Raw genomic sequence first — 72,089 nt, forward strand, 5'->3', positions numbered from 1 at the left:
GTTTGACCGGGAGAAACAGGCGGCGGACCTGGAGCGCCAGCTTTTAGCTCCCCGTAACGAGTTGTCCCAGGCTCCCCTTGCTCGGGACGCTATTAAAAGTTTGAAAAATCAGCTAAGGGCTGCCAAGGAGGAGCTCGGCCAAAGAGAGAGGGAGGTTGTTGCTACCTGGGAGGAGTGTAGACGTTTGCGGGGCAATCTTCCCTCTATTTTGAAGAAAGCTATCAATTCCCCCACCGTGAATTTGCCCTTTCAGGACTACTTGGATAGTGTTGGGTCGGCCAATTTCACCCGTGCCATTAGGTTGATGCAGAAGCATCATGTTGGTGGGGTTATCTCCTTACATCCCAAAATTGCTGGGATGGTGAATCCAGCTACTCTGAAGTCGGTTCAGGCTGCTGAAAAGGCTCTAAAGGAGATTTGTTTTGGTAGCTTTAAGGATCTTTGCACCAATGATGATACAACCGTTCAGCAGCTTCTAGATTTTAACTTCTGAAAATTTGTATTGCACAGTTGTGCATTTTTTGGGGTAAACTTGTAATGAATTACGTACAGTTAATGAAATTGTAATTTCAAGTACATTGTGTCAATTTTTCTTGAGTTGAACTAGTTCATATCTTCGTATGTATGCCTAGAATACATTTGTGTTAGTTTTGGCGTGTACACCGTGCAGTCACACGTGTTTATCCCATCTACTCATTGGCCGTTTATCAGTATAAACTTGTACCGACCAGGGCTAGGCAATCACCTCTTAAAGGGGTACAAAAAAACGTGCATGGGGCTTATGTGGATGCCGGAATCCGTTTTGCCGCTAGCCATTTATAATTGTTTGAACATTGTTGTGAATAACATAATGACAAAGTTATTGCAAACGGTAAAAAGCTTTTTATTAATTCCTTGAAAAGGAAAAACATACATCAGTTCTTTTATTACAAGAAAAAGACAAAAATCAAGATGACCGTGAGTTAAGGTGATCAATTTCAATCACGGTATCTATCGAAACCTCAGTTACTTCAGTCAGCCACTTTCGTTTTCCTCAACCGCTATCTTGTCTCGGTTAGAACTCTCACGACTTTTGGTCTTTGAACATTTGAGTGTCGGATTAAAGGTTATAGCCTTTTCACGCACACCATTAAATGATTTCTCCCACTCTGACCGGTGACGTCGATCGGCAATTGCCTTTTCTACGTTATGTGGTATGTCTGAGCTTCTGCTACCGGGGTATGCTGTCGGGGAGATAAAGGTTAGCCTTTTGAGGACAGAAACACGCTCTTCCTCCATGACATGTGGTGTCCTTCATGATTTGACGTTTTACCTGTCTTAAATGACTTTATTACCGGGAAAAGGGTGCCGAGTGGATTTAACCGTTACCACGCCTTGCCGGGTTGGGAGCTTGAGTATGCCATGAGCGGTAGATGATATGGCGCCAAACTTCTTGATGAATTGTCTTCCTAATATCACATTTATGGCAGTCACGGATTTAACGACGTAAAAGTCGATGACTTCACTACAGAGGTAAGGTCTAGTGCCCACCGTGACCGTTGCCTTGAGCCTACCAATCATTTCTTCAGTGCGACCAAGAGAATCCAGAGATGATGGCATCAGACTATCTCATCTTCCTCCCGATACACTTTGGGAGCCGGGAAAGGCAATAAACATACAACACTTCGAATTCGCTTCCTGTGTCGGTGTACATTTCGGTCATCGGGAATCCATCTATCAGTCCGGTAATGACTACCAGTTCATCCCAAGAGTATCGTGGCGGCATTCCCGGAAAGGTGATGGTAGCGTCTTTCCAGGATTTCTGTGGGGCAAACTCGTCCTTCTAAACATTGATCATGTTAATAACAACTTTATCCTTTGCTTTCTCTCATTTCTTACCGTCCTCCTTCTGCCAGCTGAATGTTTTGTTGGGATTGGCCTTTTTGAAATTTCGTCCTGATAGCAAATGATTGAGTTCACCTGCTTTGATTTTGGCAAAGATTTTGCGTATCAGCGCCTTGCATTCATCGGTGTCATGGCCATTGTCCTCATGGAATGCACAATACTTGTCTGACTTTTGGCCGTCATGCTTTTCCAGTGGTGCCGGAGGAGTAAACTTTGCCTTTACGGGTTCCGTTAACAGTATCTCCCTTGAAGTTTTGGAGAGGCTGTCGATTAGAGACCCTTTATCATACGGCTTGTGGCTGCTCTTGTCATGCCTATGGCTATCATGACTCTTGCCATGACTGTTGTGATTTTTACTGTGGCTTTCACTGCACCTGCTACTGTCATGGCGGTGCCTGCTGTCGCTTCTCCTCTCTTCTTCTCTTTTCCTCTCTTCTCGATGATACCCAGCCTGTCTCTCCCTCTCCGAGTGTTGGTATTGCCTGGCTACCGTTATGGCATCTGTAAATGTTCCTGGGATGTTCCAACGGAGTTCTGAGACAAGTGACGGGTGTGCGTCTTTATCTAGGCACGTGATAAATTCGGAAATCTGCTGCGTTTCCGGGAGTCCTGGGATTTTCTGACATTGCAGCATATACCTTGTGATGAAGCTTTCGATCTTTTCTCGCCTGTACATTGGGATTTCGTGAGTATACAGGTGCGCATACATGTGTCGGTGGAGGTTCTGATATTGCATGAGGAACTTTTCTCGTAAGTTCGCGAAGCAAGTGATTCCATTAGGTGGTAATTTGGCAAACCACTCCATGGCAGCCGACTGTAGTACCGTCGAAAAGAGATGACATGCCACCTCGTCACTCCAGTGCTGGGTTTTCATAGCACCCTCAAAGATTTGCAAGAAATCTTCCGGGTCCGTGGTGCCATTATACACCCCCAAAGTGACCGGTATGACGATGTTAGCAGGGAGTGTACAGCCAGCGATCCGTTTGCAGAGCTTTTGGCTAGTTTCCGACATCTTAACCGGTCGCTTTGCTTTGTTACCGGTGATCAGGGCGAACAGATTCTCAAGTGCGGTTCCCTGGACGACAGGTTGCGACAGGGAGTGTTTGTATGCCAGCGGCGCAGCCTACACAAGGAGCTCGGTCAATCATGAGTTTGCGGCAGCCTTGGTGACACCCTCGCTTGCCGCACCGATGTTTAACATTGGGCTAGTTTTCAGAATGTCTAGAGTTTGCGATTGTTGCTTCTCTGCTAGACTGTTATCGTTCAGCATGGACTTTAGCTTTTCGATTACTTGTTTATCGACGTCGGCTGAGATCATTTTGGTGATCATGTCGGTGTCGTTGTAAGAGGATCCGATGCCGCTTGAACCACCAGTTTTAAGACCAAGAGTTCCGAGCTTCAACCTATCTCCACCGAGCGGTGATCCCTCGTATGTATCCTCATCCTCATCGGAGATATTCATATCGTCTTCCGACGCATCACCGGAGTGAATGTGAGCGATTGATTGCTTTTAAGGTTGAGGTGGTTCCATCGGTGGTGAGTTTCCTTTGTTTAGAGGTGGTTGAGCGTCATCATTTGTTCCTTTCTTGCTTGCCGTTTCGTTTCCTGGTTTCACTATGTTGTTCGTACCTTTAGGTGGCGCCATTTGATCAAACCAAAATCGTTAAGTGTGATTAGATTTTGGGTTTGAATGCTTAATTTGGGAAAATGAGTAAGTCGAATGTTTTAACTCCAATAATTGTGCAAACCCCGATTTGAAATCTAGATTCTAAGGGCGTAAAACAATCAATTGAATTAGCCTTATTTGATCGGAATTGAATAAGCTAATATCTAAGGGTGAGGATTAATTCCGACGATGATCGGAGCACCGGCTGGAATTGGTTTAACGACTGGAGTGATGTTACCTCGATTGATTTGGGCAGAGTAACGTTAATGCATCCAGTGTTGTATGAATGAAAGATCTTGTTTACGTATTTATAGATTTTTAGGAGGGAATGGTGACGTGGCACATGTCCCTTTCATGGTTGTAACAAACTTTATCAATCCCGAGGGGTGACATGGCACCTGTTTTTTTCGTGGGGAATAACAGATCCTAACGAACTTCCCTAGATTTGTGGGCTGACGTGGCATGCAACTTGCTTGCATGCTCGTTCCGTAATCAGGTGATCATTCTGGGACAGAGCGTCTTTTCTGAGATAGTGCACTTTCTTCGGGACAACGTGCCTGTCCCGGGAGAATATCTTCATGCCGTGATGGTACTGACAGCAGGTTGATTCCGGCTGAGGCATCACGGTGCTCTCTGTAGTGACCCGAAAAATTTTGACTAATTTTAAACCAAACTCTTGATACGATATTAGAATTTTGACACGATAAGAAAAGTCTGTTAGGTTGAGTCTAAAAAATTTTAAATTGTTTCATATTCAATTGACCTTCGACTGTTCTCAATGATTCAAGAACCACTATTTGTAAATAGATACATATATAATAATAAATTAAAGTATAATTTAAAATATTATATGCTTTAATAAAAATATAATATAATGTTGTTATTAAAATAAATACATATATATATATATATATATATATATATATATATATATATATATATATATATATATATATATTTATATATATATATATATATATATATATATATATATATATATAATGTATATTAAAAACAGATATTATATGATTGTAATACTAGTTGATGTTCAGATTGATTTTAATCAAGTTAAATTCAAACTTAATACTTTCTCTGGGATAGTGCACTTTCTCCGGGACAACGTGCCTGTCCCGGGAGAATATCTTCATGCCGGGTTGGAATGCAGTGATGGTACTGACGGCAGGTTGATTCCGGCTGAGGCATCATGGTGCTCTCTGTAGTGACCCGGAAAATTTCGACTAATTTTAAATCAAACTCTTGATACGATATTAGAATTTTGACACGATATGAAAAGTCTGTTAGGCTGAGTCTAAAAATTTTTGAATTGTTTCATATATTCAATTGACATTCGACTGTTCTCGATGATTCTAGAACCACAATTTGTAAATAGATACATATATAATAATAAATTAAAGTATAATTTAAAATATTAAATGCTTTAATAAAAATATAATATAATGTTGTTATTAAAATAAATACATACATAATATATATATATATATATATATATATATATATATATATATATATATATATATATATATATATATATATATGTATATATATATATATATATGTATATATATATATATATATATATATATATATATATATATATATATATATATATATATATGTATATATATATATATATATATATATATAATGTATATTAAAAACAGATATTATATGATTGTAATACTCGTTGATGTTCAGATTAATATTAATCAAGTTAAATTCAAACTTAATGAATTTTAAATTAAACGGTGATCTAAAAATGAGTTTTATAAATTATAGGCTCATTAATAATATATTTAAAAGTTAATGATAAATTTTAACACTAACTATATTTTAATTGGGGTTGGGAGTAAACAATAATTTTAATTTTTTATTTAGTAATTAATGTCCAAATTTTATACCATAATGACCAAAATAAATAAATATAGTTAATTTAAAAATATGAGATTTTTCTGAACACTTTTAATCCGCCACTAATTATCAACGGAACCCGAAATAATACCCGAGTAAGAATGTCGGTAGATTAAATTAGTAAAGGCTGCTTGACTTACTTGCCTCTTCACACATTTTTTTTTCTTTTTTATTTTATTTATAATTATTATTAATATATTTATTATGTTATTAATATTTATTAAATATAAAAATATAAAAACAAATATGACAAGTTTGTTAGACATCACGATCTTGATAATTGCTTTATATAATTTTTCTTCATTCCGTGATTTTATGTGAGCTGTAAAGAGAAATGTCGTGATCGTGTAGGCACCCGCAGTATTGTAATCAACTGCTTCTAATTCTTTCTCTAATTAATATATATACATATACATAGAATTATAGATCACAAATTTACAACTTCAGTATTCTGTTTCAATATCCATCGAACCACCCCCACTGGTTTCTATTTTCGATCACCATTAAGGACCACCAAAAACCCATCATCATCTTTCCTTTCTTCTCCATTAAACCACCTCTCAACCACCATCTATTTTTCTCCTTCTCTTGTGATACCGTAACCACCATTTTCAACAAACCGCACCACTACAAAATATTTCTGTTTCTATGATAAATTCGAAAACCATCACAACAAAAACCCTACAACCCTCTTGTTGCTGCTGCGGTTTACACCATTAAACCAAACCCACCTCAAATCATAATCACAATCAAAGATCCTTATTGTTATGAATTGTTTCTGGACTAAGAACCACACCAATTGTGGTGAATAAGTCATTGCTACTATTTTAATTTCCCAGTTTTAGTCAAGTAAAAACAACAACCCAAAAACCGCCACTCCCACCATCGAAACCCAGTTTCTTTATTGTTGTTTCCTCCTGCAAAATCAACCAAGAACCAACCATTATTGAACCCATTAAAGGTACTGTTACTGCTACGGTTTATATATCTTCCTTTGTTCGTTTATAAATCGAAAACCACCACAAAATACCTATGATTGTAGGCTGCTGTAACTTCATGCTACCACTACTGTAAGCACGCTTTTGCTTCTTTATTTGATGAGTTGTAAACACGATGAAAAAGCTGGAAACATTCACGGTTTAATGTTTTATCAAAATGATATATGGAATATTATTATGCAATACATTATTAATGTTCACAGACAAAGACTAGTGGGACAATTTATAACTTCGATGACCGACACCTTTAGAATAAGATAATCCCATTTTTTTAAATAAACGATGGTTACAGCGAGTTCTGTTGGGCCACTATTTTCTGTTTTTTAATCTTGGGCTGAAATCTTTAGAGTGATCTAACAAGCCACTTAAACTAGAACTTGGAGTGCAAGATGGGCTGCTACCTTCTGTTGGGCCGAAATATTACATGAGCCACAATTGCAAAGCCATCATTATATATTTATGGTACTTACTCGACAAACATCGGATGCACACATCATTCCATTGTTAATAATGAAGAATATGATGTTAACTGTTATGATGTAGGATCATGATTATGATTAGGATGATGCGTGATGATAGGATAATAGATGATCCGTAGTGAACGGGTATGATGACATGGTTACAAGATGATGATATTGATGATTAATGGTGATTATATGAAGTTACATATGATGTTAGATACTAAGATGATGATGAGGAAAATAGGATGATGATATTGGATCATGATAATGATAATGGAGACGATATAATATAGATGATGATTATGTCGTGAAACAATAACGAATTAAGGGTGATACGATAATGTATGGGGTGATGATGATGTCGTGTATGTGTGATGATGATGGAGGATACATGATATGGTTATGATGAAAATGGGATGAAGATGATGATGTTAGTGATGTTAAATTAATAACGAATGATAAATAATAAAGATAATAATATAGATGATGATGAGGTTATGATAAATAATAATGTTGTATGATCATTAAAATGATGATAACTATGATAACGAAATGGTGACGATGTCGTGGTGTTCGATGCTGATAACGATGACATTATACGATGACGATTAGGAGGGTATAACTCTTATTATCATTAATATAATTACTATTATTTTGATTAATATTATTATTATCATTATGATTATTAATGTAAATAGGATTATTATTATTATTATTATTACTAGAAAATAATATTATGACTATGTTATAAAAGAAGTAATTAATGTTATAATAAGATGAATAAGATTATGGTTATGGTCATGAATGTAGTTAAGATATTTATAACCGAAAAGTATAATTATAAGTACGGGTATGATTAAGATAATTATATATATATATATATATATATATATATATATATATATATATATATATATATATATATATATATATATATATATATATATATATATATATATATATATATATATATATAGGAAAAGGATTATAATTAAGACATAATTGATTAAAATTATCATTTTTATTAATTATTGTTATTATTTATTATTAAAATTAGTATTACTATTAAAATTATCATTTTACTATCATTAAAATTATTATTAATTATCATTTTTATTAAACTATCATTATTATTAAAAATATCATTATTAGTAAATTATCATTTGTTTTAAATTTATCATTTTTATTAAAATTATCACTAATATTATTATTATATTTATGATTATTATTATTATTATTATTATTATTATTAACATTAACATAATTTTTATCATTATTAACATTATTATTATAATGATTATTATTATCGTGATTATTATTATTTTTACAAAATAATGCAACTTTTTATTCATTATTATTATTAACAATATTTTATCAAATAAATATTATATATATAAAATTATATTTATACAACATAACTATACTAATATTTTTATAATAATTAATATTTATTTATATAAATTATATAAAATAAAAGTTTTAATGACCTTATTAAAGTTATAAGCATAAAAATAAAGATTTTATATATATAAATATATATTTAATACACATAACTTAACTATATTAATATAGCTATATATAAAATGAAAATGTATATAATGAAACTTATTAAATTACATCACTAATAATAACATATTTGTTTGATTACAATTATATATTTTAATAAATATACAATTGATATAGGTTCGTGAATCCGAGGACAACCCTGCATTGTTCATTATCGTCGAATGAATATTTTTACTACAAAATATTGTATTGTGAGTTTCATTACTCCCTTTTTAAATGCATTTGCAATATATATTTTTGGGACTGAGAATACATGCGCTTTTATAAATATTTGACGAAATAGGCACAAGTAATTAAAACTACATTATATGGTTGAATGATCGAAGCCGAATATGCCCCTTTTTGCTTGGTAGCCTAACAATTAGTAAACCGATCTACTAATTGACGCGAATCCTAAAGATAGATCTATTGGGCCTAACAAACCCCATCCATGGTTGCGGATGCTTTAGTACTTCGATGTTGTTTTATCATGTCCGATGGATGTCCCGGAATGATAGGGGATATTCTTATATGCATCTTGTTAATGTCGGTTACCAGGTGTTCAATCCATATGAATGATTTTTGTCTCTATGCATGTGACGTATACTTATGAAAAATGGAAATAAAAATCTTGTGGTCTATTAAAATAATGGAAATGATTATTTATGATAAACTAATGAACTCACCAACCTTTTGGTTGACACTTGAAAGCATGTTTATTCTCAGGTATGAAAGAAATCTTTCGCTGTGCATTTGCTCATTTTAAAGATAGTACATGGAGTCGTTCATGGCATATAGATGTGAATACCTCGCAATGGGACCATCTATTGAAGACTTCGTCCAGATAGATTAGGACGGGTCGTTATAGGTGGTATCAGAGCTGGTTTAAGCTGTCTCGTCGGCTTAATCGTATAGGGTTTCCTACAGTTTTACCTGTGACGAAGGATTGGCTCTTACTCCTCGCGGTCCAAATATGGTTGGCTTTGCCGAGAGGCAGGGCCGTAAAATTAGTGTCTGAGGTACGCTCAGTGGTCACCAGGTGGTTAGCTGGGAAGGCACTTAGTGGGATGAGTCCCCACTATTTATAGGTGGTATCAGAGCGGTGGTCTTAGCGAACCAGGTCTTACATTAGTGTGTCTAACTGATAGTTATTAGGATGCATTAGTGAGCCTGGACTTCGACCTAGTAATTGTTAGGATACATTAATAAGTCTAGACTTGGACTTTGTCTGCATGTCAAAAGTTTTGCATATCATTCTTTGTCGAAAAATATCTACCTATCATTTTTAGTCTCGACATGTCTTATTTAAATTATTGCATAGATGGTGTACAGACGAATTCATATTCCATCACATTAGACCATGTCTGACACGTTTCCTTAAATTCCTCTGTAATCTACGGAATCTTTTGCACTATATTTAAGTATTCTATGTAATTAGAATATCATTCGATATCCGAAAACCCTTTCATATTGAAAACCCTTTATCTAACCGTACAAGATTAAACTCGCAACTAGTTCAAATTCTTTAGATTACGACAACTATTCCGACATGGATTTCGACTCGAGCTCCGAAGACAGTGTAACCGGAATGAATTAACCAATTAGCCATCATCAGTTCTGGATGAATTGGGGATGAGTTCGTAGTATACTAAATCATTGGAGACAAGAAGAAGGTGATCCCTTCCATCCACCACATTCCCCTCATGGCGAAGAACCTGAAGCACTTACCGGAGAACCTATTCGTAATACCATTTTCTCTCTCATTTCCAGGGTATCTCGTCATGACTATATACTATCTCAAAGTTTAGATCTTATTCATTCGCTCGTCCGAACCGAAAATCACCCCGGTGTAATAGAAGAAGTCAACGAGCTTCACGCTCGGATAGTGGCTTTGGAAAATATGGTGCAAAATGTACCAGCTTCAGCAACAACACCGACATCAACAGTACCACCATCATCAACATCAACAACACTAATACCATCAACAATCCAAGCCTCAATTTCACAATCTGTCCCATGAACATCAACATCATACGCACCATAGATACCAAGGAGTACCAACAATAATGAACGATGAAGTATTGATCCATAACTTCATTGAAGAAATATTCTGCGAAGAATATGTGATTTCTAATAGTTAACGATGTTGTATTGATCCATAACTTCATTGAAGAAATATTCTGCGAAGAATATGTGGTTTCTAAAAGTTTTAGAGATTACTTATTCTAGCTCAAATCGAAAATCAAATGAGTTTAATATTATATTAACTCATTAAATCCATGATTACATCTGAAGAAAATATATATGTATATATATATATATATATATATATATATATATATATATATATATATATATATATATATATATATTTTCATAAAGATTGTAATTAAAAATTCTTTTGTACAAACTGTTAATGGTGAAAATATTTTAACGGGTAGGTAATACCCGAGGAATATTTAGTTGCACATTAAAAAGTTACACTGTACATTCTTTCAATCTGATTCAACAGTCATTTACTATCCTACTTACAACCACCGATATACGTATCCATTCACCAAAGAACAACTTTCTTCTTTCAAACTCAATTTCATATTCGGATTTTGACCGATCAGAATCCAAGTCAAGATTCGACAAGTGGCATAATGAACAAAATAAAATTGATTAGTAACTAATTAATTAACTACGTAAAACTTTAGACCAATACTAACCAAATCCTAGCTAACTGTTCCTATATCCGTTATGACTATTTCCTTATAATATACTAGTCTTGGTTGAACTATTGGACTATTGGACTACTATCATTGGACAATTAAAAAGTATTAAAAGAGTAGGAAATATTTATTACAACGCATTTTGACTTAAAATATCGTTAATAAGTTACACCTACTACAATTAAATAATTCTTCAAGTTGCCACTTGATTTAATCTTAAACATCATTTGTAACTTGATTTCATCTTAAATATCCTTCGTATCTTGACGATTACAATCAGCGTTTAATAATCTAAAAACACAATTCTCCTGAAACCACCTCAGATTGATAACCGACGATTCAGATATGGCTGCATTAAATGCAGAGGAAACAGTAAAATTGTAAATGGCCTAAATGACCAAGAGTTGATTATAAAGAATGGAGTGTTGGGAACGCTCGATAGAAAATTTGGTACTGAAAAACGGATTGAGCTAACCATGAAGGAGACCAAGGACAAATACAAGGACCAAACCCTATATTCAAAGAATCCAGGTAATTCTGGATCCGATGAAATCTTTAGAGAACATCCTGCTCCGAAGTCATGTTAAAATCTTGCAGAAAAATTTTTCTTGATCAACCTTCGAACTTAGAAATTTCAAAATATCATCATAAATATCTTCGATATTTCTGAGGATATTTTCATAAATATTCTTGTTCGAAATTATCTACCTCTTCGTGTTTTCTGTATTCCATTATATTGGAAAGTTCTGTAAAATCTAAGTATAAATTATGAATGAATTATGCAGAAGTGTTGGGAATTGAAGCATGGGTTAGTATAATATAATGATGCCCGGCTAACGTGATTATATTATAGTAAGTCATGCCGAGTTTCTAATGGAACGTGATAAAGGATCACAGATCATACCTTTATCATGAACCATGTTACATAACTCTTTCATTCTACTTAAAACATATCAAGAAAATATATTCTTGATAGTTCCATCTTCAGGGATTCTGGTAATTTGACAAATCAAATCGTGCTAATACATTCCTTTCTGCTTAGAATACTATAATCATTCAAAACTCCATACTTACGAATTCTGAACCATTACTCGCTTTACTAGAGGTCCAGAAGAGAATAAAAAGGCAAAGAGCTCTGAAACATAAGGGAAGATATAAAAGTCGACAACAACACTGAAATCACAAACCATGTACATTAATACGAATAGCAATACAAAGACACAGGAGTATGATAAACAAAATTACCCCAAGAGCGAAGTAGAAGTAAACACATTCCTCTTGTGGGATTTGGAATAGAAGAATGATTGTTGTGATAGTCAGAATGAGGTTAAGAACCAGAGTTGGATTAAGCATATTCACAATCATTGAAAATATGGATCGAGAAAGAAAGTATTGGAGTGGTGAAAATAATGGAACAGAAGAAGTTCATTTATAGTGAAAATACCAGATAAAGCAATCGAGACAGATAATCGCATTTAATTATAGAGATCTTAATTTCCACAAATCCCGAAGAATTAGATCTTATAGATTTCCAAGATTTTCTTTTAAATCCCATGAATTTCGGAATTCAAACGTGACTACGTCAAAAGCTAAGGCGAATCTTTATTTTCTCATTTCACTCTTTTGTGACAGCTTTACTCGTACGCTTCACATAAACGAATCGTTTTACCTGTATTACTCAATAATGATGAAACTTTATTTATCAACTAATATTCATCATGAAAATATTTTTATTGTTAGCCATGACGACCTCGATTAAATTTTGGGACGAAATTTCTTTAACGGGTAGGTACTGTAGTGACCCGGAAAATTTTGACTAATTTTAAACCAAACTTTTGATACGATATTAGAATTTTGACACGATAAGAAAAGTCTGTTAGGTTGAGTCTCAAAAATTTTAAATTGTTTCATATATTCAATTGACCTTCGACTGTTCTCGATGATTCACGAACCACTATTTGTAAATAGATACATATATAATAATAATTTAAAGTATAATTTAAAATATTATATGATTTAATAAAAATATAATATAATGTTGTTATTAAAATAAATACATTCATAATATATATATATATATATATATATATATATATATATATATATATATATATATATATATATATATATATATATATATATATATATATATATATATATATATATAATGTATATTAAAAATAGATATTATATGATTGTAATACTCGTTGATGTTCAGATTGATATTAATCAAGTTAAATTCAAACTTAATGAATTTTAAAATAAACGGTGATCCAAAAATTGAGTTTTATAATTTATAGGCTCATTAATAATGAGACGACCCGTCCTAATACATTTGGACGAATACATTACATTTGGTTACATTGCGAGGTACTTGACCTCTATATGATACATTTTACAAACATTGCATTCGTTTTTAAAAAGACAAACTTTCATTACATCGAAAGTTGACAACATGCATACCATTTCATAATATATCCAAACTATACATGACTTGATAATAATCTTGATGAAATTAACGACTCGAATACAACGTCTTTTGAAATATGTCATGAATGACTCCAAGTAATATCCTTAAAATGAGCAAATGCACAGCGGAAGATTTCTTTCATACCTGAGAATAAACATGCTTTAAAGTGTTAAACAAAAGGTTGGTGAGTTCATTAGTTTATCATAAACGATCATTTTCATTATTTTAATAGACCACAAGATTTTCATTTCCATTTCTCATAAATATACGTCCCATGCATAGAGACAACAATCATTCATATGGATTGAACACCTGGTAACCGACATTAACAAGATGCATATAAGAATATCCCCTATCATTCCGGGACATCCATCGGACATGATAAAAACGAATTCGAAGTACTAAAGCATCCGGTACTTTAGATGGGGTTTGTTAGGCCCAATAGATCTATCTTTAGGATTCGCGTCAATTAGTAGATCGGTTTACTAATTCTTAGCCTACCAAGCAAAAAGGGGCATATTCGGCTTCGATCATTCAACCACAGAATGTAGTTTCAGTTACTTGTGTCTATTTCGTCAAACATTTATAAAAGCGCATGTATTCTCAGTCCAAAAAATATATATTGCAAAAGCATTTAAAAAGGGAGTAATGAAACTCACAATACTGTATTTTGTAGTAAAAATACATATGACGACATTGAACAACTGAACAACGCAGGGTTGGCCTCGAATTCACGAACCTATATCATTTATATATATATATTAACACATATATTAGTAATTGGACAAATTTATATATTATTAGTGATATAAATGTTATCTTAGTAAATTATAAGTTTTGTTAATAGCTTAATTAATTTATTTATTTTATATGGTTTTAACTAAATAATTAATATTTATGATAAGAATATTAATATAGTTTTTGTTAAATATATATTTTTTATATAACTAATTCTTATTGTAACAATAGTAATAATATTAATAGTAGTATTGATAATAATAATATAGTTAATAATAATAACAATAATGATACTAGTAGTAAAAATGATAATAATAATAATAATAATAATAATAATAATAATAATAATAATAATAATAATAATAATAATAATAATAATAATAATAATAATAATAATAATAATAATAATAATAAAAATAATATTAATAATGATATTAATAAAAGTAATAATAATAATAATAACTATCAAAATATTAATAAGGATAGTAATAATAATAATATTCGTATTTATAATTTTATCTTTTATCAATGCCTATGTTTATATCCATATTCCTACCATATTTAAACTTAATCATATTTTTATTATATTTAATTCTTAATTATTTTTATCCTTCTCATATATGTGTGTTTATATCTATCTTAATATCTTATACTCACAATTAACTTCATACTTAATATTTTTAATGATGATGATCATAATTATATTCATCTTAATACTTATTATTATATCAATACTTTTTAATTCATATTATTATCGTTTAGGGTATAAGAAATTTATCAATATTATATTATACATCTCTCATAAATGTATTAGTAACCATATTAACATCTTTTTCATAGTTAATGCCATATATGTACTTAACATATTTTAAATTATTAAATTAGTCTTATCTTCATATGTTAATCATAAACTTAACATTCTCATAACATTTAATCATAATAAAGATAAGAATAATAATAATATTAATATTTATACCTTAATACTGTGTGTATGTGTTTGTGTTGTCAGTGAGCAGGAACCAGAAACAGAACGATGGGCTTGCAGCCGTAGCCCAAATTGCTTCATAAGCCCAAATAGCAATTAATGGTAAGCCCATTTATTGGTTCGTGAGAAATTGTAATTAAACAGAATCCAGTAGCAACCCATGTCACTAATTAAATTATTATTATAGACAGGCCAATGGTTTTCATTTTATTCTGCAAACAGGATCTTTGATTGATAAAATTTAGACGGTAAAAAAAATTGAGGAATTGAAACCATGGCTTAAACGTACATCAACATCATCCTATATTCACTTCATCGTCTAACATCATGTATCATCAAAATCTTTTGAACTTGTTCATCATCATCTTTTAACTGGCATCAATCGTAACCTCCATCATCTCATAACATTATTGAAATGTCCCGTTCTTATTGATTAAAAACGTTCCATATTAATTAATTTCGTTGCGAGGTTTTGACCTCTATATGAGACGTTTTTCAAATACTGCATTCATTTTTAAAATAAACCATAACCTTTATTTCATAAATAAAGGTTTAAAAAGTTTTACGTAGATTATCAAATAATGATAATCTAAAATATCCTGTTTACACACGACCATTACATAATGGTTTACAATACAAATATGTTACATCGAAATCAGTTTCTTGAATGCAGTTTCTACACAATATCGTATAAACATGGACTCCAAATCTTGTCCTTATTTTAGTATGCAACAGCGGAAGCTCTTAATATTCACCTGAGAATAAACATGCTTTAAACGTCAACAAAAATGTTGGTGAGTTATAGGTTTAACCTATATATATCAAATCGTAACAATAGACCACAAGATTTCATATTTCGATACACATCCCATACATAGAGATAAAAATCATTCATATGGTGAACACCTGGTAACCAACGTTAACAAGATGCATATATAAGAATATCCCCATCATTCCGGGACACCCTTCGGATATGATATAAATTTCGAAGTACTAAAGCATCCGGTACTTTGGATGGGGTTTGTTAGGCCCAATAGATCTATCTTTAGGATTCGCGTCAATTAGGGTGTCTCTTCCCTAATTCTTAGATTACCAGACTTAATAAAAAGGGGCATATTCGATTTCGATAATTCAACCATAGAATGTAGTTTCACGTACTTGTGTCTATTTTGTAAATCATTTATAAAACCTGCATGTATTCTCATCCCAAAAATATTAGATTTTAAAAGTGGGACTATAACTCACTTTCACAGATTTTTACTTCGTCGGGAAGTAAGACTTGGCCACTGGTTGATTCACGAACCTATAACAATATATACATATATATCAAAGTATGTTCAAAATATATTTACAACACTTTTAATATATTTTGATGTTTTAAGTTTATTAAGTCAGCTGTCCTCGTTAGTAACCTACAACTAGTTGTCCACAGTTAGATATACAGAAATAAATCGATAAATATTATCTTGAATCAATCCACGACCCAGTGTATACGTATCTCAGTATTGATCACAACTCAAACTATACATATTTTGGAATCAACCTCAACCCTGTATAGCTAACTCCAACATTCACATATAGAGTGTCTATGGTTGTTCCGAAATATATATAGATGTGTCGACATGATAGGTCGAAACATTGTATACATGTCTATGGTATCTCAAGATTACATAATATATAATACAAGTTGATTAAGTTATGGTTGGAATATATTTGTTACCAATTTTCACGTAGCTAAAATGAGAAAAATTATCCAATCTTGTTTTACCCATAACTTCTTCATTTTAAATCCGTTTTGAGTGAATCAAATTGCTATGGTTTCATATTGAACTCTATTTTATGAATCTAAACAGAAAAAGTATAGGTTTATAGTCGGAAAAATAAGTTACAAGTCGTTTTTGTAAAGGTAGTCATTTCAGTCGAAAGAACGACGTCTAGATGACCATTTTAGAAAACATACTTCCACTTTGAGTTTAACTATAATTTTTGGATATAGTTTCATGTTCATAATAAAAATCATTTTCTCAGAATAATAACTTTTAAATCAAAGTTTATCATAGTTTTTAATTAACTAACCCAAAACAGCCCGCGGTGTTACTACGACGGCGTAAATCCGGTTTTACGGTGTTTTTCGTGTTTCCAGGTTTTAAATCATTAAGTTAGCATATCATATAGATATAGAACATGTGTTTAGTTAATTTTAAAAGTCAAGTTAGAAGGATTAACTTTTGTTTGAGAACAAGTTTAGAATTAACTAAACTATGTTCTAGTGATTACGAGTTTAAAACTTCGAATAAGATAGTTTTATATATATGAATCGAATGATGTTATGAACATCATTACTACCTAAAGTTTAGTAGGTAAACCTACTAGAAGTGACAAGAAATGATCTAGCTTCAAAGGATCTTGGATGGCTTGAAAGTTCTTGAAGTAGGATCATGACACAAAAACAAGTTCAAGTAAGATTTTTACTCGAATTAAGATAGTTTATAGTTATAGAAATTGAATCAAAGTTTGAATATGAATATTACGTTGAATAAGAAAGATAACCTACTGTATATAACAAAGGTTTCTTGATCTTAGATGATTACTTGGAATGGATTAGAAAGCTTGGAAGTAAATTAGTAAACTTGAAGGGATTTTTGAAGTGTTCTTGAAGTGTTCTTCCTATGATGATTATAGCTTGATTCTTGAAGTGATTTTTGATGAAGATGATGATTAATTACTGGAAAAATACGTTCATAATAGTGTGGGTGTGTTGAGAGAGAATTAGAAAGAGAATTGGAAGTGAAATGGAGTGAATGATGAGTGTTAATTGGTGAGTGGTGAGTGGGGTTAAAAGGAGTTCTAGTTAGTTGACTAGCTCATGGTAGAAGTTAAAATTGATTAGTCATACATGACATAATCAAGAGTGGAATCCCATGCTAGTTCCTATTGGTATATACCCATAGTAAGTACGTTTTGAAGCTGTGTATAATACGGGTAAGAATACGACTAGAATTCTTGATGAAAGAAAAGAATGGGAAAGTAACTGTAACCATTTTCGTTAAGTATGAGTGTTTTGATATATGTCTTGAAGTCTTCCAAAAGTATTTTAATACATCTAAATACACTACATGTATATACATTTTAACGGAGTCGTTAAGTCATCGTTAGTCGTTACATGTAAGTGTTGTTTTGAAACCTTTAAGTTAACGATCTCAATTAATATTGTTAACCCATTGTTTATTATATCTAATGAGATGTTAAATTATTATATTATCATGATATTATGATATATTAATATATCTTAATATGATATATATACATTTAAATGTCGTTACAACGATAATCGTTACATATATGTCTCATTTCGAAATCCTTAAGTTAGTAGTCTTGTTTATATGTATATAACTCATTGTTAATATACTTATGGAGATACTTACTTATCATAATCTCATGTTAACCATATGTATATCCATATATATATCATCATGTCGTTTTTACAAGTTTTAACGTTCGTGAATCGCCGGTCAACTTGGGTGGTCAATTGTCTATATGAAACATATTTCAATTAATCAAGTCTTAACAAGTTTGATTGCTTAACATATTGGAAACATTTAATCATGTAAATATCAATCTCAATTAATATATATAAACATGGAAAAGTTCGGGTCACTACAGTACCTACCCGTTAAATAAATTTCGTCCTGAAATTTTAAGCTGTTGAAGGTGTTGACGAATCTTCTGGAAATAGATGCGGGTATTTCTTCTTCATCTGATCTTCACGCTCCCAGGTGAACTCGGGTCCTCTACGAGCATTCCATCGTACCTTAACAATTGGTATCTTGTTTTGCTTAAGTCTTTTAACCTCACGATCCATTATTTCAACGGGTTCTTCGATGAATTGAAGTTTTTCGTTGATTTGGATTTCATCTAACGGAATAGTGAGATCTTCTTTAGCAAAACATTTCTTCAAATTCGAGACGTGGAAAGTGTTATGTACAGCCGCGAGTTGTTGAGGTAACTCAAGTCGGTAAGCTACTGGTCCGACACGATCAATAATCTTGAATGGTCCAATATACCTTGGATTTAATTTCCCTCGTTTACCAAATCGAACAACGCCTTTCCAAGGTGCAACTTTAAGCATGACCATCTCTCCAATTTCAAATTCTATATCTTTTCTTTTAATGTCAGCGTAGCTCTTTTGTCGACTTTGGGCGGTTTTCAACCGTTGTTGAATTTGGATGATCTTCTCGGTAGTTTCTTGTATAATCTCCGGACCCGTAATCTGTCTATCCCCCACTTCACTCCAACAAATCGGAGACCTGCACTTTCTACCATAAAGTGCTTCAAACGGCGCCATCTCAATGCTTGAATGGTAGCTGTTGTTGTAGGAAAATTCTGCTAACGGTAGATGTCGATCCCAACTGTTTCCGAAATAAATAACACATGCTCGTAGCATGTCTTCAAGCGTTTGTATCGTCCTTTCGCTCTGCCCATCAGTTTGTGGATGATAGGCAGTACTCATATCTAGACGAGTTCCTAATGCTTGCTGTAATGTCTGCCAGAATCTTGAAATAAATCTGCCATCCCTATCAGAGATAATGGAGATTGGTATTCCATGTCTGGAGACGACTTCCTTCAAATATAGTCGTGCTAACTTCTCCATCTTGTCATCTTCTCTTATTGGCAGGAAGTGTGCTGATTTGGTGAGACGATCAACTATTATCCAAATAGTATCAAAACCACTTGCAGTCCTTGGCAATTTAGTGATGAAATCCATGGTAATGTTTTCCCATTTCCATTCTGGGATTTCGGGTTGTTGAAGTAGACCAGATGGTTTCTGATGCTCAGCTTTGACCTTAGAACATGTCAAACATTCTCCTACGTATTTAGCAACATCGGCTTTCATACCCGGCCACCAAAAATGTTTCTTGAGATCCTTGTACATCTTCCCCGTTCCAGGATGTATTGAGTATCTAGTTTTATGAGCTTCTCTAAGTACCATTTCTCTCATATCTCTAAATTTTGGTACCCAAATCCTTTCAGCCCTATACCGAGTTCCGTCTTCCCGAATATTAAGATGCTTCTCCGATCCTTTGGGTATTTCATCCTTTAAATTTCCCTCTTTTAAAACTCCTTGTTGTGCCTCCTTTATTTGAGTAGTAATGTTATTATGAATCATTATATTCATAGATTTTACTCGAATGGGTTCTCTGTCCTTCCTGCTCAAGGCATCGGCTACCACATTTGCCTTCCCCGGGTGGTAACGAATCTCAAAGTCGTAATCATTCAATAATTCAATCCACCTACGCTGCCTCATATTCAGTTGTTTCTGATTAAATATGTGTTGAAGACTTTTGTGTCGGTATATATAATACTTTTGACCCCATATAAGTAGTGCCTCCAAGTCTTTAATGCAAAAACAACCGCGCCTAATTCCAAATCATACGTCGTATAATTTTGTTCGTGAATCTTCAATTGTCTAGACGCATAAGCAATCACCTTCGTTCGTTGCATTAATACACAACCAAGACCTTGCTTTGATGCGTCACAATAAATCACAAAATCATCATTCCCTTCAGGCAATGACAATATAGGTGCCGTAGTTAGCTTTTTCTTCAATAACTGAAACGCTTTCTCTTGTTCATCATTCCATTCAAATTTCTTCCCTTTATGCGTTAATGCAGTCAAGGGTTTTGCTATTCTGGAAAAGTCTTGGATGAAACTTCTGTAGTAACCAGCTAGTCCTAAAAATTGGCGTATGTGTTTCGGAGTTTTCGGGGTTTCCCACTTTTCAACAGTTTCTATCTTTGCCGGATCCACCTTAATACCTTCTTTGTTCACTATGTGACCGAGGAATTGAACTTCTTCCAACCAAAATGCACACTTTGAAAACTTAGCGTACAATTCTTCCTTCCTCAATACTTCTAACACTTTTCTCAAATGTTCACCGTGTTCTTGGTCATTCTTTGAGTAAATAAGTATGTCATCAATGAAAACAATGACAAACTTGTCAAGGTATGGTCCACACACTCGGTTCATAAGGTCCATGAACACAGCTGGTGCATTAGTTAAACCAAACGGCATGACCATAAACTCGTAATGACCGTAACGTGTTCTGAAAGCAGTCTTTGGAATATCATCTTCTTTCACCCGCATTTGATGATACCCGGAACGTAAGTCAATCTTTGAATAAACAGACGAGCCTTGTAGTTGATCAAATAAGTCATCGATTCTCGGTAGTGGGTAGCGGTTCTTGATGGTAAGTTTGTTCAACTCTCGGTAGTCGATACACAACCTGAATGTACCATCTTTCTTCTTGACAAACAAAACAGGAGCTCCCCACGGTGATGTGCTTGGTCGAATGAAACCACGCTCTAAAATTTCTTGTAATTGGCTTTGCAGTTCTTTCATCTCGCTGGGTGCGAGTCTGTAAGGAGCACGAGCTATTGGTGCAGCTCCTGGTACAAGATCTATTTGAAATTCAACGGATCGATGTGGGGGTAATCCCGGTAATTCTTTCGGAAATACATCGGGAAATTCTTTTGCGACGGGAACATCATTGATGCTCTTTTCTTCAGTTTGTACTTTCTCGATGTGTGCTAGAACAGCATAGCAACCTTTTCTTATTAGTTTTTGTGCCTTCAAATTACTAATAAGATGTAGCTTCGTGTTGCCCTTTTCTCCGTACACCATTAAGGGTTTTCCTTTTTCTCGTATAATGCGAATTGCATTTTTGTAACAAACGATCTCTGCTTTCACTTCTTTCAACCAGTCCATACCGATTATCACATCAAAACTCCCTAACTCTACTGGTATCAAATCAATCTTAAATGTTTCGCTAACCAGTTTAATTTCTCGATTCCGACATATATTATCTGCTGAAATTAATTTACCATTTGCTAATTCGAGTAAAAATTTACTATCCAAAGGCGTCAATGGACAACTTAATTTAGCACAAAAATCTCTACTCATATAGCTTCTATCCGCACCCGAATCAAATAAAACATAAGCAGATTTATTGTCAATAAGAAACGTACCCGTAACAAGCTCCGGGTCTTCCTGTGCCTCTGCCGCATTAATATTGAAAACTCTTCCGCGGCCTTGTCCATTCGTGTTCTCCTGGTTCGGGCAATTTCTAATAATGTGGCCCGGTTTTCCACATTTATAACAAACTACATTGGCATAACTTGCTCCGACACTACTTGCTCCGCCATTACTCGCTCCGACACCATTTGTTCCTTTCGTTCTGTTAACCCCTGGTCCGTAGACATCACACTTCGCCGCGCTATGACCATTTCTTTTACACTTGTTGCAAAATTTGGTGCAGAACCCCGAGTGATACTTTTCACACCTTTGGCATAGCTGCTTCTGATTGTTGTTGTTGGGCCGTTTGTTGTAGTTGCGATTGATGTTGCGATTGTTAGGATAGTTGTTGCGATTATTGTTATAATTGCTGTTGTTATTGTATTGGTGATTCTTATCACCGTTTTCCTCCCACTTTCTTTTGACTTGCTTCACATTGGCCTCTTCAGCAGTCTGTTCTTTAATTCTTTCTTCAATCTGGTTCACTAGTTTGTGAGCCATTCTACATGCCTGTTGTATGGAGGCGGGCTCGTGTGAACTTATATCTTCTTGGATTCTTTCCGATAATCCTTTCACAAACGCGTCGATCTTCTCTTCCTCATCTTCGAATGCTCCCGGACACAATAGGCACAATTCTGTGAATCGTCTTTCGTACGTGGTAATATCAAATCCTTGGGTTCATAACCCTCTAAGTTCTGTCTTGAGCTTATTGACCTCGGTTCTGGGACGGTACTTCTCGTTCATCAAGTGCTTGAATGCTGACCACGGTAGTGCGTACGCATCGTGTAGTGACCCGAACTTTTCCATGTTTATATATATTAATTGAGATTGATGTTTACATGATTAAATGTTTCCAACATGTTAAGCAATCAAACTTGTTAAGACTTGATTAATTGAAATAGGTTTCATATAGACAATTGACCACCCAAGTTGACCGGTGATTCACGAACGTTAAAACTTGTAAAAAAACTATATGATGACATATATATGGTTATATATATAGTTAACATGATATTATGATAAGTAAACATATCATTAATTATATTAACAATGAACTACATATGTAAAAACAAGACTACTAACTTAATGATTTTGAAACGAGACATATATGTAACGTTTATCGTTGTAACGACATTTAATGTATATATATCATATTAAGAGATATTCGTACATCATAATATCATGATAATATAATAATTTAAAATCTCTTTTGATATTATAAACATTGCGTTAACAACATTTAACAAGATCGTTAACCTAAAGGTTTCAAAACAACACTTACATGTAACGACTAACGATGACTTAACGACTCAGTTAAAATGTATATACATGTAGTGTTTTAATATGTATTTATACACTTTTGAAAGACTTCAATACACTTATCAAAATACTTCTACTTAACAAAAATGCTTACAATTACATTCTCGTTCAGTTTCATCAACAATTCTACTCGTATGCACCCGTATTCGTACTCGTACAATACACAGCTTTTAGATGTATGTACTATTGGTATATACACTCCAATGATCAGCTCTTAGCAGCCCATGTGAGCCACCTAACACATGTGGGAACCATCATTTGGCAACTAGCATGAAATATCTCATAAGATTACAAAAATATGAGTAATCATTCATGACTTATTTACATGAAAACAAAATTACATATCCTTTATATCTAATCCATACACCAACGACCAAAAACACCTACAAATACTTTCATTCTTCAATTTTCTTCATCTAATTGAACTCTCTCAAGTTCTATCTTCAAGTTCTAAGTGTTCTTCATAAATTCCAAAAGTTCTAGTTTCATAAAATCAAGAATACTTTCAAGTTTGCTAGCTCACTTCCAATCTTGTAAGGTGATCATCCAACCTCAAGAAATCTTTGTTTCTTACAGTAGGTTATCATTCTAATACAAGGTAATAATCATATTCAAACTTTGGTTCAATTTCTATAACTATAACAATCTTATTTCAAGTGATGATCTTACTTGAACTTGTTTTCGTGTCATGATTTTGCTTCAAGAACTTTGAGCCATCCAAGGATCCATTGAAGCTAGATCCATTTTTCTCTTTTCCAGTAGGTTCATCCAAGGAACTTAAGGTAGTAATGATGTTCATAACATCATTCGATTCATACATATAAAGCTATCTTATTCGAAGGTTTAAACTTGTAATCACTAGAACATAGTTTAGTTAATTCTAAACTTGTTCGCAAACAAAAGTTAATCCTTCTAACTTGACTTTTAAAATCAACTAAACACATGTTCTATATCTATATGATATGCTAACTTAATGATTTAAAACCTGGAAACACGAAAAACACCGTAAAACCGGATTTACGCCGTCGTAGTAACACCGCGGGCTGTTTTGGGTTAGTTAATTAAAAACTATGATAAACTTTGATTTAAAAGTTGTTATTCTGAGAAAATGATTTTTATTATGAACATGAAACTATATCCAAAAATTATGGTTAAACTCAAAGTGGAAGTATGTTTTCTAAAATGGTCATCTAGACGTCGTTCTTTCGACTGAAATGACTACCTTTACAAAAATGACTTGTAACTTATTTTTCCGACTAGAAACCTATACTTTTTTTTTTTAGATTCATAAAATAGAGTTCAATATGAAACCATAGCAATTTGATTCACTCAAAACGGATTTAAAATGAAGAAGTTATGGGTAAAACAAGATTGGATAATTTTTCTCATTTTAGCTACGTGAAAATTGGTAACAAATCTATTCCAACCATAACTTAATCAACTTGTATTATATATTATGTAATCTTGAGATACCATAGACACGTATACAATGTTTCGACCTATCATGTCGACACATCTATATATATTTCGGAACAACCATAGACACTCTATATGTGAATGTTGGAGTTAGCTATACAGGGTTGAGGTTGATTCCAAAATATATATAGTTTGAGTTGTGATCAATACTGAGATACGTATACACTGGGTCGTGGATTGATTCAAGATAATATTTATCGATTTATTTCTGTACATCTAACTGTGGACAACTAGTTGTAGGTTACTAACGAGGACAGCTGACTTAATAAACTTAAAACATCAAAATATATTAAAAGTGTTGTAAATATATTTTGAACATACTTTGATATATATGTATATATTGTTATAGGTTCGTGAATCAACCAGTGGCCAAGTCTTACTTCCCGACGAAGTAAAAATCTGTGAAAGTGAGTTATAGTCCCACTTTTAAAATCTAATATTTTTGGGATGAGAATACATGCAGGTTTTATAAATGATTTACAAAATAGACACAAGTACGTGAAACTACATTCTATGGTTGAATTATCGAAATCGAATATGCCCCTTTTTATTAAGTCTGGTAATCTAAGAATTAGGGAACAGACACCCTAATTGACGCGAATCCTAAAGATAGATCTATTGGGCCTAACAAACCCCATCCAAAGTACCGGATGCTTTAGTACTTCGAAATTTATATCATATCCGAAGGGTGTCCCGGAATGATGGGGATATTCTTATATATGCATCTTGTTATTGTCGGTTACCAGGTGTTCACCATATGAATGATTTTTATCTCTATGTATGGGATGTGTATTGAAATATGAAATCTTGTGGTCTATTGTTACGATTTGATATATATAGGTTAAACCTATAACTCACCAACATTTTTGTTGACGTTTTAAGCATGTTTATTCTCAGGTGATTATTAAGAGCTTCCGCTGTCGCATACTTAAATAAGGACAAGATTTGGAGTCCATGCTTGTATGATATTGTGTAAAAACTGCATTCAAGAAACTTATTTTGTTGTAACATATTTGTATTGTAAACCATTATGTAATGGTCGTGTGTAAACAGGATATTTTAGATTATCATTATTTGATAATCTACGTAAAGCTTTTTAAACCTTTATTGATGAAATAAAGGTTATGGTTTGTTTAAAAATGAATGCAGTCTTTGAAAAACGTCTCATATAGAGGTCAAAACCTCGCAACGAAATCAATTAATATGGAACGTTTTTAATCAATAAGAACGGGACATTTCAGTTGGTATCCGAGCGTTGGTCTTAGAGAACCAGAAAATTTGCATTAGTGTGTCTTATCGAGTTTGTTAGGATGCATTAGTGAGTCTGGACTTCGACCGTGTTTTCTTTAAAAATGATTGCTTAACATTTTTGTTGGAAACTATATATTTTTAACATATGAATATTATGTGATATATTAATCTCTTAACGTGTTTGATATTATGTGATAGATGTCTACCTCTAGAACAAGTCCCATTGACTCACCTAATAATAATGAAGAGTCAAATGTAAATTGGAATGATTCATGGACTGATTCACAAGTTCCCGAAGAGGAACCAGAAGAAGAGTCGGAACCGGAAGAAGAATCGGAATCGGACGAAGAATCGGAACCGGAAGAAGAATCGGAACCGGTGGGGGAAATAATAAAACGGTTAAGTAAAAAAGAATCCTCAACCAACCGACCAAGGTTAATTATGGTCAATGGTGTTTCCGCCAAGGAAGCAAAATATTGGGAGGATTACCAATTCTCCGATGAATCGGATTCCGACGAGAATTCCGATGATGTTATAGAAATTACCCCAACTGAATTTAAAAAGGCAAAAGAAAATAATAAGGGAAAGGGCATAAAAATAGAGAAATCTAATTCCAACCCCGATGAACTTTATATGTATCGTCAACCCCCGAAGTCCTTAAGTTGTAACAATGACCCGGGAACCTCTAAACCACCAGGTTTTTCTAAACCAATGTGGAAAATTACGGCTCGTATTAGGGGAACATCATATATCCCTAGAAACCTGGCAAAACGAACCAAAACCGAAGAAGAAGAAATGAGCGAGTCGGAATAAGATAGTTGTATTCGTGTGGTGTGATATATGGAATATAGTGTTCTTATGCTTTATGATATATGTAAAAATTGCTTGTATTAATAAGTATTTTTTTTATGAATCTAACTCTTGTCTATTTTACAGTTTAAAAACACAAAATGGATAGACAACCCAATATTTTAAGAGACCTACCCGGAGACATGATTGATGAAATCTTGTCTAGAGTCGGCCAGAATTCTTCGGCACAACTATTTAAGGCGAGATCAGTTTGTAAGACATTCGAAGAACGTTCCAAGAATGTCTTGGTTTATAAGAGACTTTCGTTTGAAAGATGGGGGATATCACATTGGGAAACCCATAAGTTACGATGTGTTTACTTTGACGCATATATTGCGGGGAACCCAAATGCTATTTTACGCAACGGGTTAAGAAATTATTTTGACTCAATATATCCGAATATTGGACTTCGTGATTTAGAAAAAGCGGCTAACATGCAACATAAAGAAGCATGTTATGCTTACGGATTAGTAATGTTCGCTTCTCACCAAAGTGAGAACAAGAACATCGGGCTACAACTATTAAACAAAACGTTTCCACAAGTGACGGAGTCGGTAATTGGGGTAAGAAATGAGGTTTTTAGATTATTACGGGACTGTTGGACATTACGTAACCCTCGTCCCTTTGATGACGTTACAACACGCTGTCTTATCAACGGCCATAACGGTTATGTTGCACAAGACCAAGGATGGGAAGTAGTCCTAGTAAAACCAGAATGCATGACTTGTTTCTGGACGTATGAATTACGTGTCTTTATTGCCTTTGCCGAACGACTTGTGTACTAGCTAGAATTGTCTTCACAACTATCTTGTATCAAAGTTATTGTGTGCTATATTTCATGCTTTATGTAAAATAAGCGGTATTGTAAGTTTGTAAAATATTGTATAAAAGTTTGAACGCGAAATATTATTACAATCAGTTTTTCATATAGAATTGTAGTAGTTGAATTGTATATTAGCTACTAAGTATGAACTTAACGGGTAGGTACTACCCGAATTTAAACTTATAAAACGCTAATATGAAGAAAAAGCTTTTATAAATGAGTTCATATTATGCTACGAAATACTATTAACTACTCTTAATATTCTGTATGATTAACTTGTTCCATTTAACTATTTTGAAGGAAATGGCACCGACTACTCGACACACCGTGAATATGAATGAAGAGGAATTCCGTACTTTTCTAGCTTCAAACATAGCCGCAGTACAGGCTGTGCTACATACCAACAATAACCTTGGATCTAGCAGTACAGGAAATCGTGTAGGATGCACCTACAAAGAATTCACTGCCTGCAAACCTTTGGAATTTGATGGAACCGAAGGACCGATCGGATTGAAACGGTGGACCGAGAAGGTCGAATCAGTGTTTGCCATAAGTAAGTGTACTGAAGAGGACAAAGTGAAGTACGCTACGCATACCTTCACAGGTTCTGCGTTAACATGGTGGAATACCTATCTAGAGCAAGTGGGACAAGACGATGCGTACGCACTACCGTGGTCAGCATTCAAGCACTTGATGAATGAGAAGTACCGTCCCAGAACCGAGGTCAATAAGCTCAAGACAGAACTTAGAGGGTTACGAACCCAAGGATTTGATATTACCACGTACGAAAGACGATTCACAGAATTGTGCCTATTGTGTCCGGGAGCATTCGAAGATGAGGAAGAGAAGATCGACGCGTTTGTGAAAGGATTACCGGAAAGAATCCAAGAAGATATAAGTTCACACGAGCCCGCCTCCATACAACAGGCATGTAGAATGGCTCACAAACTAGTGAACCAGATTGAAGAAAGAATTAAAGAACAGACTGCTGAAGAGGCCAATGTGAAGCAAGTCAAAAGAAAGTGGGAGGAAAACGGTGATAAGAATCACCAATACAACAACAACAGCAATTACAACAATAATCGCAACAATTATCCCAACAATCGCAACATCAATCGCAACTACAACAAACGGCCCAACAACAAAAACAACAACAACAACAACAGCAACTACAACAATCATCCCAACAACAATAATAACCGCAACAACAACAACAATCAGAAGCAACTATGCCAAAGGTGTGAAAAGAATCACTCGGGGTTCTGCACCAAATTTTGCAACAAGTGTAAAAGAAATGGTCATAGCGCGGCGAAGTGTGAGGTCTACGGACCAGGGGTTAATAGAACGAAAGGAACAAATGGTGTCGGAACGAGTAATGGCGGAGCAAGTAGTGTCGGAGCAAGTTATGCCAATGTAGTTTGTTATAAATGTGGAAAACCATGCCACATTATTAGAAATTGCCCGAACCAGGAGAACACGAATGGACAAGGCCGTGGAAGAGTTTTCAATATTAATGCGGTAGAGGCACAGGAAGACCCGGAGCTTGTTACGGGTACGTTTCTTATTGACAATAAATCTGCTTACGTTTTATTTGATTCGGGTGCGGATAGAAGCTATATGAGTAGAGATTTTTGTGCTAAATTAAGTTGTCCATTGACGCCTTTGGATAGTAAATTTTTACTCGAATTAGCAAATGGTAAATTAATTTCAGCAGATAATATATGTCTGAATCGAGAAATTAAACTGGTTAGCGAAACATTTAAGATTGATTTGATACCAGTAGAGTTAGGGAGTTTTGATGTGATAATCGGTATGGACTGGTTGAAAGAAGTGAAAGCGAAGATCGTTTGTTACAAAAATGCAATTCGCATTATACGAGAAAAAGGGAAACCCTTAATGGTGTACGGAGAAAAGGGCAACACGAAGCTACATCTTATTAGTAATTTGAAGGCACAAAAACTAATAAGAAAAGGTTGCTATGCTGTTCTAGCACACGTCGAGAAAGTACAAACTGAAGCAAAGAGCATCAATGATGTTCCCATTGCAAAAGAATTTCCCGATGTATTTCCGAAAGAATTACCGGGATTACCCCACATCGATCCGTTGAATTTCAAATAGATCTTGTACCAGGAGCTGCACCAATAGCTCGTGCTCCTTACAGACTCGCACCCAGCGAGATGAAAGAACTGCAAAGCCAATTACAAGAACTTTTAGAGCGTGGTTTCATTCGACCAAGCACATCACCGTGGGGAGCTCCTGTTTTGTTTGTCAAGAAGAAAGATGGTACATTCAGGTTGTGTATCGACTACCGAGAGTTGAACAAACTTACCATCAAGAACCGCTACCCACTACCGAGAATCGATGACTTATTTGATCAACTACAAGGCTCGTCTATTTATTCAAAGATTGACTTACGTTCCGGGTATCATCAAATGCGGGTGAAAGAAGATGATATTCCAAAGACTGCTTTCAGAACACGTTACGGTCATTACGAGTTTATGGTCATGCCGTTTGGTTTAACTAATGCACCAGCTGTGTTCATGGACCTTATGAACCGAGTGTGTGGACCATACCTTGACAAGTTTGTCATTGTTTTCATTGATGACATACTTATTTACTCAAAGAATGACCAAGAACACGGTGAACATTTGAGAAAGGTGTTAGAAGTATTGAGGAAGGAAGAATTGTACGCTAAGTTTTCAAAGTGTGCATTTTGGTTGGAAGAAGTTCAATTCCTCGGTCACATAGTGAACAAAGAAGGTATTAAGGTGGATCCGGCAAAGATAGAAACTGTTGAAAAGTGGGAAACCCCGAAAACTCCGAAACACATACGCCAGTTTTTAGGACTAGCTGGTTACTACAGAAGGTTCATCCAAGACTTTTCCAGAATAGCAAAACCCTTGACTGCATTAACGCATAAAGGGAAGAAATTTGAATGGAATGATGAACAAGAGAAAGCGTTTCAGTTATTGAAGAAAAAGCTAACTACGGCACCTATATTGTCATTGCCTGAAGGGAATGATGATTTTGTGATTTATTGTGACGCATCAAAGCAAGGTCTCGGTTGTGTATTAATGCAACGAACGAAGGTGATTGCTTATGCGTCTAGACAATTGAAGATTCACGAACAAAATTATACGACGCATGATTTGGAATTAGGCGCGGTTGTTTTTGCATTAAAGACTTGGAGGCACTACTTATATGGGGTCAAAAGTATTATATATACCGACCACAAAAGTCTTCAACACATATTTAATCAGAAACAACTGAATATGAGGCAGCGTAGGTGGATTGAATTATTGAATGATTACGATTTTGAGATTCGTTACCACCCGGGGAAGGCAAATGTGGTAGCCGATGCCTTGAGCAGGAAGGATAGAGAACCCATTCGAGTAAAATCTATGAATATAATGATTCATAATAACATTACTACTCAAATAAAGGAGGCGCAACAAGGAGTTTTAAAAGAGGGAAATTTAAAGGATGAAATACCCAAAGGATCGGAGAAGCATCTTAATATTCGGGAAGACGGAACCCGGTATAGGGCTGAAAGGATTTGGGTACCAAAATTTGGAGATATGAGAGAAATGGTGTGACGACCCCGTCAAAACACTTAACGGATCCGTCAGTTGGTCCCATAGCTTGATCGGACTTAAATGAATTAAATAAACAAAGTTGCATTCTTTTATTTCAAAATGTTCCCCAAAAAGGAAACAAACCAAATTAAGTAGTTTGAAAACCAACCAACCATAATAAAAATCCAAAAGTTGACACAAAACCTTGCCAACAAACCCACAATTTAAATTATCCAAAATAGAATGCAAACTTAAGTTTCATAAATAGTTCATAAAATCTGCCCAAATGCATGCAGACTCTTCTAACGACAGCGGAAGCATCAAATAACTCAAGTACCTGTGAAAACATGCAAGTAAACTGTCAACACAAAGGTTGAGTGAATTATAGGTTTAAATAAATAAGTAAACTTTAGACCACAAGATTTAAAAATGTTAGAAAACATTAAACATTATTCCATTATCAATGAGCCACCTGGTAACCACTTAACCCTTTATTTACCCTTGCCAAACACAATAAAAATATACACTTGGACAGTGTATCTACAACAAAATACGAAGTACTAAACATTCCGATTATAAATTGCTAGCGCGACTAGCTCGAAATGGGGTTGTCAAACCCGATAGATCTATCCATAGGATTCGCGTTCACCAGTAGAAACCAGTGATTACAGTTACCAGACTAGGGAATATTTTTGTTCAACTCACAATGAATAATTTAAACCAACTTCCACATGTGTCCAAAATATAAAATAAATTGCATGTATTCTCATCCCAAAAGATTTAAAATAGAAAAATGGGACTATAACTCACCTTAAATAGCAACTGAAGAAATCTCACAAACAAGCGAACAGCACGTAAAGTAAAGTGATCAAGAAAGATCACAACGCCGACCTATAAATAAAGCAGGTCGAAATAAATAACTAACTTAGGCCAAGTCTTAGTATGATAGCTATTGTACATGTTGCAAGTAGGCATAGAACATTACTCAGCAAGCATCGGTTTGATTGGAACAGCATAAGGACACACACTTTCTATTTTTAGAAAGTTTCTATTTTTAGCAGGTTTCCATTTTTGGAAAGTTTTCTATTTTTGGAAAGTTTCTATTTTTGGAAAGTTTCTATTTTTGGAAAGTTTCTATTTTTGGAAAGTTTCTATTTTTGGAAAGTTTCTATTTTTGGAAAGTTTCTATTTTTGGAAAGTTTCCAAATTTAGAAAGTTCTATTTTTAGAAAGTTTTGAAGTTAGGAAAGTTTCCTTATTTAGAAAGTCAACAGAAGTCAACTGAAAGTCAAAGTCAACCGAAAGTCAACTCAAAAGTCAACCTTGGTCAAACATAGTCAACATTAATTTTAAAAGTGTAAGTTATAATAATAACATAGGTTATAATGTTATTTAAAGTCAAAAGTGTATAATAATGTCTTAACATAAGTTTAATTAAATAAAATGAATTATTAAAGTTAATATAAGTTGAAATGTTATAATTAGTATAACATAAGTATTTAATTAATTAATTAAATATCAATCATAATATAAATATTATTAATTTATAATAAATTTTAAATCATATCATAAGTATTATTAATTAATAATGAATTATTAATCATATCATAAGTTTCTAATTAAAATTATTAAATCATAAGTATTTAATAATTAAGTCATAATTAAATAATAATTAAGTCTTATAATAATTAAATTATTATTTAATATTTATTATAAGTCTTTTAATAATTTCTCAAAAACAAATTTAATACTTATCATAAGTATTTTCCTTTAATAATAAAAGTATTACTAATCATAAGTTTAATTAAAATGTTAATTAAATTATAATTAATAATTAAATGATATAATAAATATTTATATCATATGTTTTAAATAATAATAATTACTTCTTTTATCATAAGTAATTAATTAATAATAAATTCCATAAATTTTATCATAAGTTTAATCATTAACCATAAGTTTTAAGTTTAAAAGTTCGCCGGGTCGTATCTTGAGCCCCGGGTGTCGGTTTCGGGCAAGCCACATATGTAACTTCACCTACTCAAACCACCCGACACATTTATGAACTCAAGAACACTCCAAGAACAGTCCCTAGGTCGTGGATATCAGCCATGACATCAATTGGGAAAATCATTTTACTCAAAACAGTAATTCGGGCAAAACGGGTGAACCGTGGCTCGGATTTAGGTGACCCGAACATGAATATTCATCTCACCATCAGTCCTAACCAAATGAGGCACCCTAAAGACACCAAGGATGGTCACAAAGTCGGACCCAACCTTGTTCATGCCAAGAACACCTTTCAATCTTTAACAAAAACCAAATTAAGCATATCTAGGGCTCCGGGAATCGAAACGACATGAATCCGGAGTCTAAAATTAATGTCTTGATGAGAGGAACTCATTTATGTACTTTATTTTAACATTCATAACAGTTATAAAGTCAGAATATACGAATCAAACTGCTGTCCAAAATTTACAAACCGAAATCATACGCAAACGAGTAATTCTACGCATCCAAACAACATTACAACAACTAATATACATCATACTAATAATATAAACTCAAAATACAGAAATATAAATAAATATGAAAAGTTCTAGGGTTAGGGTTTATACCCTAATCGAGAATCAAAGAATATAGATGTGTAGAGAACGAAACAAGGAACGCGATTATGATCTTCAATTCTTGATTCAAGCTACAATTTTTGATGATGATGATGCTAGGGTTGGTGGTAGGCGACGGCTAGGCAAGGAGGGAGGAGAAAAGAGAGAGCAAAAATTAAGTTTAGGTTTAGACTTCTAATTTTGTGAAATAAAAAATAAAATTAGAAAAATGGAATGACAAGGGAGTACTCCCCCTCCCTATTTCGGCCGTAGGTGGGATGAGGTGGGCCCCATGGTGGGCCAAACTTGCTAAAAGTTAAATCCTTGTGGCCCGAAAGCCCGAACGAATCCCGAAACGCGAAAACACGCTTACGCGATTAAAAATCCGGAAAGATAACGAACGCGCGACGAAAAATAAATATAAATACACCTATTAATAATATGACCTTAAAATATCATATTTAAAATATTTAGGATTTAAAAATCCCGAAAGCTCGACCGTTGGTTTAAAAACCGAAAAGATTCGCCGGATGGAAATCCGCGGAACGTAGAAACGTATAAATTAAAATATGAATACATATATTCACATAACACATAATAATTATTATATATATATTATTACAAAAATAATAATATAGGTTATAGAAATGACGTGGCACACTAACAGTTAACGGTCGTTAAATAATTAACGGAAAAAGATAACGGAAAAAGTAGGGTCGTGACAGTACCTCCCCGTTATGGAAATTTCGTCCCGAAATTTAAGCAGGCGCAGGGGTTGACTCGGCATCTGAGAACAAATGCGGATACTTCTGCTTCATTTGGTCTTCACGCTCCCAAGTGAACTCGGGACCGCGTCTAGCGTTCCATCGGACCCGAACAATAGGAATTCTGCTCTGTTTAAGAGTCTTAACCTCTCGGTCCATGATCTCAACTGGCTCCTCAATAAAATGCAATTGCTTGTCAACTTGAAGTTCCTCCAAAGGAATAGTCTGATCAAATTCAGCCAAACACTTCTTTAAGTTCGAAATATGGAAAACATCGTGAACAGCACTGAGTTCTTGTGGCAACTTCAAACGATAAGCCACCGGTCCAACTCTTTCAATGATCTCAAACGGTCCCACAAAACGAGGACTTAACTTCCCTCTTTTACCAAAACGAATAACACCCTTCCAAGGCGAAACTTTTAACATAACACGATCACCAACTTGAAATTCAACATCTTTCCTTCCTTTGTCGGCATAACTCTTTTGCCGACTTCTAGCAGTTCTCAACCTTTCTTTAATTTGAACAATCTTCTCAGTAGTCTCGTGAATAATCTCTGGACCTGTAAGTTGAGCATCCCCAACCTCATTCCAACAAATAGGAGATCTACATTTCCTACCGTACAAAGCTTCAAACGGTGCGGCTTTAATACTTGCGTGGTAGCTGTTGTTATAAGAAAACTCAGCTAACGGCAAATACTTATCCCACCCATTTCCAAAATCAATCACACAAGCTCGCAACATATCTTCTAATGTCTGAATGGTCCTCTCACTTTGACCATCCGTTTGAGGATGATAAGCGGTGCTCATATCCAATCTAGTGCCCAAGGCTTCTTGCAACGATTGCCAAAATCTCGATACAAATCGACTATCTCTGTCGGAAATTATAGAAACGGGAACACCATGCCTCGAAACAATCTCTTTCAAATACAAACGGGTGAGTTTCTCCATGGAATCGGTTTCCCTAATCGGCAAAAAGTGAGCCGACTTAGTGAGTCGATCTACAATCACCCATATCGCATCGTAGCCACCCGCAACTCTTGGTAACTTAGTGATAAAATCCATAGTGATACCTTCCCACTTCCACTCGGGAATTTCTGGTTGTACCAACAATCCGGACGGTTTTTGATGTTCAGCTTTGACCTTAGAACAGGTCAAACACTTAGCCACATACGTAGCCACATCACCTTTCAAATTTGGCCACCAATACAGCTCCTTAAGATCATGGTACATCTTCCCTGAACCAGGATGAATAGAGTACCTAGACTTATGAGCCTCATCCAAAACAAGTTGTCGCAGTTCACCAAACTTCGGAACCCAAAGACGTCCTACAAAGTACCTAGTACCATCTGCTCGAATCTCGAATTTCTTAGCCATACCTCTTACGTTTTCTTTCACAAAATTCTCTTCCTTTAAGGCTTCTTGTTGTGCCTCAAGAATCTGCCTTGCGAGGTTTGGTCTAACAGTCATATTCAAGGCCCTAACCCTGCGAGGTTCAGTCCTTTCTTTACGACTCAATGCATCAGCCACAACATTGGCCTTACCCGGGTGATACAAAAGGTCACAATCGTAATCATTCAACGTCTCAATCCATCTTCGTTGTCTCATGTTCAACTGTTTCTGATCGAGGATATGTTGAAGACTTTTGTGATCTGTGTACACAGTACTCTTGACCCCATACAAATAATGTCTCCAAATCTTAAGTGCAAAAACAACGGCCCCCAACTCTAAATCATGAGTTGTATAGTTCTGCTCGTGAATCTTCAACTGACGTGATGCGTACGCAATAACCTTCTTTTGTTGCATCAAAACGCAACCATAGCCTTGTCGTGATGCGTCACAATAAACAACAAAATCATCATTACCCTCCGGTAAAGACAATATCGGAGCGGTAGTCAGTTTCTTCTTCAAAATCTGAAAAGCATTCTCCTGTTCATCCTTCCACTCATACTTCTTCCCTTTATGCGTTAAAGCAGTCAGAGGTTTCGCTATACGAGAGAAATCCTGGATGAACCTTCGATAGTAACCTGCCAATCCTAAGAACTGACGAATTTGAGTAGGAGTTTTCGGGGTTTCCCACTTTTCAATCGCCTCAATTTTAGCAGGATCAACTTGTATTCCTTGTTTGCTAACAATGTGACCAAGGAACTGAACTTCTCTTAACCAAAAAGCACACTTAGAGAACTTAGCGTACAACTCTTCTTTCTTTAACAAATCAAGCACTAACCTCAAGTGTTCTTCGTGCTCTTCATCACTCTTAGAATAGATAAGGATGTCGTCGATGAAAACAATAACGAACTTGTCCAGATAGGGTCTACACACACGGTTCATGAGGTCCATGAACACAGCAGGTGCATTTGTCAATCCGAACGGCATAACAAGAAATTCAAAGTGACCGTAACGGGTGCGAAAAGCAGTTTTTGAAACATCAGATTCTTTAACACGCAACTGATGATAGCCAGAACGAAGATCAATTTTTGAATAAACAGAAGAACCCTGAAGCTGATCGAACAGATCATCAATTCTCGGAAGAGGATAACGATTTTTAACAGTGAGCTTATTCAGTTCACGATAATCAATGCATAAACGAAAAGAACCATCCTTCTTCTTAACAAACAGAACAGGAGCTCCCCAAGGGGACGAACTAGGACGAATAAAACCCTTGTCTAACAACTCACGGAGTTGACTTGACAATTCTTGAAGTTCAGAAGGCGCAAGACGATAAGGAGCACGTGCTACAGGAGCAGCGCCGGGAACAAGATCAATTTGAAATTCTACCGCGCGTTGCGGCGGAAGGCCAGGTAAGTCATCGGGAAACACCTCGGGAAAATCCCTAACAATATGAACGTCATCAACGTTCTTTACTTCCTTACAAGGATCAACAACATGAGCAAGAATAGCATGACAGCCTTTGCGAAGATGTTTTCGAACTTTCATACAGCTAATAAGGTTTAACTGTGTGCATTTCTTATCTCCAAAGACCATCAGTGGCTCTCCAATCACATCAGCAATACGAATAGCCTTATCATAACAGACGATCTCGGCACGGTTCGCGGACAACCAATCCATACCAATAACAATATCAAAACTACCAAGTTCAATCGGTATCAAATCTATCTCGAAATCCCTACCACCCAGATTAATGTTACACTTACGATGTACAGTCTTAGCAGTAAGTTCCTTACCATTAGCTACTTCAACAACATAAGTATTGTCTAAGAGAGCTAACGGCGTTTTGATTCTCGGACTTAATTTACTCGACACGAAACTTAAATCAGCCCCTGAATCAAATAACACATAAACTGATAAATCGTTGACTGAGAACGTACCAGTAACAAGCTTAGGATCTTCCTCCGCATCCTTAGCATTAATGTTGAACGCTCGGCCGCGTGCAGTCTCTGCAGTCTTCTTGTTGGGACAAGCATCTCGGAAATGCCCCGGCTTCCCACACTCATAACAAACCCTTGGATTACCTCCATTATTCGATTTCCCATTACCGTTACCGTTACCACCTCTATTACCAACATTATTATTATTACCACCAGTCGCGGGAGTAGCAGACCCCGGCAAAAGCACTGTACAATCTTTAGCAATGTGCCCTTGCTTAGAGCACCTCTTACAAGTAACTGTGCAGTAACCATCATGAACTTTATAGCAACGAGGACACACACGCTGATTTCTGTTGTTAGCACCTGAGGTATCCTGTTTCTTCTGCTGATTTTGGTTTTGATTGCGGTTGTTATCCCACTTTCGTTTCCCATTATCAGCCTTCTTGACAACCTCCTCACTACTTTCGACAACTGTAGTCTTGCTTCTTCTCAACACCTTGTCATTAAGTTTGTGGGCCATAGACATAGCTGCCTCAATAGTCTGGGGTTCACTGGACTCAACCCCGTGTTCAATCTTCTCGGACAAACCATCAATGTAAGCCTCAATTTTGCGGTCCTCATCCGCATAAACCCTAGGACACAGCAAAGTTAACTCGAAAAACCTTCGTTCATAGGCATCTAACTCGGTGCCATGCATTTTCAAATTCTTGAGCTCAACCTCTAGCTTCTTAAGCTCACCCCGAGGTCTATAGCGGGTGATCAATCTTTCCTTAAAATCATTCCAGGCCAAACCATAAGCTACATCGCTTCCCAAACTACTAACCAGATTGTTCCACCATGTCAAGGCACTATCCTTGAGAGTGCAACTAGCGAAACTAACTTTGTCCTCTTCACGAACCCGACTGACCCTGAAAATAGATTCGATTTTCTCGAACCAACGAGTAAGCCCTATTGGTCCTTCCGTACCACTGAATTCTTGGGGTCGACCAGTCATAAAAGTTTTGTGAGAGCATCCCACGTTGTTGTTCGCATTGGCGTTAACATCAGCATTTGCTGCCATAGCAGCAGCAATTCCTTCATTGATCAGGCGTTGCATACGCGCTTCAGTGGACTCTCTTGGAGGCATGATCTTCAAAATAGAATAACACATCCGTTAGTACCAAGAATAATACTAGTGTCATAAAGGAATAGATCAAAACACGAAAAGACTAACCATTAAGATATTAGTCAACTAACACTATGAGTAATAACATGACAGTTATGATTGTTATAGAAATAACCATCACATGCATACATATTTTATGATAACATCATACAACATACATAGCACCTAACATACATGAACATATATTACGCATAATATAACATGCCAAGAGCCACAACATCAGAAATAAAACATGATAATGATAATAGATGTCATAAAAATAACCATCCATACATAATGAAAAATATCCCATAACAAAATCTTAATAAAATCCTCGGCAAAACGCCGTACATAACCCAAAATGTATGTATAAAAAGGACATTAAGTCTGATGAAATAGATAATCAATATGAATAATCACATCACATTCGCTTAGAGCGGGTGTGATAAGCTGGTCCAGCATGAGTCTCAGCAGGATCCTCATACTTACGCAACTTCCCTTTCACATCATCCAACTCTTCCTTCAACACACGAACAGTGCTCTCGAGAGCCTCGAACTTAGCATTAACTTCTCGATCACGCTTGCGGTTCGCATCCTCAACCCTATGCTTGAAAGTGATAAAGTTACCCATGTCGGCACGGATCTCGTCCATAACTTCATTATGCGGCAAGGTGCGCAAACAATCACTAAGGGCGTTAATACGTGTCACCTCATTATAAGCCCGGTTCATATGAGTAATGGTAGAAAAATAGTAATGAACAGGATCATCGATCTCCGGTTGATTAGCACGACGTCTAGCAGGAGACGGTGGAGCAGGAGCAGCAACAGAGTTATCGCTCGAAGTCGACATCTGCAAACAGCAAAACTGCAAACCACATACTAAAAAGATATGAAAGCTAATAATATAACTTATACGAAATGAAATGCATAATAATGCTATAGCAAAATGGTCGGGCTGTAGACTAGACTCTAATGCACCCTAATAACCACGGGTTGACCACATTAAGACCGCCTAGTTCCCTACAACCAGAGCTCTGATACCACATGTGACGACCCCGTCAAAACACTTAACGGATCCGTCAGTTGGTCCCATAGCTTGATCGGACTTAAATGAATTAAATAAACAAAGTTGCATTCTTTTATTTCAAAATGTTCCCCAAAAAGGAAACAAACCAAATTAAGTAGTTTGAAAACCAACCAACCATAATAAAAATCCAAAAGTTGACACAAAACCTTGCCAACAAACCCACAATTTAAATTATCCAAAATAGAATGCAAACTTAAGTTTCATAAATAGTTCATAAAATCTGCCCAAATGCATGCAGACTCTTCTAACGACAGCGGAAGCATCAAATAACTCAAGTACCTGTGAAAACATGCAAGTAAACTGTCAACACAAAGGTTGAGTGAATTATAGGTTTAAATAAATAAGTAAACTTTAGACCACAAGATTTAAAAATGTTAGAAAACATTAAACATTATTCCATTATCAATGAGCCACCTGGTAACCACTTAACCCTTTATTTACCCTTGCCAAACACAATAAAAATATACACTTGGACAGTGTATCTACAACAAAATACGAAGTACTAAACATTCCGATTATAAATTGCTAGCGCGACTAGCTCGAAATGGGGTTGTCAAACCCGATAGATCTATCCATAGGATTCGCGTTCACCAGTAGAAACCAGTGATTACAGTTACCAGACTAGGGAATATTTTTGTTCAACTCACAATGAATAATTTAAACCAACTTCCACATGTGTCCAAAATATAAAATAAATTGCATGTATTCTCATCCCAAAAGATTTAAAATAGAAAAATGGGACTATAACTCACCTTAAATAGCAACTGAAGAAATCTCACAAACAAGCGAACAGCACGTAAAGTAAAGTGATCAAGAAAGATCACAACGCCGACCTATAAATAAAGCAGGTCGAAATAAATAACTAACTTAGGCCAAGTCTTAGTATGATAGCTATTGTACATGTTGCAAGTAGGCATAGAACATTACTCAGCAAGCATCGGTTTGATTGGAACAGCATAAGGACACACACTTTCTATTTTTAGAAAGTTTCTATTTTTAGCAGGTTTCCATTTTTGGAAAGTTTTCTATTTTTGGAAAGTTTCTATTTTTGGAAAGTTTCTATTTTTGGAAAGTTTCTATTTTTGGAAAGTTTCTATTTTTGGAAAGTTTCTATTTTTGGAAAGTTTCCAAATTTAGAAAGTTCTATTTTTAGAAAGTTTTGAAGTTAGGAAAGTTTCCTTATTTAGAAAGTCAACAGAAGTCAACTGAAAGTCAAAGTCAACCGAAAGTCAACTCAAAAGTCAACCTTGGTCAAACATAGTCAACATTAATTTTAAAAGTGTAAGTTATAATAATAACATAGGTTATAATGTTATTTAAAGTCAAAAGTGTATAATAATGTCTTAACATAAGTTTAATTAAATAAAATGAATTATTAAAGTTAATATAAGTTGAAATGTTATAATTAGTATAACATAAGTATTTAATTAATTAATTAAATATCAATCATAATATAAATATTATTAATTTATAATAAATTTTAAATCATATCATAAGTATTATTAATTAATAATGAATTATTAATCATATCATAAGTTTCTAATTAAAATTATTAAATCATAAGTATTTAATAATTAAGTCATAATTAAATAATAATTAAGTCTTATAATAATTAAATTATTATTTAATATTTATTATAATTCTTTTAATAATTTCTCAAAAACAAATTTAATACTTATCATAAGTATTTTCCTTTAATAATAAAAGTATTACTAATCATAAGTTTAATTAAAATGTTAATTAAATTATAATTAATAATTAAATGATATAATAAATATTTATATCATATGTTTTAAATAATAATAATTACTTCTTTTATCATAAGTAATTAATTAATAATAAATTCCATAAATTTTATCATAAGTTTAATCATTAACCATAAGTTTTAAGTTTAAAAGTTCGCCGGGTCGTATCTTGAGCCCCGGGTGTCGGTTTCGGGCAAGCCACATATGTAACTTCACCTACTCAAACCACCCGACACATTTATGAACTCAATAACACTCCAAGAACAGTCCCTAGGTCGTGGATATCAGCCATGACATCAATTGGGAAAATCATTTTACTCAAAACAGTAATTCGGGCAAAACGGGTGAACCGTGGCTCGGATTTAGGTGACCCGAACATGAATATTCGTCTCACCATCAGTCCTAACCAAATGAGGCACCCTAAAGACACCAAGGATGGTCACAAAGTCGGACCCAACCTTGTTCATGCCAAGAACACCTTTCAATCTTTAACAAAAACCAAATTAAGCATATCTAGGGCTCCGGGAATCGAAACGACATGAATCCGGAGTCTAAAATTAATGTCTTGATGAGAGGAACTCATTTATGTACTTTATTTTAACATTCATAACAGTTATAAAGTCAGAATATACGAATCAAACTGCTGTCCAAAATTTATAAACCGAAATCATACGCAAACGAGTAATTCTACGCATCCAAACAACATTACAACAACTAATATACATCATACTAATAATATAAACTCAAAATACAGAAATATAAATAAATATGAAAAGTTCTAGGGTTAGGGTTTATACCCTAATCGAGAATCAAAGAATATAGATGTGTAGAGAACGAAACAAGGAACGCGATTATGATCTTCAATTCTTGATTCAAGCTACAATTTTTGATGATGATGATGCTAGGGTTGGTGGTAGGCGACGGCTAGGCAAGGAGGGAGGAGAAAAGAGAGAGCAAAAATTAAGTTTAGGTTTAGACTTCTAATTTTGTGAAATAAAAAATAAAATTAGAAAAATGGAATGACAAGGGAGTACTCCCCCTCCCTATTTCGGCCGTAGGTGGGATGAGGTGGGCCCCATGGTGGGCCAAACTTGCTAAAAGTTAAATCCTTGTGGCCCGAAAGCCCGAACGAATCCCGAAACGCGAAAACACGCTTACGCGATTAAAAATCCGGAAAGATAACGAACGCGCGACGAAAAATAAATATAAATACACCTATTAATAATATGACCTTAAAATATCATATTTAAAATATTTAGGATTTAAAAATCCCGAAAGCTCGACCGTTGGTTTAAAAACCGAAAAGATTCGCCGGATGGAAATCCGCGGAACGTAGAAACGTATAAATTAAAATATGAATACATATATTCACATAACACATAATAATTATTATATATATATTATTACAAAAATAATAATATAGGTTATAGAAATGACGTGGCACACTAACAGTTAACGGTCGTTAAATAATTAACGGAAAAAGATAACGGAAAAAGTAGGGTCGTGACAAATGGTACTTAGAGAAGCTCATAAAACCAGATACTCAATACATCCTGGAATGGGGAAGATGTACAAGGATCTCAAGAAACATTTTTGGTGGCCGGGTATGAAAGCCGATGTTGCTAAATACGTAGGAGAATGTTTGACGTGTTCTAAGGTCAAAGCTGAGCATCAGAAACCATCAGGTCTACTTCAACAACCCGAAATCCCGGAATGGAAATGGAAAAACATTACCATGGATTTCATCACTAAATTGCCAAGGACTGCAAGTGGTTTTGATACTATTTGGGTAATAGTTGATCGTCTCACCAAATCAGCACACTTCCTACCAATAAGAGAAGATGACAAGATGGAGAAGTTAGCACGACTGTATTTGAAGGAAGTCGTCTCCAGACATGGAATACCAATCTCTATTATCTCTGATAGGGATGGCAGATTTATTTCAAGATTCTGGCAGACATTACAGCAAGCATTAGGAACTCGTCTAGACATGAGTACTGCCTATCATCCACAAACTGATGGGCAGAGCGAAAGGACGATACAAACGCTTGAAGACATGCTACGAGCATGTGTTATTGATTTCGGAAACAGTTGGGATCGACATCTACCGTTAGCAGAATTTTCCTACAACAACAGCTACCATTCAAGCATTGAGATGGCGCCGTTTGAAGCACTTTATGGTAGAAAGTGCAGGTCTCCGATTTGTTGGAGTGAGGTGGGGGATAGACAGATTACGGGTCCGGAGATTATACAAGAAACTACCGAGAAGATCATCCAAATTCAACAACGGTTGAAAACCGCCCAAAGTCGACAAAAGAGCTACGCTGACATTAAAAGAAAAGATATAGAATTTGAAATTGGAGAGATGGTCATGCTTAAAGTTTCACCTTGGAAAGGCGTTGTTCGATTTGGTAAACGAGGGAAATTAAATCCAAGGTATATTGGACCATTCAAGATTATTGATCGTGTCGGACCAGTAGCTTACCGACTTGAGTTACCTCAACAACTCGCGGCTGTACATAACACTTTCCACGTCTCGAATTTGAAGAAATGTTTTGCTAAAGAAGATCTCACTATTCCGTTAGATGAAATCCAAATCAACGAAAAACTCCAATTCATCGAAGAACCCGTCGAAATAATGGATCGTGAGGTTAAAAGACTTAAGCAAAACAAGATACCAATTGTTAAGGTTCGATGGAATGCTCGTAGAGGACCCGAGTTCACCTGGGAGCGTGAAGATCAGATGAAGAAGAAATACCCGCATCTATTTCCAGAAGATTCATCAACACCTTCAACAGCTTAAAATTTCGGGACGAAATTTATTTAACGGGTAGGTACTGTAGTGACCCGAACTTTTCCATGTTTATATATATTAATTGAGATTGATGTTTACATGATTAAATGTTTCCAACATGTTAAGCAATCAAACTTGTTAAGACTTGATTAATTGAAATAGGTTTCATATAGACAATTGACCACCCAAGTTGACCGGTGATTCACGAACGTTAAAACTTGTAAAAAAACTATATGATGACATATATATGGTTATATATATAGTTAACATGATATTATGATAAGTAAACATATCATTAATTATATTAACAATGAACTACATATGTAAAAACAAGACTACTAACTTAATGATTTTGAAACGAGACATATATGTAACGTTTATCGTTGTAACGACATTTAATGTATATATATCATATTAAGAGATATTCGTACATCATAATATCATGATAATATAATAATTTAAAATCTCTTTTGATATTATAAACATTGGGTTAACAACATTTAACAAGATCGTTAACCTAAAGGTTTCAAAACAACACTTACATGTAACGACTAACGATGACTTAACGACTCAGTTAAAATGTATATACATGTAGTGTTTTAATATGTATTTATACACTTTTGAAAGACTTCAATACACTTATCAAAATACTTCTACTTAACAAAAATGCTTACAATTACATTCTCGTTCAGTTTCATCAACAATTCTACTCGTATGCACCCGTATTCGTACTCGTACAATACACAGCTTTTAGATGTATGTACTATTGGTATATACACTCCAATGATCAGCTCTTAGCAGCCCATGTGAGCCACCTAACACATGTGGGAACCATCATTTGGCAACTAGCATGAAATATCTCATAAGATTACAAAAATATGAGTAATCATTCATGACTTATTTACATGAAAACAAAATTACATATCCTTTATATCTAATCCATACACCAACGACCAAAAACACCTACAAACACTTTCATTCTTCAATTTTCTTCATCTAATTGAACTCTCTCAAGTTCTATCTTCAAGTTCTAAGTGTTCTTCATAAATTCCAAAAGTTCTAGTTTCATAAAATCAAGAATACTTTCAAGTTTGCTAGCTCACTTCCAATCTTGTAAGGTGATCATCCAACCTCAAGAAATCTTTGTTTCTTACAGTAGGTTATCATTCTAATACAAGGTAATAATCATATTCAAACTTTGGTTCAATTTCTATAACTATAACAATCTTATTTCAAGTGATGATCTTACTTGAACTTGTTTTCGTGTCATGATTTTGCTTCAAGAACTTTGAGCCATCCAAGGATCCATTGAAGCTAGATCCATTTTTCTCTTTTCCAGTAGGTTCATCCAAGAAACTTAAGGTAGTAATGATGTTCATAACATCATTCGATTCATACATATAAAGCTATCTTATTCGAAGGTTTAAACTTGTAATCACTAGAACATAGTTTAGTTAATTCTAAACTTGTTCGCAAACAAAAGTTAATCCTTCTAACTTGACTTTTAAAATCAACTAAACACATGTTCTATATCTATATGATATGCTAACTTAATGATTTAAAACCTGGAAACACGAAAAACACCGTAAAACCGGATTTACGCCGTCGTAGTAACACCGCGGGCTGTTTTGGGTTAGTTAATTAAAAACTATGATAAACTTTGATTTAAAAGTTGTTATTCTGAGAAAATGATTTTTATTATGAACATGAAACTATATCCAAAAATTATGGTTAAACTCAAAGTGGAAGTATGTTTTCTAAAATGGTCATCTAGACGTCGTTCTTTCGACTGAAATGACTACCTTTACAAAAATAACTTGTAACTTATTTTTCCGACTAGAAACCTATACTTTTTTTTTTAGATTCATAAAATAGAGTTCAATATGAAACCATAGCAATTTGATTCACTCAAAACGGATTTAAAATGAAGAAGTTATGGGTAAAACAAGATTGGATAATTTTTCTCATTTTAGCTACGTGAAAATTGGTAACAAATCTATTCCAACTATAACTTAATCAACTTGTATTATATATTATGTAATCTTGAGATACCATAGACACGTATACAATGTTTCGACCTATCATGTCGACACATCTATATATATTTCGGAACAACCATAGACACTCTATATGTGAATGTTGGAGTTAGCTATACAGGGTTGAGGTTGATTCCAAAATATATATAGTTTGAGTTGTGATCAATACTGAGATACGTATACACTGGGTCGTGGATTGATTCAAGATAATATTTATCGATTTATTTCTGTACATCTAACTGTGGACAACTAGTTGTAGGTTACTAACGAGGACAGCTGACTTAATAAACTTAAAACATCAAAATATATTAAAAGTGTTGTAAATATATTTTGAACATACTTTGATATATATGTATATATTGTTATAGGTTCGTGAATCAACCAGTGGCCAAGTCTTACTTCCCGACGAAGTAAAAATCTGTGAAAGTGAGTTATAGTCCCACTTTTAAAATCTAATATTTTTGGGATGAGAATACATGCAGGTTTTATAAATGATTTACAAAATAGACACAAGTACGTGAAACTACATTCTATGGTTGAATTATCGAAATCGAATATGCCCCTTTTTATTAAGTCTGGTAATCTAAGAATTAGGGAACAGACACCCTAATTGACGCGAATCCTAAAGATAGATCTATTGGGCCTAACAAACCCCATCCAAAGTACCGGATGCTTTAGTACTTCGAAATTTATATCATATCCGAAGGGTGTCCCGGAATGATGGGGATATTCTTATATATGCATCTTGTTATTGTCGGTTACCAGGTGTTCACCATATGAATGATTTTTATCTCTATGTATGGGATGTGTATTGAAATATGAAATCTTGTGGTCTATTGTTACGATTTGATATATATAGGTTAAACCTATAACTCACCAACATTTTTGTTGACGTTTTAAGCATGTTTTTTCTCAGGTGATTATTAAGAGCTTCCGCTGTCGCATACTTAAATAAGGACAAGATTTGGAGTCCATGCTTGTATGATATTGTGTAAAAACTGCATTCAAGAAACTTATTTTGTTGTAACATATTTGTATTGTAAACCATTATGTAATGGTCGTGTGTAAACAGGATATTTTAGATTATCATTATTTGATAATCTACGTAAAGCTTTTTAAACCTTTATTGATGAAATAAAGGTTATGGTTTGTTTAAAAATGAATGCAGTCTTTGAAAAACGTCTCATATAGAGGTCAAAACCTCGCAACGAAATCAATTAATATGGAACGTTTTTAATCAATAAGAACGGGACATTTCACATCGTCTTGTCCCACTTGCTCTAGATAGGTATTCCACCATGTTAACGCAGAACCTGTGAAGGTATGCGTAGCGTACTTTACTTTGTCCTCTTCAGTACACTTACTTATGGCAAACACCGATTCGACCTTCTCGGTCCACCGTTTCAATCCGATCGGTCCTTCGGTTCCATCAAATTCTAAAGGTTTGCAGGCAGTGAATTCTTTGTAGGTGCATCCTACACGATTTCCTGTACTGCTAGATCCAAGGTTATTGTTGGTATGTAGCGCAGCCTGTACTGCGGCTATATTTGAAGCTAGAAAAGTACGGAATTCCTCTTCATTCATATTCACAGTGTGTCGAGTAGTCGGTGCCATTTCCTTCAAAATAGTTAAATGGAACAAGTTAATCATACAGAATATTAAGAGTAGTTAATAGTATTTCGTAGCATAATATGAACTCATTTATAAAAGCTTTTTCTTCATATTAGCGTTTTATAAGTTTAAATTCGGGTAGTACCTGTAGTGACCCGAACTTTTCCATGTTTATATATATTAATTGAGATTGATGTTTACATGATTAAATGTTTCCAACATGTTAAGCAATCAAACTTGTTAAGACTTGATTAATTGAAATAGGTTTCATATAGACAATTGACCACCCAAGTTGACCGGTGATTCACGAACGTTAAAACTTGTAAAAAAACTATATGATGACATATATATGGTTATATATATAGTTAACATGATATTATGATAAGTAAACATATCATTAATTATATTAACAATGAACTACATATGTAAAAACAAGACTACTAACTTAATGATTTTGAAACGAGACATATATGTAACGTTTATCGTTGTAACGACATTTAATGTATATATATCATATTAAGAGATATTCGTACATCATAATATCATGATAATATAATAATTTAAAATCTCTTTTGATATTATAAACATTGGGTTAACAACATTTAACAAGATCGTTAACCTAAAGGTTTCAAAACAACACTTACATGTAACGACTAACGATGACTTAACGACTCAGTTAAAATGTATATACATGTAGTGTTTTAATATGTATTTATACACTTTTTAAAGACTTCAATACACTTATCAAAATACTTCTAATTAACAAAAATGCTTACAATTACATTCTCGTTCAGTTTCATCAACAATTCTACTCGTATGCACCCGTATTCGTACTCGTACAATACACAGCTTTTAGATGTATGTACTATTGGTATATACACTCCAATGATCAGCTCTTAGCAGCCCATGTGAGTCACCTAACACATGTGGGAACCATCATTTGGCAACTAGCATGAAATATCTCATAAGATTACAAAAATATGAGTAATCATTCATGACTTATTTACATGAAAACAAAATTACATATCCTTTATATCTAATCCATACACCAACGACCAAAAACACCTACAAACACTTTCATTCTTCAATTTTCTTCATCTAATTGAACTCTCTCAAGTTCTATCTTCAAGTTCTAAGTGTTCTTCATAAATTCCAAAAGTTCTAGTTTCATAAAATCAAGAATACTTTCAAGTTTGCTAGCTCACTTCCAATCTTGTAAGGTGATCATCCAACCTCAAGAAATCTTTGTTTCTTACAGTAGGTTATCATTCTAATACAAGGTAATAATCATATTCAAACTTTGGTTCAATTTCTATAACTATAACAATCTTATTTCAAGTGATGATCTTACTTGAACTTGTTTTCGTGTCATGATTTTGCTTCAAGAACTTTGAGCCATCCAAGGATCCATTTGAAGGTATTTCATATGCCCGAGAGACATATTAAATTAACGTGGCTAATATGTTTTGATCCAAGTCGGGTCATACCCAATAACAAACTTATCGACACCTCATTCGTATTTGATCTTAACGATTGGATCATTGATCGAATACGCGACACTTGAACTTTAAGAAAAATGGTTTTCTGAAATATTACTTGATGTGTACATATATATATATAAATTATGGAATGATTTATATAATATGGATTTAATTATTTATAGGTTAAATAATTAATAAATAATGTTACATTCTTTTATAAAATAGGTTTTATAAATAATGTACACATAATAAATAAAATGGTAGTTTTATAAAATGTATTTTATAAAATCTCATTTTATAAAAGAAAACCATTTTATTTAAAACTTGCAAGTGGCATTGGTAGTAGGAGTAAGCATGTCATTTGACTTGTCTTTTACTTGGTTTCTTCCATTCAAAATTGCATTTAACCAAGGCATTATGGGAGACCACCAACACATGCATTTTACACATCAAAGCAAGCAAAAATTCTGCACAAAAGACTCTCAAAAACCTGCTGTAAAACCGTGGGGTTTGGGCATTCAAAGGGGGTTCATTTTAATTTTTTTGCAAGCTAATTCAAGTATCATTAAATCCTAACCAAAGTACAAGATGTTGGTGCAAAGTTTGGGGTATTACAAGCTTGAGGTTTCAAGTTAGAAACTTGCTAGTTCATCATATTCATCATCTTCATCTTCATCCATTTATTACCTCCTAACTTGGAGTAGGTATAACTCTAAACTAGCTCTCTTACTTTGTAAGCATATTATCTTGACTTGATCTATTTTGGGATTCATGTTTAAGTGGTCAAACTTGGTAAAGATTAAAATCAAAATGCTTCCGCTTTCTATGTTAACTAAATTGATTTTAGACATAAATATATATGGATATGGAAACTTGGTAATCTTTTGAATCCTTACAATGGTATCAAGAGCCAAAGTCATAGGAATATGCTTCTTGTTTTTGGCTAGAAAACTCATTTATTTTACAATCTACTAACATGCATGAAAGTAGAATGTAAAAATTTTGAGTTTTGGTGGGGTTTATGGTGTAGGCCGAATTTTTGGAGCTCCAAAAGTGGGTTTGGACTTCAAGTTTGGCCAAGATTATTGTTATGTTGTTGTTCACAATCGAGCCTAGACCGTGTGTTTGTTTGGTTGAATGATTTGGTGATTATTCTTGATTTGTAATATTCATTCTTATGGTTGTAATTATTTTGTAATTTTGGTTTGGAAAGGTTGTAATTAATCTTGTAATTTTGTATGTAATTTGTTCTATTTTGGTTTGTAAAATAGAATAGGTTGTTATTTCATTTTCTAGAAAAATTGTATTAGGATATGATTTTGTAAAATGAAAGTGAAGATTCATGAAGAAGATTACAAGATGAAGTTTTGAAGATTACAAGATTAAGTGGGAGATTTTGGTAAAATCTCTTACTTTGGTTTAACCCCTTAGGTGACATTTGTTTATTGGCTAAACAAATGTCTACCAAAATGGCTCTTGATTGTGAACACTTTGCTATGCATGTTTGTGTATGTTTGTATGTTTGGTTGCTACAAGATCATCACATGATTACACTTGCATAATACATTATAAAATGGTTATAATAAAACATAACAAAATGACACTAATAATTGGTTATTAGACTTGAATAAAATGGTTTATTTAAAAAGGTAATGAAATGGTTAAAACTAGTAATTGGTTACTAAAAGGCACATGAAAATGGGTTTTTCATAAACATACTACACACCAAATGCATGTTGGTGTATAGCACTTTGTTTTCTAAACTAGAATGTAGAAAACCTAAAATCCCTTTACTAATACAAGATAAACAAGTTAAACGCCATCCTTTTGTGGAAACACTTAGACATATTAGGAATCTCATGATGGGATAAAGGTCACCTAACCGTCATGAGTGAACTAATATGAATAAAGTACACTTTGCATGCTTGTGGGATAAAGGTCACCTAACCACTTGTATGTTAAGTCTACATGTCTACACAAGTAGGACGACTTGATTTGGGAATCATGAACTTAGGGTCACCGAAGCATGAGGAACAAATAGGCGTTGATGGGATTAATATGCCATGCAAAAGGATTGCATGATCCCATAACTTAGAAGTTGCAAAAGGATTGCAATTGTCATTATGACTACCTAGCTAAATCAAATGACGGGATAAAGGTCACCTAACCGAAATAGGATTTACCGTTGGATTCTAATATTTAATAAAACAAATTAAAAGGGCATTGTTTATTAAATCCAAATCGATACTTAAAAGAACTTTGTTGAATTTTGTAGATGGCCGCTAATAACAACAACAACATGAACAACGCACCACTTAACTTTAACAACCTATCGTTACGGTCTCTCCTCGAGAAAGACAAACTCAACCATACAAATTTTATGGATTGGTTCCGCAATCTTCGGATTGTCCTCAAACAAGAGGATAAAATGTATGTGCTTGAGGACCCCATTCCCGATCAACCGGATGAGAGTGATGTGGAGGCAATGGCCTCTTACGATAAGTATTGCCACGACTCCCTTCAAGTCTCATGCTTAATGCTTGGGACTATGATACCCGAACTCCAAAAGGATTTCGAGCATCATAGCGCATACGACATGATAACACAATTGAAGGAGATGTTTCTCCAACAAGCACGTGTTGAGCGTTTCGAAACGGTTCGGGCGCTTCATGCTTGTCGTATGGACGATACCCAATCGGTTTCATCTTATGTACTTAAGATGAAGAGCCTTATCGATCGTGCTAACCGTCTTAACCTTAACATATCTAATGAGTTAGCCACCGATCTTATCCTTAACTCCCTATCAAAGAGGTTTGATCAATTTGTAATTAATTACAACATGAATGGGATGGATAAGAGCATAGGTGAGCTTCATGGTATGCTTAGGACGGCGGAAACAAGCATGGGTAAAAGGACTTTACCCGTGTTAGCAATCGATCAAAGTGGGTCTAAAGGTAACACCTCTAAGCCAAAAGTGGCTAAGAGAAAAGGACCCGCCCATCAAGGCAAAGGGAAGGGGAAGATGGTTACCCCAACCATCAACAAGGCTAAGAAGCAAAAGGTAGCCGAGAAGGCAAACCCCAAGGAAGACCCATGTTTCGGTTGCGGTGAGATGGGTCATTGGAAACGAAACTGTCCGGTCTATCTTAAAGAGTTGAAGGACAAGAGGGATGCAGGGCAAACCTCAGGTAATATATATATGGTATATATAGAGCTAAGTATTACTTCTTCTAATACATGGGTATTAGACACTGGATGTGGAACTCATATTTGCAATTCTTTGCAGGGGTTCAAAAGAAGTGATCATAAGGCGGGAACATCAAGTCTCTACATGGGCAATGGTGCAAAGGTGCATGTTAAAGCTCAAGGAGATTTTATATTAAAGTTTCCAAGCGGATTGGAACTTATTTTAGAAAATGTTTTGTATGCTCCGGATTTGTGTAGAAACATTATTTCTATTTCTCGCTTAAAACAATGTGGTTACGTTGTTAATTTTATTGATGATGATATTCATGTTTCTAAAGATAATGTATTCTATTTCAAGGCTTCGCCTTCAAATGGAATTTATGAATTGGTTCATGATGACACATCATCTAGTAGCTCAATGTACCATACAAGCACCAAGAAACTCAAAAGGGATTTGAGTGATTCCTACTTATGGCATTGTCGCCTTGGTCACATAAACAAGAACCGAATACATACACTTCAAAAGAATGGACTTTTGAAATCAATTGAAATGGATTCGTTTGAAGTATGTGAATCTTGTTTACAAGGCAAGATGACTAAAGCACCTTTCAAAGGGACCTATGAAAGGGCTAAAGATTTATTGGGATTAATACATTCGGATGTATGTGGACCCTTTAAACCCATGACTAGGAAAGGTGAAAGATACTTTGTTACTTTCATTGATGACTTTAGTCGTTTCGGATATGTCTACTTATTAAGACACAAGGACGAAACGTTTGAAGCATTCAAAGGATATCAAAACGAAGTACAAAATCAACTCAATAAGACAATTAAGGTACTACGTACCGATAGAGGAGGTGAATACCTAAGCGATGCCTTCCAAGATCATCTTAGGAGTTGTGGGATTATCTCACAACTTACTCCACCCGGAACACCCCAACTTAATGGAGTTTCCGAAAGGAGGAACCGAACCCTAATGGATATGGTTCGATCTATGATGGCAAGAAGCTCGCTGCCTCTATCATTTTGGGGTTATTGTCTAAGCTCCGCAGCTCGTATTTTAAATATGGCCCCAACCAAGAAGGTGGAACGAACTCCTCATGAGATGTGGTTTGGAAAACCTCCTTCTCTTTCATACTTAAAAGTATGGGGATGTGAAGCTTATCCTAAGCGTTATGTAGCAAATAAGCTACATGCTCGATCCACAAAGTGTATCTTCATAGGATATCCCAAAGATGATATGGGATATTACTTCTATGATCCATCCGAGCAAACCGTATTTGTTGCTCGGAAAGCGGAATTCCTTGAAACCAAGTTCCTTATGGAAGGTGATGGTGAAAGGAAGATAGATCTTGTAGAGGTACAAGATCAAGCCGATGATACACAATTGGTTGACACTAGTACTCAACATGAGGATGTTGAAAATGATCAAGTGGATGATCAAGGTACACAAGACGTTCGAAGATCTAGTAGGATTAGTAATCCTCCCGAGAGATATGGGTTTCTCATAGATGGTTGCTATACGGTTGATTTGGATGAACCGACAAACTACAAAGATGCTTTATCAAGAATTGATAAAGATAAATGGCAGGAAGCCATGAACGCCGAGATGCAATCCATGTACGAAAACCAAGTTTGGGAACTTGTTGTGCGACCTCCTAGCTCCAAGCTAGTTGATTGCAAATGGCTTTTCAAAATGAAAACCGACATACATGGAAACTTGGATACATATAAAGCTAGACTTGTTGCAAAAGGTTTCACTCAAACTCAAGGGGTTGATTATGATGAAACTTTCTCGCCAGTGGCAATGCTAAAGTCTATTAGGATATTATTTGCCATTGCTGCTCACTACGACTATGAAATATGGCAAATGGATGTCAAAACCGCTTTCCTGAATGGATATCTTGAGGAAGATGTCTATATGGTACAGCCCGAAGGTTTTGTTGATCCAAAAAATCCTAAAATGGTATGCAAGTTAAAGAAATCAATCTACGGATTGAAACAAGCATCTAGAATGTGGAATCATCGTTTTAATGAAGAGGCAAAGAAATTTGGCTTTATTAAAAATGGTGATGAAGCTTGTGTATATAAGAAAGCTAGTGGGAGCACTATCATGTTCCTTGTACTATATGTGGATGATATATTATTATTTGGGAATGATATTACCACAATGCAAGGAGTCAAAACTTGGCTAAAGAGTTGCTTCTCCATTAAGGATCTTGGAGACGCACAATACATATTGGGGATAGGGATCTATAGGAATAGATCCAAGAGATTGATAGGTTTAAGTCAAAGTACATACATTGATAAAATCTTGAAAAGGTTCAAGATGGAAAACTCTAAGAAAGGTTTGGTACCTATTCAAAGAGGAACCGTTCTCAGTTCATCTCAGTGTCCAACCACGAAAGATGAACAAGAGAGAATGAAGAAAGTCCCATATGCATCCGCTATTGGGTCTATCATGTATGCAATGATATGTACTAGACCGGATGTGTCATGCGCTCTAAGCTTGACAAGTAGATACCAGAACAACCCAGGAAACAGTCATTGGATTGCTGTTAAAAGTATATTGAAATACCTTAGGAGAACTAAGGATATGTTTCTAATATACGGGTCTGGTGAGGAGGAACTCGCCATAAAAGGTTACGTGGACGCGAGTTTCCAAACTGATCGAGATGACTCTCGATCACAATCCGGTTATGTCTTCATGTTAAATGGTGGTGCGGTCTCTTGGAAGAGTGCGAAACAGGAAGTTGTTGCGTTATCCACTACAGAGTCGGAGTACATTGCCGCCTCACTGGCAGCTCAGGAAGCTGCATGGATGAAGAAATTCATCGACGAGTTAGGAGTGGTCCCTTCCATTCAGGACCCTCTTGAGATCTTTTGTGACAACGAGGGTGCGATTGCTCAAATCAAGGAACCTCGTGCTCATCAAAAGACTCGTCACATTGAGCGGAGATTCAACTACATCAGGGATGAGGTTGAAAAGGGAAAGATATGTATTCACAAAGTTCACACAGATCATAATGTTGCGGATCCACTCACGAAGCTTTTACATGGGCCAAAACATGAGGGACATGTTTGTGCATTAGGGCTTCGATATTCTAGTGATTGGAATTGATCTATTTTATGTATTGTAACGGAACGAATTAGTTCAAACTCATTAATATAATTATGGTATTAATTTATTTATGAGTCATGTTCCAATTTTGCATATTTTATCCATGAATAAACTATTATTCTAAATTCCGTAGTTGATCACATTTGTGGGAACAAGTGTGAGGTTTAGGCTATTATGAACTTGGATTGGTTAACATTCAAATGATGAATGTAGGGCAAGGTTGCGACCAAGGTTCATAGATATTTGTGGGACACAAATATTGGAAGACCCGCTCTCAAGATTTACTATATGGAGCCTTTGTGGTTGATCACATGTAATCTTGAGTAAAGGAGAATATCATTATATCCTCAGACCTGAGACACATATTGGGTTCAGATATTCACCGAATATTGTGCCTTGATTCTTTCCTTCGCTATTCTGAAACATGGTAGTACATAAGGGAGGCTTCAGGTATGGTACTAGGTGTAGTGTCTAGGACGTATGTAGTCAAGATGGAATTTGTCCCTCTTATTCGTTGAGAGTCAGATGTCTAAGGCCTGACAAAGTTAAATCTATAAGAGAGTGATCATTCTATGTCTCTTGGATTTAACATGACATCTAGGATAAAAGGATATATTGAAAGATTCACCTAAATCATATTCGAGATGGGAACTCGAAAGGGATGATGTTATTGAATGGCACAAAGTCATAACATATTAGGGGTGATGGACGGTGTGTTAGGCTGTATCCATCACTTGCATTAATTTCTTATGTTTCTCGTGCAAGTGGGAGATTGAAGGTATTTCATATGCCCGAGAGACATATTAAATTAACGTGGCTAATATGTTTTGATCCAAGTCGGGTCATACCCAATAACAAACTTATCGACACCTCATTCGTATTTGATCTTAACGATTGGATCATTGATCGAATACGCGACACTTGAACTTTAAGAAAAATGGTTTTCTGAAATATTACTTGATGTGTACATATATATATATAAATTATGGAATGATTTATATAATATGGATTTAATTATTTATAGGTTAAATAATTAATAAATAATGTTACATTCTTTTATAAAATAGGTTTTATAAATAATGTACACATAATAAATAAAATGGTAGTTTTATAAAATGTATTTTATAAAATCTCATTTTATAAAAGAAAACCATTTTATTTAAAACTTGCAAGTGGCATTGGTAGTAGGAGTAAGCATGTCATTTGACTTGTCTTTTACTTGGTTTCTTCCATTCAAAATTGCATTTAACCAAGGCATTATGGGAGACCACCAACACATGCATTTTACACATCAAAGCAAGCAAAAATTCTGCACAAAAGACTCTCAAAAACCTGCTGTAAAACCGTGGGGTTTGGGCATTCAAAGGGGGTTCATTTTAATTTTTTTGCAAGCTAATTCAAGTATCATTAAATCCTAACCAAAGTACAAGATGTTGGTGCAAAGTTTGGGGTATTACAAGCTTGAGGTTTCAAGTTAGAAACTTGCTAGTTCATCATATTCATCATCTTCATCTTCATCCATTTATTACCTCCTAACTTGGAGTAGGTATAACTCTAAACTAGCTCTCTTACTTTGTAAGCATATTATCTTGACTTGATCTATTTTGGGATTCATGTTTAAGTGGTCAAACTTGGTAAAGATTAAAATCAAAATGCTTCCGCTTTCTATGTTAACTAAATTGATTTTAGACATAAATATATATGGATATGGAAACTTGGTAATCTTTTGAATCCTTACACCATTGAAGCTAGATCCATTTTTCTCTTTTCCAGTAGGTTCATCCAAGGAACTTAAGGTAGTAATGATGTTCATAACATCATTCGATTCATACATATAAAGCTATCTTTTTCGAAGGTTTAAACTTGTAATCACTAGAACATAGTTTAGTTAATTCTAAACTTGTTCGCAAACAAAAGTTAATCCTTCTAACTTGACTTTTAAAATCAACTAAACACATGTTCTATATCTATATGATATGCTAACTTAATGATTTAAAACCTGGAAACACGAAAAACACCGTAAAACCGGATTTACGCCGTCGTAGTAACACCGCGGGCTGTTTTGGGTTAGTTAATTAAAAACTATGATAAACTTTGATTTAAAAGTTGTTATTCTGAGAAAATGAATTTTATTATGAACATGAAACTATATCCAAAAATTATGGTTAAACTCAAAGTGGAAGTATGTTTTCTAAAATGGTCATCTAGACGTCGTTCTTTCGACTGAAATGACTACCTTTACAAAAACGACTTGTAACTTATTTTTCCGACTAGAAACCTATACTTTTTTTGTTTAGATTCATAAAATAGAGTTCAATATGAAACCATAGCAATTTGATTCACTCAAAACGGATTTAAAATGAAGAAGTTATGGGTAAAACAAGATTGGATAATTTTTCTCATTTTAGCTACGTGAAAATTGGTAACAAATCTATTCCAACCATAACTTAATCAACTTGTATTATATATTATGTAATCTTGAGATACCATAGACACGTATACAATGTTTCGACCTATCATGTCGACACATCTATATATATTTCGGAACAACCATAGACACTCTATATGTGAATGTTGGAGTTAGCTATACAGGGTTGAGGTTGATTCCAAAATATATATAGTTTGAGTTGTGATCAATACTGAGATACGTATACACTGGGTCGTGGATTGATTCAAGATAATATTTATCGATTTATTTCTGTACATCTAACTGTGGACAACTAGTTGTAGGTTACTAACGAGGACAGCTGACTTAATAAACTTAAAACATCAAAATATATTAAAAGTGTTGTAAATATATTTTGAACATACTTTGATATATATGTATATATTGTTATAGGTTCGTGAATCAACCAGTGGCCAAGTCTTACTTCCCGACGAAGTAAAAATCTGTGAAAGTGAGTTATAGTCCCACTTTTAAAATCTAATATTTTTGGGATGAGAATACATGCAGGTTTTATAAATGATTTACAAAATAGACACAAGTACGTGAAACTACATTCTATGGTTGAATTATCGAAATCGAATATGCCCCTTTTTATTAAGTCTGGTAATCTAAGAATTAGGGAACAGACACCCTAATTGACGCGAATCCTAAAGATAGATCTATTGGGCCTAACAAACCCCATCCAAAGTACCGGATGCTTTAGTACTTCGAAATTTATATCATATCCGAAGGGTGTCCCGGAATGATGGGGATATTCTTATATATGCATCTTGTTATTGTCGGTTACCAGGTGTTCACCATATGAATGATTTTTATCTCTATGTATGGGATGTGTATTGAAATATGAAATCTTGTGGTCTATTATTATGATTTGATATATATAGGCTAAACCTATAACTCACCAACATTTTTGTTGACGTTTTAAGCATGTTTATTCTCAGGTGATTATTAAGAGCTTCCGCTGTCGCATACTTAAATAAGGACGAGATTTGGAGTCCATGCTTGTATGATATTGTGTAAAAACTGCATTCAAGAAACTTATTTTGTTGTAACATATTTGTATTGTAAACCATTATGTAATGGTCGTGTGTAGACATGATATTTTAGATTATCATTATTTGATAATCTACGTAAAGCTTTTTAAACCTTTATTGATGAAATAAAGGTTATGGTTTGTTTTAAAATGAATGCAGTCTTTGAAAAACGTCTCATATAGAGGTCAAAACCTCGCAACGAAATCAATTAATATGGAACGTTTTTAATCAATAAGAACGGGACATTTCAGTTGGTATCCGAGCGTTGGTCTTAGAGAACCAGAAAATTTGCATTAGTGTGTATTATCGAGTTTGTTAGGATGCATTAGTGAGTCTGGACTTCGACCGTGTTTTCTTTAAAAATGATTGCTTAACATTTTTGTTGGAAACTATATATTTTTAACATATGAATATTATGTGATATATTAATCTCTTAACGTGTTTGATATTATGTGATAGATGTCTACCTCTAGAACAAGTCCCATTGACTCACCTAATAATAATGAAGAGTCAAATGTAAATTGGAATGATTTGTGGACTGATTCACAAGTTCCCGAAGAGGAACCGGAAGAAGAGTCGGAACCGGAAGAAGAATCGGAACCGGAAGAAGAATCGGAACCGGATGAAGAAATAGAACCGGTGGGGGAAATAATAAAACGGTTAAGTAAAAGAAAATCCTCAACCAACCGACCAAAGTTAATTATGGTCAATGGTGTTTCCGCCAAGGAAGCAAAATATTGGGAGGATTACCAATTCTCTGATGAATCGGATTCCGACGAGAATTCCGATGATGTTATAGAAATTACCCCAACTGAATTTAAAAAGACAAAAGAAAATAATAAGGGAAAGGGCATAAAAATAGAGAAATCTAATTCCAACCCCGATGAACTTTATATGTATCGTCAACCCCCGAAGTCCTTAAGTTGTAACAATGACCCGGGAACCTCTAAACCACCAGGTTTTTCTAAACCAATGTGGACAACGACGGCTCGTATTAGGGGAACATCATATATCCCTAGAAACTTGGCAAAACGAACCAAAACCGAAGAAGAAGAAACGAGCGAGTCGGAATAAGATAGTTGTATTCGTGTGGTGTAATATATGGAATATAGTGTTCTTATGCTTTATGATATATGTAAAAATTGCTTGTATTAATAAGTATTTTTTTTATGAATCTAACTCTTGTCTATTTTACAGTTTAAAAACACAAAATGGATAGACAACCCAATATTTTAAGAGATCTACCCGGAGACATGATTGATGAAATCTTGTCTAGAGTCGGCCAGAATTCTTCGGCACAACTATTTAAGGCGAGATCAGTTTGTAAGACATTCGAAGAACGTTCCAAGAATGTCTTGGTTTATAAGAGACTTTCGTTTGAAAGATGGGGGATATCACATTGGGAAACCCATAAGTTACGATGTGTTTACTTTGACGCATATATTGCGGGGAACCCAAATGCTATTTTACGCAACGGGTTAAGAAATTATTTTGACTCAATATATCCGAATATTGGACTTCGTGATTTAGAAAAAGCGGCTAACATGCAACATAAAGAAGCATGTTATGCTTACGGATTAGTAATGTTCGCTTCTCACAAAAGTGAGAACAAGAACATCGGGCTACAACTATTAAACAAAACGTTTCCACAAGTGACGGAGTCGGTAATTGGGGTAAGAAATGAGGTTTTTAGATTATTACGGGACTGTTGGACATTACGTAACCCTCGTCCCTTTGATGACGTTACAACACGCTGTCTTATCAACTGCCATAACGGTTATGTTGCACAAGACCAAGGATGGGAAGTAGTCCTAGTAAAACCAGAATGCATGACTTGTTTCTGGACGTATGAATTACGTGTCTTCATTGCCTTTGCCGAACGACTTGTGTACTAGCTAGAATTGTCTTCACAACTATCTTGTATCAAAGTTATTGTGTGCTATATTTCATGCTTTATGTAAAATAAGCGGTATTGTAAGTTTGTAAAATATTGTATAAAAGTTTGAACGCGAAATATTATTACAATCAGTTTTTCATATAGAATTGTAGTAGTTGAATTGTATATTAGCTACTAAGTATGAACTTAACGGGTAGGTACTACCCGAATTTAAACTTATAAAACGCTAATATGAAGAAAAAGCTTTTATAAATGAGTTCATATTATGCTACGAAATACTATTAACTACTCTTAATATTCTGTATGATTAACTTGTTCCATTTAACTATTTTGAAGGAAATGGCACCGACTACTCGACACACCGTGAATATGAATGAAGAGGAATTCCGTACTTTTCTAGCTTCAAACATAGCCGCAGTACAGGCTGCGCTACATACCAACAATAACCTTGGATCTAGCAGTACAGGAAATCGTGTAGGATGCACCTACAAAGAATTCACTGCCTGCAAACCTTTGGAATTTGATGGAACCGAAGGACCGATCGGATTGAAACGGTGGACCGAGAAGGTTGAATCGGTGTTTGCCATAAGTAAGTGTACTGAAGAGGACAAAGTGAAGTACGCTACGCATACCTTCACAGGTTCTGCGTTAACATGGTGGAATACCTATCTAGAGCAAGTGGGACAAGATGATGCGTACGCACTACCGTGGTCAGCATTCAAGCACTTGATGAACGAGAAGTACCGTCCCAGAACCGAGGTCAATAAGCTCAAGACAGAACTTAGAGGGTTACGAACCCAAGGATTTGATATTACCACGTACGAAAGACGATTTACAGAATTGTGCCTATTGTGTCCGGGAGCGTTCGAAGATGAGGAAGAGAAGATCGACGCATTTGTGAAAGGATTACCGGAAAGAATCCAAGAAGATATAAGTTCACACGAGCCCGCCTCCATACAACAGGCATGTAGAATGGCTCACAAACTAGTGAACCAGATTGAAGAAAGAATTAAAGAACAGACTGCTGAAGAGGCCAATGTGAAGCAAGTCAAAAGAAAGTGGGAGGAAAACGGTGATAAGAATCACCAATACAACAACAACAGCAATTACAACAATAATCGCAACAATTATCCCAACAATCGCAACATCAATCGCAACTACAACAAACGGCCCAACAACAACAACAACAACAACAACAACAACAGCAACTACAACAATCATCCCAACAACAATAATAACCGCAACAACAACAACAATCAGAAGCAACTATGCCAAAGGTGTGAAAAGAATCACTCGGGGTTCTGCACCAAATTTTGCAACAAGTGTAAAAGAAATGGTCATAGCGCGGCGAAGTGTGAGGTCTACGGACCAGGGGTTAATAGAACGAAAGGAACAAATGGTGTCGGAACGAGTAATGGCGGAGCAAGTAGTGTCGGAGCAAGTTATGCCAATGTAGTTTGTTATAAATGTGGAAAACCAGGCCACATTATTAGAAATTGCCCGAACCAGGAGAACACGAATGGACAAGGCCGTGGAAGAGTTTTCAATATTAATGCGGTAGAGGCACAGGAAGACCCGGAGCTTGTTACGGGTACGTTTCTTATTGACAATAAATCTGCTTACGTTTTATTTGATTCGGGTGCGGATAGAAGCTATATGAGTAGAGATTTTTGTGCTAAATTAAGTTGTCCATTGACGCCTTTGGATAGTAAATTTTTACTCGAATTAGCAAATGGTAAATTAATTTCAGCAGATAATATATGTCGGAATCGAGAAATTAAACTGGTTAGCGAAACATTTAAGATTGATTTGATACCAGTAGAGTTAGGGAGTTTTGATGTGATAATCGGTATGGACTGGTTGAAAGAAGTGAAAGCGGAGATCGTTTGTTACAAAAATGCAATTCGCATTATACGAGAAAAAGGAAAACCCTTAATGGTGTACGGAGAAAAGGGCAACACGAAGCTACATCTTATTAGTAATTTGAAGGCACAAAAACTAATAAGAAAAGGTTGCTATGCTGTTCTAGCACACGTCGAGAAAGTACAAACTGAAGAAAAGAGCATCAATGATGTTCCCATTACAAAAGAATTTCCCGATGTATTTCCGAAAGAATTACCGGGATTACCCCCACATCGATCCGTTGAATTTCAAATAGATCTTGTACCAGGAGCTGCACCAATAGCTCGTGCTCCTTACAGACTCGCACCCAGCGAGATGAAAGAACTGCAAAGCCAATTACAAGAACTTTTAGAGCGTGGTTTCATTCGACCAAGCACATCACCGTGGGGAGCTCCTGTTTTGTTTGTCAAGAAGAAAGATGGTACATTCAGGTTGTGTATCGACTACCGAGAGTTGAACAAACTTACCATCAAGAACCGCTACCCACTACCGAGAATCGACGACTTATTTGATCAACTACAAGGCTCGTCTGTTTATTCAAAGATTGACTTACGTTCCGGGTATCATCAAATGCGGGTGAAAGAAGATGATATTCCAAAGACTGCTTTCAGAACACGTTACGGTCATTACGAGTTTATGGTCATGCCGTTTGGTTTAACTAATGCACCAGCTGTGTTCATGGACCTTATGAACCGAGTGTGTGGACCATACCTTGACAAGTTTGTCATTGTTTTCATTGATGACATACTTATTTACTCAAAGAATGACCAAGAACACGGTGAACATTTGAGAAAGGTGTTAGAAGTATTGAGGAAGGAAGAATTGTACGCTAAGTTTTCAAAGTGTGCATTTTGGTTGGAAGAAGTTCAATTCCTCGGTCACATAGTGAACAAAGAAGGTATTAAGGTGGATCCGGCAAAGATAGAAACTGTTGAAAAGTGGGAAACCCCGAAAACTCCGAAACACATACGCCAGTTTTTAGGACTAGCTGGTTACTACAGAAGGTTCATCCAAGACTTTTCCAGAATAGCAAAACCCTTGACTGCATTAACGCATAAAGGGAAGAAATTTGAATGGAATGATGAACAAGATAAAGCGTTTCAGTTATTGAAGAAAAAGCTAACTACGGCACCTATATTGTCATTGCCTGAAGGGAATGATGATTTTGTGATTTATTGTGACGCATCAAAGCAAGGTCTCGGTTGTGTATTAATGCAACGAACGAAGGTGATTGCTTATGCGTCTAGACAATTGAAGATTCACGAACAAAATTATACGACGCATGATTTGGAATTAGGCGCGGTTGTTTTTGCATTAAAGACTTGGAGGCACTACTTATATGGGGTCAAAAGTATTATATATACCGACCACAAAAGTCTTCAACACATATTTAATCAGAAACAACTGAATATGAGGCAGCGTAGGTGGATTGAATTATTGAATGATTACGATTTTGAGATTCGTTACCACCCGGGGAAGGCAAATGTGGTAGCCGATGCCTTGAGCAGGAAGGATAGAGAACCCATTCGAGTAAAATCTATGAATATAATGATTCATAATAACATTACTACTCAAATAAAGGAGGCGCAACAAGGAGTTTTAAAAGAGGGAAATTTAAAGGATGAAATACCCAAAGGATCGGAGAAGCATCTTAATATTCGGGAAGACGGAACCCGGTATAGGGCTGAAAGGATTTGGGTACCAAAATTTGGAGATATGAGAGAAATGGTACTTAGAGAAGCTCATAAAACCAGATACTCAATACATCCTGGAACGGGGAAGATGTACAAGGATCTCAAGAAACATTTTTGGTGGCCGGGTATGAAAGCCGATGTTGCTAAATACGTAGGAGAATGTTTGACGTGTTCTAAGGTCAAAGCTGAGCATCAGAAACCATCAGGTCTACTTCAACAACCCGAAATCCCGGAATGGAAATGGGAAAACATTACAATGGATTTCATCACTAAATTGCCAAGGACTGCAAGTGGTTTTGATACTATTTGGGTAATAGTTGATCGTCTCACCAAATCAGCACACTTCCTACCAATAAGAGAAGATGACAAGATGGAGAAGTTAGCACGACTGTATTTGAAGGAAGTCGTCTCCAGACATGGAATACCAATCTCTATTATCTCTGATAGGGATGGCAGATTTATTTCAAGATTCTGGCAGACATTACAGCAAGCATTAGGAACTCGTCTAGACATGAGTACTGCCTATCATCCACAAACTGATGGGCAGAGCGAAAGGACGATACAAACACTTGAAGACATGCTACGAGCATGTGTTATTGATTTCGGAAACAGTTGGGATCGACATCTACCGTTAGCAGAATTTTCCTACAACAACAGCTACCATTCAAGCATTGAGATGGCGCCGTTTGAAGCACTTTATGGTAGAAAGTGCAGGTCTCCGATTTGTTGGAGTGAGGTGGGGGATAGACAGATTACGGGTCCGGAGATTATACAAGAAACTACCGAGAAGATCATCCAAATTCAACAACGGTTGAAAACCGCCCAAAGTCGACAAAAGAGCTACGCTGACATTAAAAGAAAAGATATAGAATTTGAAATTGGAGAGATGGTCATGCTTAAAGTTTCACCTTGGAAAGGCGTTGTTCGATTTGGTAAACGAGGGAAATTAAATCCAAGGTATATTGGACCATTCAAGATTATTGATCGTGTCGGACCAGTAGCTTACCGACTTGAGTTACCTCAACAACTCGCGGCTGTACATAACACTTTCCACGTCTCGAATTTGAAGAAATGTTTTGCTAAAGAAGATCTCACTATTCCGTTAGATGAAATCCAAATCAACGAAAAACTCCAATTCATCGAAGAACCCGTCGAAATAATGGATCGTGAGGTTAAAAGACTTAAGCAAAACAAGATACCAATTGTTAAGGTTCGATGGAATGCTCGTAGAGGACCCGAGTTCACCTGGGAGCGTGAAGATCAGATGAAGAAGAAATACCCGCATCTATTTCCAGAAGATTCGTCAACACCTTCAACAGCTTAAAATTTCGGGACGAAATTTATTTAACGGGTAGGTACTGTAGTGACCCGAACTTTTCCATGTTTATATATATTAATTGAGATTGATGTTTACATGATTAAATGTTTCCAACATGTTAAGCAATCAAACTTGTTAAGACTTGATTAATTGAAATAGGTTTCATATAGACAATTGACCACCCAAGTTGACCGGTGATTCACGAACGTTAAAACTTGTAAAAAAACTATATGATGACATATATATGGTTATATATATAGTTAACATGATATTATGATAAGTAAACATATCATTAATTATATTAACAATGAACTACATATGTAAAAACAAGACTACTAACTTAATGATTTTGAAACGAGACATATATGTAACGTTTATCGTTGTAACGACATTTAATGTATATATATCATATTAAGAGATATTCGTACATCATAATATCATGATAATATAATAATTTAAAATCTCTTTTGATATTATAAACATTGGGTTAACAACATTTAACAAGATCGTTAACCTAAAGGTTTCAAAACAACACTTACATGTAACGACTAACGATGACTTAACGACTCAGTTAAAATGTATATACATGTAGTGTTTTAATATGTATTTATACACTTTTTAAAGACTTCAATACACTTATCAAAATACTTCTAATTAACAAAAATGCTTACAATTACATTCTCGTTCAGTTTCATCAACAATTCTACTCGTATGCACCCGTATTCGTACTCGTACAATACACAGCTTTTAGATGTATGTACTATTGGTATATACACTCCAATGATCAGCTCTTAGCAGCCCATGTGAGTCACCTAACACATGTGGGAACCATCATTTGGCAACTAGCATGAAATATCTCATAAGATTACAAAAATATGAGTAATCATTCATGACTTATTTACATGAAAACAAAATTACATATCCTTTATATCTAATCCATACACCAACGACCAAAAACACCTACAAACACTTTCATTCTTCAATTTTCTTCATCTAATTGAACTCTCTCAAGTTCTATCTTCAAGTTCTAAGTGTTCTTCATAAATTCCAAAAGTTCTAGTTTCATAAAATCAAGAATACTTTCAAGTTTGCTAGCTCACTTCCAATCTTGTAAGGTGATCATCCAACCTCAAGAAATCTTTGTTTCTTACAGTAGGTTATCATTCTAATACAAGGTAATAATCATATTCAAACTTTGGTTCAATTTCTATAACTATAACAATCTTATTTCAAGTGATGATCTTACTTGAACTTGTTTTCGTGTCATGATTTTGCTTCAAGAACTTTGAGCCATCCAAGGATCCATTGAAGCTAGATCCATTTTTCTCTTTTCCAGTAGGTTCATCCAAGGAACTTAAGGTAGTAATGATGTTCATAACATCATTCGATTCATACATATAAAGCTATCTTTTTCGAAGGTTTAAACTTGTAATCACTAGAACATAGTTTAGTTAATTCTAAACTTGTTCGCAAACAAAAGTTAATCCTTCTAACTTGACTTTTAAAATCAACTAAACACATGTTCTATATCTATATGATATGCTAACTTAATGATTTAAAACCTGGAAACACGAAAAACACCGTAAAACCGGATTTACGCCGTCGTAGTAACACCGCGGGCTGTTTTGGGTTAGTTAATTAAAAACTATGATAAACTTTGATTTAAAAGTTGTTATTCTGAGAAAATGAATTTTATTATGAACATGAAACTATATCCAAAAATTATGGTTAAACTCAAAGTGGAAGTATGTTTTCTAAAATGGTCATCTAGACGTCGTTCTTTCGACTGAAATGACTACCTTTACAAAAACGACTTGTAACTTATTTTTCCGACTAGAAACCTATACTTTTTTTGTTTAGATTCATAAAATAGAGTTCAATATGAAACCATAGCAATTTGATTCACTCAAAACGGATTTAAAATGAAGAAGTTATGGGTAAAACAAGATTGGATAATTTTTCTCATTTTAGCTACGTGAAAATTGGTAACAAATCTATTCCAACCATAACTTAATCAACTTGTATTATATATTATGTAATCTTGAGATACCATAGACACGTATACAATGTTTCGACCTATCATGTCGACACATCTATATATATTTCGGAACAACCATAGACACTCTATATGTGAATGTTGGAGTTAGCTATACAGGGTTGAGGTTGATTCCAAAATATATATAGTTTGAGTTGTGATCAATACTGAGATACGTATACACTGGGTCGTGGATTGATTCAAGATAATATTTATCGATTTATTTCTGTACATCTAACTGTGGACAACTAGTTGTAGGTTACTAACGAGGACAGCTGACTTAATAAACTTAAAACATCAAAATATATTAAAAGTGTTGTAAATATATTTTGAACATACTTTGATATATATGTATATATTGTTATAGGTTCGTGAATCAACCAGTGGCCAAGTCTTACTTCCCGACGAAGTAAAAATCTGTGAAAGTGAGTTATAGTCCCACTTTTAAAATCTAATATTTTTGGGATGAGAATACATGCAGGTTTTATAAATGATTTACAAAATAGACACAAGTACGTGAAACTACATTCTATGGTTGAATTATCGAAATCGAATATGCCCCTTTTTATTAAGTCTGGTAATCTAAGAATTAGGGAACAGACACCCTAATTGACGCGAATCCTAAAGATAGATCTATTGGGCCTAACAAACCCCATCCAAAGTACCGGATGCTTTAGTACTTCGAAATTTATATCATATCCGAAGGGTGTCCCGGAATGATGGGGATATTCTTATATATGCATCTTGTTATTGTCGGTTACCAGGTGTTCACCATATGAATGATTTTTATCTCTATGTATGGGATGTGTATTGAAATATGAAATCTTGTGGTCTATTATTATGATTTGATATATATAGGCTAAACCTATAACTCACCAACATTTTTGTTGACGTTTTAAGCATGTTTATTCTCAGGTGATTATTAAGAGCTTCCGCTGTCGCATACTTAAATAAGGACGAGATTTGGAGTCCATGCTTGTATGATATTGTGTAAAAACTGCATTCAAGAAACTTATTTTGTTGTAACATATTTGTATTGTAAACCATTATGTAATGGTCGTGTGTAGACATGATATTTTAGATTATCATTATTTGATAATCTACGTAAAGCTTTTTAAACCTTTATTGATGAAATAAAGGTTATGGTTTGTTTTAAAATGAATGCAGTCTTTGAAAAACGTCTCATATAGAGGTCAAAACCTCGCAACGAAATCAATTAATATGGAACGTTTTTAATCAATAAGAACGGGACATTTCAGTACCTACCCGTTAAGTTCATACTTAGTAGCTAATATACAATTCAACTACTACAATTCTATATGAAAAACTGATTATAATAATATTTCGCGTTCAAACTTTTACACAATATTTTACAAACTTACAATACCGCTTATTTTACATATAGCATGAAATATAGCACACAATAAATTTGATACAAGATGGTTGTGAAGATAATTCTAGCTAATACACAAGTCGTTCAGCAAAGGCAATAAAGACACGTAATTCATACGTCCAGAAACAAGTCATGCATTCTGGTTTTACTAGGATTACTTCCCATCCTTGGTCTTGTGGAACATAACCGTTATGGCCGTTGATAAGACAGCGTGTTGTAACGTCGTCAAAGGGACGAGGGTTACGTAATGTCCAACAGTACCGTAACAATCTAAAAACCTCATTTCTTACCCCAATTACCGACTCCATCACTTGTGGAAACGTTTTGTTTAATAGTTGTAGCCCGATGTTCTTGTTCTCACTTTGGTGAGAAGCGAACATTACTAATCCGTAAGCATAACATGCTTCTTTATGTTGCATGTTAGCCGCTTTTTCTAAATCACGAAGTCCAATATTCGGATATATTGAGTCAAAATAATTTCTTAACCCATTGCGTAAAATAGCATTTGGGTTTCCCGCAATATATGCGTCAAAGTAAACACATCGTAACTTATGGATTTCCCAATGTGATATCCCCCATCTTTCAAACGAAATCCTTTTATAAACCAAGGTATTCTTGGAACGTTCTTCGAATGTCTTACAAACTGATCTCGCCTTAAATAGTTGTGCCGAAGAATTCTGACCAACTCTAGACAAGATTTCATCAATCATGTCTCCGGGTAGGTCTCTTAAAATATTGGGTTGTCTATCCATTTTGTGTTTTTATACTGTAAAATAGACAAGAGTTAGATTCATAAAAAAATACTTATTAATACAAGCAATTTTTACATATATCATAAAGCATAAGCACACTATATTACATATATTACACCACACGAATACAACTATCTTATTTCAACTCGCTTGTTTCTTCTTCTTTGGTTTTGGTTCGTTTTCCCAAGTTTCTAGGGATATATGATGTTCCCCTAATACGAGCCGTTATTTTCCACATTGGTTTAGAAAAACCTGGTGGTTTAGAGGTTCCCGGGTCATTGTTACAACTTAAGGACTTCGGGGGTTGACGATACATATAAAGTTCATCGGGGTTGGAATTAGATTTCTCTATTTTTATGCCCTTTCCCTTATTATTTTCTTTTGCCTTTTTAAATTCAGTTGGGGTAATTTCTATAACATCATCGGAATTCTCGTCGGAATCCGATTCATCGGAGAATTGGTAATCCTCCCAATATTTTGCTTCCTTAGCGGAAACACCATTGACCATAATTAACCTTGGTCGGTTGGTTGAGGATTTTCTTTTACTTAACCGTTTTATTATTTCCCCCACCGGTTCTATTTCTTCAACCGGTTCCGATTCTTCTTCCGGTTCCGATTCTTCTTCTAGTTCCGACTCTTCTTCCGGTTCCTCTTCGGGAACTTGTGAATCAGTCCACGAATCATTCCAATTTACATTTGACTCTTCATTATTATTAGGTGAGTCAATGGGACTTGTTCTAGAGGTAGACATCTATCACATAATATCAAACGCGTTAAGAGATTAATATATCACATAATATTCACATGTTAAAAATATATAGTTTCCAACATAATTTGTTAAGCAATCATTTTTCAAGTAAACACGGTCGAAGTCCAGACTCACTAATGCATCCTAACAAACTAGATAAGACACACTAATGCAAAATTCTGGTTCTCTAAGACCAACGCTCTGATACCAACTGA

This window comes from Rutidosis leptorrhynchoides, chromosome 5 (assembly GCF_046630445.1).
Source record: "Rutidosis leptorrhynchoides isolate AG116_Rl617_1_P2 chromosome 5, CSIRO_AGI_Rlap_v1, whole genome shotgun sequence".
NCBI lineage: Eukaryota > Viridiplantae > Streptophyta > Magnoliopsida > Asterales > Asteraceae > Rutidosis > Rutidosis leptorrhynchoides.